The sequence below is a fragment of the Musca vetustissima genome, unplaced genomic scaffold, assembly GCF_032173495.1.
Source record: "Musca vetustissima isolate MV318-11 ecotype Yass unplaced genomic scaffold, APGP_CSIRO_Mvet_v1 utg56108, whole genome shotgun sequence".
NCBI lineage: Eukaryota > Metazoa > Arthropoda > Insecta > Diptera > Muscidae > Musca > Musca vetustissima.
The window spans coordinates 108,762-180,850 of record NW_026877815.1 but is presented as its reverse complement, the minus strand read 5'-3'; the positions used below and the strand labels follow the sequence as shown (position 1 = coordinate 180,850).

Here is a 72,089-nt window from a genome sequence, read left to right as displayed (position 1 = left end):
ACCTCAGTTCCCAACTGAGGGCAATTTTTTCGTATAGAAAAAATTTCGCAGACCTCAGTTCCCAACTGAGGGCAATTTTTTCGTATAGAAAAAATTTCGCAGACCTCAGTTCCCAACTGAGGGCAATTTTTTTCTATAGAAAAAAAATCGCAGACCTCAGTTCCCAACTGAGGGCAATTTTTTTCTATAGAAAAAAATTTCCCTCAGTTCGACAACTGAGGTCTGGCGATTTTTTTTTCTATAGAAAAAAAATAGAAAAAAATTTCCCTCATTTCGACTTAGGTCTGGCGAATTTTGTTCTATAGAAAAAATTTCTCTCATTTCGACAACTGAGGTCGGGCGATTTTTTTTTTCTATAGAAAAAAATTTCCCTCATTTCGACTTAGGTCTGGCGAATTTTGTTCTATAGAAAAAAATTTCCCTCATTTCGACAACTGAGGTCTGGCGAATTTTTTTCTATAGAAAAAAATTGATTGAAGTCAATTTTTTCTATAGAACAAAAATTCGGCAGACCTTAGTCCTCGACTGAGAAAAATTCGGCAGAATTCAGTTCTCGGCTGAGGGCCATTTTTTCTGGAGAAAAGATTTCAAAGAACTGTGTTCTCGACTAAGGGACAATTTTTTTCTATAGAAACAACACACCAAAGTTGTCGATGGAGGACTATTTTTTTTCTATAGGAAAAAATTGGCAAATATCAGTTACCGGACTGATAGAATTTTGTTTTTTCTAAAAAAGCGCAGACCTCAATCTTCTATAAGGGGAATTTTTTATATAAAAAAAACCGCAGCCCTTATTTCTCGAATGAAGCCTCTTCTTATCCTATAGAAAAGTCTTCGTTAGGAATCTAGAATGTTTTTTGTATTGAATTAAAATATAAACCTACATCCGGAATTTGACCTTCCTTGTTTCTCTTGCGTGCGTCACTGAATTTCAAAATCTCTATAATTTAATGGACGTTTATATAGGGGGCTATATTTAAACATGGGCCTACATCGGGATGCCTTTTCGATTGGAATGTGAAACTAAAGCCCTCAAAATAACCAAAATTGGATTGAACCTTTATATGGAGACTATGTTTAATAACAGGATATGCCAAATGTTGGATAATGCGGCTAAAATCTTTAATTGGCCGGTTCCCTTATATACCAAAATATAGGCCGTTATACCTCATTTGCAATACCAAACATGGAAAGAAAACCCACTGACCTAAGTTTCTTTCTGAGTTTTTTTTTCTGAAAAATACATAGCAGGCCTCGGTTTCCCGCTAAGGTATTCTTGTAGAGAAAAATAGCAGGATTCAGTTTGTGCCCTAGACCTTAGCTTCCAGTCTTCTATCGTGGACTGAGACTATTTATTCTTTAGAAAAAATCAGAACTAAGTTTTGATCTGAGGTTTTCCTTTGTAGAAAAATCAGACCTTATTACAAACTAATCGTTTTTTTTATTTTCTAATCTGCTATTGCTATATATTAATTTTATTTTTTTTATTATTTTTTTACTTTCAGGTGAGTTTGAACTTTTCAATCTGTATTAGTAAGTAAGTTTCGCCATTTTCATACACAATTTAAATTTCTACAAAATTTAAATATTATATTTTTAATATTTATTATAATTATATCTACCGATATTTTTGCGTTAAAATACCACATGCTTAATTTTAATTTTCAAACTTAAATTAAAATTTTTAAATATGTGTTTACCAAAAAACTTGTTTCACACACCTTGAAGTTCAAGGAAAACACCAGTAATGAACAATAATTCAAGGCCCTTATCCAACTCAAGGCTATAATAATGCAAATGAAACCATTTGCTCGAAAAAAAATTGTCAAAAAATGCGGAAATATTTATTTCACAGCAGCCGGTCATAAAAGCAACAGAGATATATTTTTTTGGCGTTATTTTAACTCTCTTCAAAACAAACATAAACACCCATGTCATAATAGCCTTTAAGAGTCCTTCTGTCTAAAGTTCCCCCCATATAAAAAAGTGAAACACATCAAGAACATTTGCTGCCAAGCCAAGTTACCATTTTCCAACATCGCCACCATCATCGTCGTCGTCGCAATTTTCGTCATCATTTCATTCAACATTATTGTGAGTACTTAAGGTATTTTTATGATGTCTTTCTCCTCTTTATATCCCCCCTTCTGGGTTTTGGCCAAAAATCTCTAATTGTGTACTTGAACAGAAGAAGAAGAAGAAAAATACCATCTACTTCCAACCAACACTTCATGTGAGTGCAAAGCTTTAAAGCCATGAAAAATCTCATTGGCGTTGTCTGTCTGTCGTAGCCATAATGTGATGGAGAGTTATTTCGGAAAGTAGGCTTAGAAATTTTACGTCTATTACCAGACGGAGGCATACAATGTATTTGGGTATCTTCATTGCTCAAAATGCAATGCTCCTAAACTCATTATAAAATGGAATGCGTCACATTAAAATTTGCTGTTCACTCGTGTATCACAGAGTTTGTCATCTCCATTGCTAGGAAGACATCAGCATCATCATCACCTGTCTGTCTGTCGGTTGTGCGTCCTGTACCATCAACCGGGGCAATAAACGTTTTTCAAAACATTTCATTTGAACACTTCTTGCCTCATGTTTTCAGGTAAATTGTTTTATTATTTTTATTATTATTTTTCTGGAGCTACTTGCTCCTCCACTTCTACGGAGATGCTCGGAAAAACAACAGAACAACAACAACTGAAACCATTTGGCATCCTTAATGTTGTACCATCTCTTGTAGTTGATGTTTTGCGTCTCCTTGTTTTGGGGGGCATTGTTATATCTTTTAATGGCTTTTCGTTGGTATTTCATAATGACTTTTAATTATTTTTAATAAATCGTTTAAATGGTTCATAATTTAATTTTATGTCTTCTTTTTCTTGTTCTATTTTCGACGCACAAACAATACAAATAATGCAATAACAAATTTCAAAGGAGATTACATTTTTAAGGGTGTGGGGGAGAAGTTAATAAGATTTTAATTGAATTTAAATAAATAGCCAGTAGGTAATTGACATTTAGACAACAAAATGAAATCTAATACTGTTCTCAATGGGCTAATATAGTAGTAATAGAATAAAGGAAACATTTCAATTTAAATTTTGTGTATAACGTACAACAGAAGTGTAATGAGCATTTACATTGTAGTGCTGGAGTTGTTTTCTAATTGGAATTTATAACAGTTCGCAACGGATGATAGTAGTAGAGTTAAGCGTATAACATTAGCAAAGACTTGACTCATGTAACGGAGAGTTTTGATCTCTTTCATTATCACAGACACACACAAACAGGTGCTGGTTACAGTGTTGTAAAGCGGATGATTTGTTTCACTGACTGGAGGTATGGGTTTCTTAACCCTTAAGGGAAATATAGACTATGCTCTCAGAATCGACTCGATTTCTAAATTAGTCAGTTTAGACTGGTATAAAAATTATTTAATTTAAAGGTGAACAATTTATACACCAAAATAAACATATCGTGCTGTTTTTTTTTTTCATTTTAAAATCGGGAACTTTATTCATATTTATAAAAAAAAACATAAATTTATAAGTAATTTTGAAATAAATAATAATGTATGGAAAATCAACTCTGCTTTACAAAGATGAGACTTGTAAAATGTTAATTATTTGTATCGTTATAATTTCTAAGTTTTGGTTTTTACATCTATTTCAATTCTTATAGATAATTTTCAGAAGGATTTTATTACAATAATATGTATCTGGTTTTCGATTTTAACTTACTGTCATAAATATTTACAAATGATTAGAAACAAATAAAGTACACCTACAAAACAGCAAATTCTCAGTGATTGTGAAAATAATTTATCAAAAAATTTAAAACAAAAAATGATTTCGGAGAAATATTCCATGAATAAATCAGTGATTTCTTATAAGTCGCTTTTATGCGACTAGATCTGTAATGTGACAGTTCATTACGGAGGAAGACTATAAAAGATCACTTCGTACTTATCAACAAATTGTCAGAGAAGTAAAAAAATGTCCATTTCAGACGAAGGAATCAAATGGAATCTGACTCAGTGGATTATTATGTTACCGCATGAATTAAAGTCTAATATCAGGTTGGGGAAAAAGAAATCTATTAGTCAGGTCGTCCGATAAAATCGGGGAAATTATGGAAAATTAGGGGTCATAACATCGCCCAGGAGTTGAAAATCAACCATATAGCTGTTTTAAACCATTTACACAAAGCTGGATTTAAAAAGAAACTCGATGTTTGAGTGGCACACCAATTAACAGAAAAAATGGGATAGGACTAACGGCCTGGAAGCTTCTGCTATGCATTTGGTGCGACTGGAAGGGGATTATTTATTATGAGTTGCTTCCATATAGCCAAATGCTATATAGATTTCTTCTGTCAACAACTGGCCCGTTTGAAGATAGCAATTGACCAGAAACGGCCCGTATTGACCAACAGGAAAGGTGTCGTGCTCCACCAGCACAACACTAGGGCACACACATCTACAGTGACTCACCAAATACATCCTCCATACAGTCCGGACTTGGCACCAAGTGATTATCACCTTTTTCTTGTATTGCAAAATTTCTTTAATGATACAAAATTGTATCTAGGGAGGATTGTAAAAATTGACTAATAGAGTTTTTTGCAAATAGAGAATAGGACTTTCATGAGAGAGACATTATGTTGGAAATGGCAAACAATCATACAAATCGGACATTCCAAAGCATTTTAAATAAAGTCATATAGATCATATAAAAATAATGGATTTCTTTTTCCCCAACCTAATATTTTCGAACTCGTTTTGAGTTGGATTTGATAGTCATTATGAGAATTTAAGACCATGGGACGCAACACAACAATTGCCGAGAGAAAAATCAATTCATCAACAGCTGAACCAGGAAAATATCAACGAAAATATCGGAAATACTCAATATTGCTCAATCTGCTGTCCAAAAAATTATATTGATTTAATAAACTGAATTTGTAAAAGAAGGGGACATTCACAAATCCCAAATACCGGAAAATCTTATTGGAGTTCGTTCAGGAACACGAAAAAGGGATTTAGCTTTTTGGAAATCTGTAATTTTTGCTGATGAATTTAAATTGTTTGGATCGGACAGTGCATGTAAGTTATGGTGTAGGGCGAATATAGCTGAGTACACTTAGCATACCATTCCGATCGCAAAGCACGAATGAGGCTCTGTAATGGCATGGGTCTGTATGAGCGCTGTCGGAGTAGTACATATCGTTTTTATTGAATGGGATATGGATGAGATTTATTATTTAAACATTCTATAAGATAATTTGAAATGTACTGCTAAATATTTGGGATTGGGAACAACATTTCAATTTTATATGACATTTAATTCATTGACTGCGACTCACTGTACCTATTTTTATCTATATATTTTAGATCAATATTTAGCATGAGTCAGCGTCGTAAAGGACTTAGAAATTGTTATAGGTAAAAACTTTTAAAGATTACCATTAAAACTGGCCAATCAAAACATGTTTCAGTACGATCGATAAAGAATGGAAGAAAATACATGAAGAAGTTTGTGAAAAAATCTCCAATTGTATCCTATACGATATAATTTTTCCCTGCAAAAAAAAGCTTGTTGTTTTACAAAAACCACTATTTTTTAGGGGGGAAAATATGATACTGTCCAACAGGGGGTAAGACGGAAAGATTATAGATTCGGATCATGCCACTTTATTGTGTTGGGATATTCTCTCCAGAAGCTTTTTTTACAAAGAAAAAACCTTTATATCCAAATTTTCCTGTAACAAATCGAAGTACTTAGCTAACCAACGATATAAACTAGATGAGAATTTTGCTGATGCCTCACTTCGTGGTTAACAAGGCCATACTTTTCTCACTGCGATGTGTCGTAAATAAACTGAAGAGTTATGAGTAATATGAGAAAACATAATTCATATATTTCATTTATAAACACAGATGTTTCTTCGAATTATAACCCATACATGAAAGGGTGTTATTAGTTTTATTACATGACATAAAAATTCCATCCTTTACAGGTAACAAAAATTTGCATGGTTTTTGAAGACATTTTACCTGAATGTTATAAAACTACTGCATATATAATTTTTATATATTTGTATGTATGTGTACTTTACTTTATCTTCTGAACAAAATTATTAAATTATTGATTTTTATTTCACTAAAATGCGATCGAGTGGAAATTGATTGAATTGATGTGCATCCTTATTTTCGTGAACCGTATTCTAAATACCTCAAAACAAGATTTTGGATATCCAAATATTATACTAAAATTTCGCTCATTAGATTTTAGATAGGTTACCCAATGTTAAGAAAGCAGCTTTTCCCGACACGTGCCCAGAAAACCAACCGATATACTTATATGCATACTATTTAAAATCATATGAAATAAATTGTCTGCTTAAAAGTCAACAAGTCACTTGTTTATATTGAATCGAAGACTAGCCTAAATTTCTTAATTTGATAGGATATACACAATTTCTTAATTAATAGAATTTGGTACTTCGAAATGTAATATTCGGCTATTGAAGGAAATTGTGTACTGCCGCAGTCGCTTTTTTTAGTTTTATACATATATTTTTCATCTTCTGCGGTTTCGAAAATATGGGCAACAGCAAGGTCCAGATTTTGTTTATAAATTTACACCCTTATTTTTTCTACAAAACAATAAAGATTTTATAATCCAGTATTAATTGTGATAATGTAAACGTTTCAATTAAATTCATATAATTAATGTTCGGTTTTATTCAATAATGTTGTTAAATAGCTACCTTTCAATTCCATATAATTTAAATCAACCCTAATGTCCCATTTTACAACCGTGTTTCATTTAAGCTAGGTTTCCAACAGTTGTGTTTCATTACCACACATTCCCCCCATTGAATCGACACAACGATTTCAAACACTTGGTATCAGGTACTCGGTTATCTGTTTTCTTTCCCGTTTGAGTTTTGTTATTTTCTCTCTCTCGCTTTTGTTGGTACTTCAATCAGTTATATTTGTGATTTGAGTGTGAGTGCGCGAGTTTATTCAAGAGTCCGTCATATTTTCTTCTTTTACCGAACAGAAAAAATAAAGTGACAAGATATCGAATTATAAGCACAACAACAAAAGCATTTATTTAATGAATTAAACATTCCATAAAAAAGTATTTATTTAGTAGTTATATAGACACAAAAAATCCCATAAATTATTTACGCTCGTGTGTTCAATAAAAGCCATCGTTAATAAACAAAGTATTTTGTCGTAAAGAAAACAAAACGTCAACGCCCAAACATTTTTATTATTCTTACAAAGGAATATTTGTTTTTATTCAATCAAAACAGTCCGAAAAGTGCAATATATTTTTTATATAATTCCAATAAAGAAACATAAAATTTGAAGTTTTATAAAGAAACTTGAAAAAGTGAGATTATCGATATAAAAAAGAAATCGTGAAAAAAGGTCAATAGAACAAGAAAAACGAGACATATTCCAGTGAAGTTTAAAGAACGAGAGAAGAAACAAAGCTACATAAAAACAAAAGGAAACATGGAGGTTAGTTTTTAAATAAAAAAATGTGTTTTAATATCAATTCCTTTAATAATTTATTAATATTTTCATAATTGAAGTTTTATATTGTTATTGTTTTTTTCTTCGTTTCTTTTTGGTAAAGGCGACATCAAGTCCCACAAAAAAAATTAAAAATTATTAGGATTACGTCAGTTTTCATATCATATTGTCCCTTTTCCTCCAATGGCCTAGGGGTTCTATAGAGAGACGTGAGAGTGCGTTAGTTCTTGTTGTTGCTATTTGAAGTTGTCATGAGAATTGCCGGATAAAAACATAACATCGATGATGATGACGACAACGACGACGACGAAGATGGGGTTGATGTTTATGGTTTCATATTGTGTGTCAGTGTGTATTGTTGTTGTTTTTATTACCGCTGTTATTGCGGTCGCCTGCTCTCACTCTCTCTGTCTGTTATTATTGTGCTAATGAAGAATACCGGGTGGGTGATAAGGTTTTTGTTTGGTTGTTCTCTCTGTTTTCAATTGTTATATTCGGGTGTGCGTAAACAAAACACAGTAGGAATTATATATTTTCAATGGAAATGAAGTTGTGGTGTGAACTAAGGTGATTGCACTACGTGATCTGTGAAGGAATAAATTTTCCTTTGTAAATCTACCTGCAGAATGTAGTGGAGTTGCAAGAGATTTTTCTTGGTTTCAAAAAGATAAAATAATTTTAATTTGGTTTTGTAATTTACTACTGTTTCTTTGTAAAGTAATAAACGGACAAACAGCCTGACAAAAACACTATTAATTTTTCAGATTCAATTAAATAAAATGCAATTATATCACCGTGTAATATCAGTCTTTATAGTGGACCCTGCCCACCAAACTTATTTTAAAGGGTACTATAGCTTTGTGTGGCCCAAGAGTTTGTAATGTCGCAAATTATTGGTCTTAGACCCACCTTTTAGTATACCGATCGTCATATCTCGACTAGTTGAGTGGATCTAGGCATGTGTGCCATTCTGTATTTCCATTTTAATTTGTTAATACTATACAGACCAAAGTTATGGACCAATCGTCCGAAATTTAGCATGTAATTCTTATTTACGGTTAATGAAGTCCCCTAATGTTGCTAAAGATCGGTTAATATATAGGGGACAAAATGGGTTAAAAACTTCATGACAATAGTCAATATTAAAAAAATGACAAAATTTGTAATCTACGGCATATATAATTACATACTTCTGAAGGACATAGACTGGGGAAGTTGCCAGTATATACAAGAATTGTGTTTGTCATTTAAATTTTTACCAATTGTATATCTACCTATTTTGGTATCATTCATTATTACCAAGATCGCTTTGAATTTGTACATGCAATTCTTGTTATAGTCAAGGACGATGCCTAATCAGATCAATGGACATAGAGGATGAAATGGATCGAAAATTTCATTTTTGTGCCTTTTTCAAGTAGCTCTATTAGCCACTATTATAAGCTGAACATCGCAGAGGAAACGGAATCCGGCCAACTAAGTAGTAGGCTTTCATTAGATCGGTCAATATTCAGAGGGTCAAATAAACTTTGATTAAAAATTAATTCGATGTCGATTTAGTAATGTATGAGCGTTAACGGTTTCACCTACATTTTCCTATCGAAATGGCTATATAGATCAATCTAAAGATCTCATACTATGCTAACCTATAAGTCGGGGATTTCAAATTTCTTTTTCTGAACGCATAAAAAACTTCTTCGCCGACAATTTGCAATGTAGGTCCATGTTTTGCAATAGACATCGTTTAAGGGTTCGTTTTCCTATATTTATTGCGCTCTTTATGCTAGAGGGTATCAAAGTTGCATGTGTAAACCAAAACTATTGAAAATCATTTGGTCGTAAATATTCCTATCAAAAAATAACTTCGGGTATAGGTCCATACAAATGTCCAGTATTTTCCAAGTGAAGTATGAAGTATATGAAATTTGGCATTTCAGAACCTTGCTGGGTAAAAAAAAAGACTTCTTCAAGGAGCATTCTCAATATAATAGCCCCCTATATAAAGTTCTTGCGTTATTTTTAGTTATATAGGATTCCGGTTGATTTTAAGTATTTTGGTGATCCGCCTCATGTTGAAGAGTTTCTTCCGGCCGATATATTTATTCAATATATTAGGTTGGGAAAAAATCCATTATTTTTTCGGCAGATGGCTGTACTGATAGATTTATCGCAAGTATCGATCAAACAATTTCAGATTTATGCTCTTTGGAAGGATGACATTTCGCAGTAAATTTTTTTTTTTGCTGTTTTTTGTTTGGTGCTTTCAGTTGTGAGTTACAGGATGTTAAAATGGAAGAGAAGAATGAGAAAATTCGGTACATTTCAAAGTTTTTCTTTGACAAAGGCGAAAGTTCAAGCCAAGCGGGTAAAATTGTGAATGGTGTTTATGGTTCCGATACTGTGTCAGCAAATTACGTGCAATTTTGGTTTCGTAGATTCCGTTCAGGAAATTTTGATGATAAAGATACCGGTCGTCCGCCGGTCGTCGAAAATGTCGATAAAATAAAAGCAATTATCGAAGTTTACCGGCATGTTAGCAGTCGTAACATCGCCCAATAGAAAAAAATCTACCTAAACGTTTTAAAAAAATGTACACAAAAATAGATTTCGTTTTCCCCAACCTAATAATATCGATCAAACTTCTTCCGAACTTATTTCAAGTTTGAATCTTCAAACTTGAAATAAGTTCGGAAGAACCCATTGGTCTACCTCCTTCTGGTACGCCCCACACAAAATTGCCAATATTTATAAATCCAATGTTAGCCTGAGGGTATATATCTGTCTGCAAGACCGGCTGACACTTTTTTAGTTGTTAAATATAGTTTCGGTTTGAGTTCTGTCCTCGGTGTAAGAACCAATTGAAAATATACCCTTTAAAATATGGCTTTGTTTTGGCGATCACCATTTCATTCGACGAAATTTGTGAAGATGAAATAGTCTCTGGGGCAGATCATTGAAATACGATTAATTCGGTAGCAATTCAATGTTTACGTCACGAATTTATGAATTTGATCAAATGGCCCAATAACACTATTCGATATTGGTTGTTATGGTCCTACATTTTCCAATGTAGTTCATTGTTTTAAACCCGACAAATGTCTATGTCTTTTCACGCATTCGCAATCCACTCGGATGTATGTCGATTGGACTTTGAAGTTAAATTATTGATCACTTCAAAAAGTGTTTACCTTGCATGACAAAGTGAAAATATCTCAGCTAGCGAAATTCCCCTTTTCCCATCATTTTTCGAAAGAATGGTTACTAGAACCTGATAAAAAATTCTAGTAGCGCCATCTGTTTGTGATTTTTTCAAAAATAGCATAAATGTTTAATGTTGATAACAAACAAGGCTTTTAATGAAATCATGGTGATATTCTTTTATATTTACCCTATTAATATATTTTGATGCCGAAGAATTAAAGTTTTCATTCAAGTTAGTCTACATTCTTTGTAAAGCTTTGAAAAAGAAATGGAACAAACTCGTGAAAATTTTAAGGGTGGTATAAAAACCTTGAAGTTATTATCACTTTCTCTTTTTTCAATATTTTTATATTCTTAGACACTCCTATAAACAAAATAGTAAAAAAAAACTCACTAAACTTATAAGAAGCTTTCATACAAATTTATGATTATGAAGTGGATAGAAAACAAAAAGCAGACAATAGATTGACAATTTTAGCAGCAAGTACTTATGACACACATATATTGACATTCCTTTTTCCTCTATTTTCGTTGTTAACAAAAAATCACTTTGCATTTGAACATCCCTTGTTTTTCTCTTTATATTCGTTGTAAACAGAAATATCCAGTTTTATGTTAACACTATTTCCAATAACGTCCTGTTGTTATATAAACTTAACAGCCTTAAGGCAATATTTATTTACATGCTATCGACAATCTAAAAAAACAACCACTATACGGAGATTGCTACATCGATGACGTTGTCATCATGAGTAATTTTTCGTCTTTCTTCAATATAAATAACTTGTTGGTGTTACAGCAGCTTTGTACCACTTTATATCATGCGAACAACAAATTATAGATATTATGTCACAAAATAGTGGTGAATGCGTGCGGTTTTCAATTTGTTTTTTATAGCAGCAATTTTTTTCTCACTATATTTCACTTTGATCGTTTTCTTCATCTTAAGCTTTGTTTTATTTTTAATAAATTATAATGAAGCCTTTTCATTTTATTCATAATGTCTGCGGTTTTTTATGAATAACTCTTGGTATTCGAATTCACGTTGCTTGGTTTATAAACACCCAATTGATTAATTTCCATATCATCTACTGGAGGGAGTTTGAAATTATGTAATTAAGCTAAGCTTAGAGCAATAATTAATTGTTATTTTGTGTGGTGAGATAGTAATTTGTTTTCGCCTGCATATTTTTTTAAAATTTTATTATATATATATGTATAAAATATGATGAAAACACAACGAAAAAATTTTAGTAAAAAATCGTTTTTTATAAATCTTATACACATGTATAGGAAGTAGAAATATTGTGTAAAAAATATTTACCCAGGGCGATTTCCAATAATGATCAATTAAAAAAGGAAGGTGCTTTTAAATTCTTATCTTTTTTTTTTGGAAAATGGTAGTGAGATGCCTTGAAAAACACACACACGAATTAGATAAATTTAATATACATAAACGCGCTATACAACAGTAGTAAAATTATTATTTTCGCATAAATAAGTCCTGATTTACATTAGGCATTTTTTGATTGCGTAAATTCTCCATACTTTCTGAGGGGAAATAATACTTATAAAGTGGTTCGCGAAAAATTGTAGTAAGAAGCAGATGAAAAGAATCTGAACCTCACTAACATTCTAATAAGTAATTTTCGTGTCAACAGCAGCACATGAGAATATCACAGAATAGGAATGGCAGGCGATGGCGCCGCATAGAGGAAAATGGCAATACCAAATAAGCCAGGATCCCAACCAGTGCAGAAAATCAATGAGGAGTTGTTAGAAGGCAACTAAAGACGCCCCCATCTAATTTAATAGATTAAAATCAATGAAATGATTAACAAAACTAATACAAATCGGTTAAGATGCTTTTAGCAACCCTATGTCCCCAAGAAGAGTAACAGGTAAAAAAAACTCTGATTAAAGCCAGCATTGTAAAATTACATTCTCAATAGATCTGTAAACAACTCGTTAACCTACAAATCTGATTTATTGCATGAAAATATCATTGTCATATTTTTAATTCACTATATATCGAAAATTTCGTGGATTTTGGGCAGTTTAGGAATCCCAACGGAAGACGAAAAATTCTTACCATGTCATTTTCAAATATTTTAAAAAAGGCTTAAATTTTCCTCCAGATTAAAATGTCTTCGAAGCCCCTTCACATTCTCTAAAAACCATCCTTAAAACATGAGGATAACACGACATCGGAGTTATAAAATATAGAGGAAAATAACAACACAAAATAAGCAACGACCCCAACCACAACCCAAAATTAGTAGAAAGGGCTGCCATATCCCTATCACTTAGCAAACATATAGACTTGCACGAAATGTAAACAATTTAATTAAACGAAAATAGAACGAGGACTAGTCGGGTATGGATCGCTTTGCTTAGTGGAGGATCTATGATCTCAAGTCGATGGACCCAGTGTACGAATTCTTACGGAGGTTTTTGAATATTTACAAAAATAGGCTTCCTGACATTCTAATACCCAACCTCAGTATCAACAACAACACATGTGAATAGCACAAAACCGGAACTTCTAGAGAGACAGCGACACACAGAAAAAAATTGTGAAACTAAATAATCAATGACCCCAACCGCTGCACAAAAATTCAAAATGGCGTTGTTACTAGGTAACGATAGATGGCAGCCACTCCGCCGGTACAGGCTACAAGAGACTTTCTCTCTTATGAGTAACGAAACTAGTACAAGGATTAATCCAGTAAGATGAGGATGTTTTGCGGAAGTCTTATGTTCCCAAATTGATGGGAGCCGCGGTAGTTTTGGAACATTTTCAAAACTTCTGGAATGCATCTAAAGCCCATGACATTCCATAACCAATCATGAGACACTAAATAGGCAAAGACCCCAACCACTGCACAAATATTTTAAGGATGCGTTGTTACTAGCGAACTATAGATGACATCTGTACCGCCTAGGACAGGTTATAGCAAACCATCTCTTTTACCACAAATAAAAATAATGAAATGATTAACGAAACTAGCATAAGGACTAATCGAGAAAGTTGAGAATGTTTTGTTGAAGTCCTATGCTCCCAAGAGGAGCAATAGTATAAAAATAGGTATCATTATACGATTTGACGTTGTTTTACAAATATATCTCCCTTCCACCACATTCGCAATCGACTGACATTTCTTTAAAATTTGAAAGTGTGTGTCAAATCTGGAAGACATGATGGGTGCGAAAGCTATACTAATCCAAATTTATTGATTTTATCTATCCCCAATTATCGGTGTTTTGAGCTTTGCGTTTTCTAACATGGAAGTACGACGTTACGTGTGAGAGGTTACGAAGTAAATACATATTTTTTTATTATCAGAAAGATCTATAGACATTTTTAAGAATATTTTTGAAGGGTCATCCGAGTTTTAGATACCTTTTTTAAAGTTATCTGAGCTATTTTAAGATTAAAGGATTTTCAGAGCTATAGACTATTAAGACTATTTTTTAGGGATTCTCAGAGCTATAGTCGTGGATTTATTATGATTGTACTTTTGGACGATTATCAGGGCTATATACGTGAATTTATTAAAATTTATTATTTGAAGGATTCTTAGAGCTGAAGGCGTGGATTTCTTAAAAATATTTATGAACGATTCTCAGAGCGAAAAGGATTTTGGAATTTTAATAATTTTAATTAGAAGAACTTTCAGAGCTACAGGGTTGGATTTATTACAATTATTCTCAGAGCTATAGATGTGGATTTATTAAAATTATTTTTGAAGGATCCTCAGAACAAATAGTTTTTGAAGGATTTTTAGAGATCGTGGATTTTTTTAGGGATTCGACTTTTGCTGTCGATAGACCATAATCGTTTAAATGTTTATGTTTGATTATTCATTTTTTACCTACGTACATATTTGATATTGGTTTTACGTACATATTTGATATTTGATATGTTTGTTGTGTGATACATTATTTTTTACGTTTGTAATATCGTTATTATAATAAAAACTTTTTGAATTTGATGTCTTAAATTACTTTTTATATAAAGGAAAAAGTCGGGACCCACTGTGCGAAAACAGGTGAGAGTGAGTCACATTTCAATACACCGTTGGAAAGGACATTGAAAGGACTTTCAGAATATGTATCGGGTATGGCCCTAAATATATTAAAAACATCCATATACGGTCCTGTTAATGAAATATTCAAGAAAAAAATACATAGTAAAATGTTGGGACCCACTGTGCGAAAACGGGTGAGAGTGAGTCACATTTCCATACACCGTTGGAAAGGACATCAAAAGGACTTTCAGAAAATGTATTGGGTATAGCCCTAAATATATTAGAAATATCCATATACGGTCCTTTTAGTAAAATTTATACGAAAAAAATGCATAGTCAAATGTTGGGGCCCACTGTGCGAAAACGGGTGGGAGTGAGTCACCTTTCCATATACCGTTGGAAAGGACATTAAAAGGACTTTCAGAAAATGTATTGGGTATAGCCCTAAATATATTAGAAATATCCATATACGGTCCTTTTAATGAAATATTCAAGAAAAAAATACATAGTACAATGTTTGGTCCTACTGTGCGAAAACGGGTGAGAGTGAGTCACATTTCCATACACCGTTGGAAAGGACATCAAAAGGACTTTCAGAAAATGTATTGGGTATGGCCCTAAATATATTAGAAATATCCATATACGGTCCTTTTAAAGAAATATTGAAGAAAAAAATACATAGTAAAATGTTGGGACCCACTGTGCGAAAACGGGTGAGAGTGAGTCACATTTCCATACACCGTTGGAAAGGACATCAAAAGGACTTTCAGAAAATGTATTGGGTATAGCCCTAAATATATTAGAAATATCCATATACGGTCCTTTTAGTAAAATTTATACGAAAAAAATGCATAGTCAAATGTTGGGGCCCACTTATTTTTAATATATTTAGGGCCATACCCGACACATATTCTGAAAGTCCTTTCAATGGCCTTTCCAACGGTGTATGGAAATGTGACTCACTCTCACCCGTTTTCGCACAGTGGGTCCCAACATTTTACTATGCATTTTTTTCTTGAAAATTTCATTAAAAGGACCGTATATGGATATTTCTAATATATTTAGGGCTATACCCAATACATTTTCTGAAAGTCCTTTTGATGTCCTTTCCAACGGTGTATGGAAATGTGACTCACTCTCACCCGTTTTCGCACAGTGGGCCCAAACATTTTACTATGTATTTTTTTCTTGAATATTTCATTAAAAGGACCGTGTATGGATGTTTTTAATATATTTAGGGCCATACCCGATACATATTCTGAAAGTCCTTTTAATGTCCTTTCCAACGGTATATGGAAAGGTGACTCACTCCCACCCGTTTTCGCACAGTGGGTCCCAACATTTTACTATGTATTTTTTTCTTGAATATTTCATTAAAAGGACCGTATATGGATGTTTTTAATATATTTAGGGCTATACCCAATACATTTTCTGAAAGTCCTTTTAATGTCCTTTCCAACGGTATATGGAAAGGTGACTCACTCCCACCCGTTTTCGCACAGTGGGCCCCAACATTTGACTATGCATTTTTTTCGTATAAATTTTACTAAAAGGACCGTATATGGATATTTCTAATATATTTAGGGCTATACCCAATACATTTTCTGAAAGTCCTTTTAATGTCCTTTCCAACGGTGTATGGAAATGTGACTCACTCTCACCCGTTTTCGCACAGTGGGCCCCGACTTTTTACTATGCATTTTTCTTAAATATTTTACTAAAAGGACCGTATATGGATATTTCTAATATATTTAGGGCCATACCCAATACATTTTCTGAAAGTCCTTTTGATGTCCTTTCCAACGGTGTATTGAAATGTGACTCACTCTCACCTGTTTTCGCACAGTGGGTCCCGACTTTTTCCTTTATATAAAAAGTAATTTAAGACATCAAATTCAAAAAGTTCTTATTATAATAACGATATTACAAACGTAAAAAATAATGTATCACACAACAAACATATAATACAATATATATATATATATATAGATAAATTTTTGTTATATGTACAATTTTGAACTTATAATAAAATATAAAACACATGCAATAATATATAAAACATAAAACATTAACAAAACAAAAAGTTATTTAAAGTACATTAGTTACATACATATATGAACACAAGTTAAATAAAAATACATAAAAAGCATAAATGAATGCAAACAAATGAATATGATATGAAGCGCAATGTTAAAGCATTCCGTGGATTATGATTTCTTCCCCATATTTATTCCACCACCATTAAGTTTTCCTGTAATTGTAATTAGTAGAATATTAAAATTAGAAAATGATATATAAATAATAAAAATTATATATATATATATATATGAATAAATTAGTATTTTTATGGCATTTATGTATTCTAAATACGAATTTAATTCTGTTATACTGTATATCAATACTGTTATACTGGCCGCAAAACCTAAAGTGGTTTGCGTCTTCGCTAAAAAAAATTCGAATTTATTTTCACACACATTATATTACGTCCGGTAATGGGTACTATCGGTCAACTCTTTCTTTCAGATCGGATTAGTTTTATTCTTAAAAAATCAAAACCTAATTCAATTCTTTGCTTGAAAAATCTCAGCATGCATCTAATTACATTAAGTTAATCTGTGTATAAAGTTCCCCACTTCAGCATTCTACAAATAATCCGCAATAAAATTCCCATTTGTTAAAAAGCAAATCCAGAGTGTAAACGATTTATTTAATTAAAATAAAAAAAAGACCAACACCATAGGGGCGGTGTTAATTTCTTACGGAAATTGGTTTAATTGCCCGGCAAAGGCAACACAGAGCAAAATTGGCGAGGTGGAGGAAGACAAATCCCCTAAGTCACTGTACAACAACAGTTTCTCTCTATGTAGACCACATATGGCGATGACTGAATTAGTTAGGTTTTTCAGTTTTTTTTTTTTTTTTTAATTCTTCTACTCACATTTCAACCCACATTTTCCACTATTCTGGGGCATTATTTATGCCCTTTTTCTCTCTGCAGCCAATGGGGAGGAAAAGTACTTAAAGCCAAGTAAATTTTAATTTCATTCTATTTTTACTTCGAGTTTTTTTCTCTGTATATTTTTTAATATATTATTCCATAGAACGCCCATTTCAAGTATCTTCGAAGAAGACAAGAAAAAGAGGAAATAAGAAAAAATGTCATTGTGAAAATTGCTAATTTTGCTCCCCTCCATTGGTATGCTGTTGTTGGCGTGATATATTAGCTGAGGAAAATACCATTATATGCAACAAGTTGCAAATAATGAAATTATTATGCCGTTTTTTTGTTTTCACATTTAATCGTTTCATTATCTTTCGTTGTTAGAGATAGGAGGAGGTCGTTTGAAGTTTTTTCAGGGTTTGATATAAATAGATGGCTTCCCATCTATTTAGCTAACCTCTTGCGAAATGAGGTCGATTTTTTAAATATTGTTGCAAATAATTACTGGACTTTGAAGAAATATTAAGAATTTCAGAGCAAATTGAAATCGGAATTTTGTAGCCTAGAAAATTAATATTTTTGTAAAAATGTCAGACCCTTAGGTTTAGGTTTGCGGGGTTAGAATTTTGAAAACACATTTAATTATCGGAGCGACATGTAAGAAAATTCTAACTTTTTTTGAAGGTCAACACAATTTTTCATATTATTTTTTTAAGAATTATCAGAACCATAGGCATGTATTTTTTGAGACTATTTTGAAACAAATTCTCAGAGCAAAAGACATGGATGTTTTTAAATACTATTTAAAAAAATCAAACCTATAGACCTATATCAGAGCTACAGGCGTAATTTTTTGTATATTCGAGGATTCTCAGAGCTACAGTCTTGGATGTATTAAAATAATTTTTAAAGGATTCTCAGAGCTATAGGCGTGGGTTTATTAAAATAATTTTTTGAAGGATTCTCAGAGCTATAGGCGTGGATTTATAGAAAAATAATTTTTTGAAGGATTCTCAGAGTGAAAGCCGTGGATTTATAAAAAAATAATTTTCCGAGGATTCTCAAAGCCATAGGCGTGTATTTATAAAGAAATAATTTTTCTAAAGATTCTCAAAGCCATAGGCGTGGATTTATAAAGAAAAATTTTTTCTAAGGATAAAATACACGCCCATGGCTCTGAGAAGGATTTCTAAGGATTTTCAGAGCCATAGGCGTGGGTTAAAAAAACTATTTTTCCGAGGATTTCGGAGCCATAGGCGTGGATTAAAAAACAAAATTTATTCGAGGATTCTCAGAGCCATAGGGGTTTATTAAAAAAAAAAATTTCCGAGGATTTCAGAGCGATAGACGTGTATTTTTCCCAAGATTTTCAGAGCCATAGGCGTGGATTTTTAAAATATATTTTTCTAAGGATTCTCAGAACCATAGGTGTGATTTTTTAAAATATATTTTTCTAAGAATTTTCAGAGCCATAGGCGTGGTTTTGTAAAAAAACTAATTTTCCGAAGATTTTCTGAGCTATAGACGGGGATTTTTTAAATCTATTTTTTCTGGAGATTGTCAGAGCCATAGGCGTGGATTTGTAAAAAAACTAATTTTCCGAAGATTTTCAGAGCTATAGACGTGGATTTTTTAAACCTATTTTTTCTGGAGATTGTCAGAGCCATAGGTGTGGGTTTAAAAAATAAAAACTATTTCTCCGAGGATTTCGGAGCCATAGGTGTGGGTTTAAAAAATAAAAACTATTTCTCCGAAGATATCGGAGCCATAGGTGTGGATTTTTTCCGAGGATTTCAGGGCCATTGCCGTAGATTGAAAAAAAAAACAATTTTCGAAAGATTTCAGAACAAAACCCATTTTCCGAGGATATTAGAGCCATAGGAGTGGATTAAAAAAAAAAAAATTTTTCGAGAATTTCAGAGTCATAGGTGTGGATTACTTAAACTATTTTTCATTATTACAAGTATATGAGAATGCTTTATTGAATCCCTGTCTGGCGTACAGGCGTGGATTTTTTAAAATATTTTTGAGATTTTATGAATATTTTTTGAAGGCCACCTGGACATACAGGTTTTTTCGGAGTTTTCAAACCCTATTCCTGAATTTTATTCTAGGGTATTATTCAGATGTCTATGTAGACCAACTTTAGACCTCTTAAGGCCACAGGACCTTTTTCTAGGGATTATAACCTGTTCAGAACTTCTATAGCCAGACTAATTTTTTCAGATTTTCTATAGTCAGAACATCTTCTGCCTTTTTCTTAAGATATTCTAGTATCTATAGTCAGAAGACATTCTACTTATGCCTTCTCTATTCCGGTTTATAGAAGAAATTGAGAATAAATTTCTTCTATAAAACAAAGACATTCTCCATAGTGAGAAAACTTTGCCCAGTAATCTTCTAGGGCACCAACGTTTTCCATAGTCAGAAGACTCGCAGAAGATTTATTCACAGATGAATTTCTTGTGTTCATTCCTTTCCTCGGTGTTTTTTGGACTGCTATAGACAGGAGATCTTGCACAAATTGTCTACGTATCGAATTCTGTAGAAAGGCATTCATGTCGTGTCTATACACAGAGTTGTTTAATCAGATATCTCCATAAGTCTCAAATGTACAAAAGGCTCATTCAAGACTTCTATAGGCAGAAAATCTCTTGCAGATCCTCTACGGAACTTCCTCAGGGCTTCTGTCAATATTACTTATGACTTTTGTTGACTGGCATTTATGCCGTTTCAATTCACAGATCAATTCATAACATAAATCCATCAATGACATATATAAGTCTTATATGAGCCAAGGGATGATTCAAGACTCCAATAGGAAGAAGTTATTTGACAGATCGTCTACGGAATTTCCTCAGGTCATTTGTAGACTCAGGAATTTGTATCTTCATTAGTTAGAGGACTTTAAAGTTGATCTCTTCATTTATTCTTCAGTTAGAATACCTTATTTAAGAGTTCTGAGCAAAAGACTTTTACCTAAAGACGTCTTTTGCCCATAGAACTATCAGATAGTCTACGAAACATACTCGGGTCGTTTGGATTGTTCAGGACTTCCATTGTCACCTTACAACATATTAGGACTGTTACATATAAAGTACATCCTTCAGAAGTCTTTCTCCCATCCTTTCTTTTCTATATATGTTGAAAGACATTTTACCACTGCCTTCCTATTTTTTTTTAAATTCCAAATGGCAAAAAATCCCAAGTTAAGCTTATGTGACACTTTTTTCCTCCCATCACATTACCAAAATGATTCCCACAAAAATATATTATGGTTAAATATTGTTGGTAATTAACAACTTTGTATGTATTGTGCTTATGTTATAATTTTTCAACTTAAAGATGTCATCTTGTAACATTTTCTTCACCCCCTCCCTTCAATAAGGCAAAGCACAGTAAAAAGTTAATGATTGCTGACAACATCATTTTAAAAACTTAATGATTTCATTAAAAATCGCTAATTGGGTTTTATTTAACAGCTTCCAAAACCACCATTCTATTAGATAACTTAAAAATAATGATTTTTCATTTAAGATATTTTCTATTAATTAATTCTATACACAGAGAGAAAATCAATTAAAACGAAAAGAAATCCCTTGCCGAAGAGTAAAATTGGGCAATTTTGACTAATTGATAAATTTGAGGAAAGTAAAATATATTTTTATTATGAAGTAAAATATGTAAGTGTCCTCAAAGAAAATATTTAATTTTTTTCTAAAATGTCGTTGTATTATTGTTATTGATGATTCTTTTCCTTCCTTCCTAGTATGCATTCTTGAAACATTTAAATAAATTTGTTCAAAAGAATTCCCCTTGCAAATCTAAATTAGCATGAAATGGCCACTGTCCTTGTCGAACCGCCAGCGACAAGGTGCAAATTATATCATTGTACCACTGTCAAGTTCATAATTATCTGTTTAATTAACATTTAGCAAAACGAAAAGAAAGAGAGAAAGGAATTTTGTGCTGATTTCGATCAGCAATTGTCGACAAGTGATGAACGTCGCGTTGTCATTATTGCACACTTTTGCGCTATTTGTTGTCTCTCTAAATGATGGCAAACAACGATTTTTGTTGGTCTAGCAAAGACACTAAATGCCTGCCAAAATACCAAATGTTAAATTAATTTAAATTAAATACAAGTGTGCTGGGAACGAACGACGCAGAGAAGAACAACTAAAATACACTCAAATGAAACTGAAAAAAAATGAAATAATAAGCTGTATTATTATTTGCCTTGAATTTTGCTTCTAAATGCTAATTGACAGAATTTATGGGGGAGAAGGGAAATGAATGCCATCATAATTGTTTTTCCTGCTGCCGAATGCTAATTAGATTAACATTTCCGAAAAAAAATTATGAGATAATTTTGCATACAAATTTTGCAAAGAGAAAATATTTTTGTGGGGAGACCAATAACAAGAGAGAGAGAGGTAGTTTGTCGGATTTAATTAAAAACTTTTTAATTCCTAATGAAAATGGTAATAAAAAATCGAAAACACCGAAAAGAGGTTTTATATTGAAAATATCTGAAATTGTTTCGCCGATTTAGAATTATCATCATAAACTTCTCTTGGACATTTATCTTGGATATTTTGACAGATTGGAGAGTATGGTAAACATATTTTCTATTCAGCAATTTGGGTATCGATTTAATAAGTTCTGTATCGATAGCAGAATTGGTAGGGAACACATTATTCACTCTTTTATAGATTGAAGATCTTCTCAATCTTTTCTTCATGCCTTATAATAAATATGAAAGCCCTTCTTAGGTATAATACTCTAAGATATTATTCAGATGCCTATGTAGACCAACTTCAGACCTTTTTTGGACCAGATGACATTTTTCTAGCGAGTATAAATTTTTAGATTTTCTTTAGACAGAAAATAGAAAAAATTGTGCATATGTCCTACAGAGGACCAACTATTTCTATAGTAATTTTTAAAGCCAAGCTACTTTAACTTTTAAAGCATTCCCTGGTATTTTATATTTAGAACTTTCAAAAATCGGGATTTTCTCAGGTATAAAAATGCATAAAATTGTGCTAAAAACTAATTTTATAATATCATGCGGTCGGACTATTCGATTTGAACAAAACTTAGTCCTTACCTTGTGGTCAAAACATGGTCTTATATTGAACATATTTCCCTCTGTTGGACCGATACTAAAACTTAGACCGATATACCTTATCTGGCATTAACAAAACTCGTGATCTGAAGCTTACAGCTTTACACCTTCAACCTTAAAAAAAAACTTTCTTAAAAATTCTTGCATATAGGTTATCAGATCCCTGAAAACCAATCCTTACAAATTCTTGGCATATCGCTCAGCATATTCTTGAAAAAATATCATTAAAAACCCACGCTTATAGCTCTGCAGATCCTTGAAAAATTATTCTTTAAAAATCCACGAATATCGCTCTGCAGATCCTTGAAAAATATTCTTTAAAAATCCACGAATATCGCTCTGCAGATCCTTGAAAAATATTCTTTAAAAATCCACGCTTATAGGCCTGTAGTTCATTGAGAAAATATTCTGTAGAAATCCTCGGTTTTAGGCCTGTCATTGAGAAAATATATTCTTTAGAAATCCATGATTAAAGGCCTGTAGATAATTCAAGGAAATATTTAAAAATCCACGCTCCTAGGTCTGTAGATCATTCAGAAAATATTCTTTAAAATCATTAAAAAAATAATTCTTTAAAAATACACGCCTATAGACCGGTTGATCATTGAAAAAAATGTCTTTAAAAACCTAGGCTAATAGGCCTTATATAAAATCCACGCTTATTGGCCTGTAGATCCTTGAGAAAATATTCTTTAAAAATCCATGGCCTGTAGATCATTGAGAAAAATATTATTTAAAAACCAACGCTAATTCTCAGAAGTTCTTTGAAAAAATATGTTTAAAAAATCCAGGAATATATATCTGAAGATCCTTGAAAAATTATATTTAAAAAAATCATGCGTATAGCTCACAGACCATCGAATAACAATTCGTAAAAATTCATTCGTGATCCTTGGAAATATATTTAGAAAATCCACATTTCAAGCTCAGCTGATCCTTGATAAAAAATATTTAAAAAAACTGTGTAAACTTCAAAAAATGAAGATCCAAAAATGGCTCTGTAGATCCTTAAAATAACCAAGCTTTTAGCTTCCTTCGATATTCTCAAAATATTAAAGGAAATCATGGTAATTCTTTGGAATATCTGAAGAAGATATTTTGCCTTTCGAATACATTAACAAATTGGGTAAAATGACTTTCTTCAATCTATAGGAATATCTGCAGGATATCTTTAATTAACAAGACATTGGATTACTTTATCCGGAACGGGGTTATATTCAGTCTACTTAGATGAATCGATTGGATTTCAAATGGAGCCTTAAAAAATAGCTATCGTTTTTTATCAAAAGGTAAATTGCGGAAAACCCATAGCTAAATATAACTATATATTTTCAGTTGATATCGATCAGAGGGAAACGCACCCTTGATCCTAGATTTTTGTTTCAAAATACTCCTTATTTTATAATCGCCTAAAATTCTCATTTATTCATTTTTTACACATTAAAAAAAGTTTTGTCATCTAAAAGCTATCAAATGTATTTCCCCAAATAAATATCAGAAAATTTAAAATTCCTCACTACTGTTAGTCATGAGTCCGACTAATTTTTATTTGATTCAAAAAAATAAATTATGACATGATTGATGGCCAAACAACATTCACCCACATTTGTTTGCATCGTTTATTCCACAAATCTGGCCCCTAATTGTATCTCTAATTGTAGACCTTGCTTATAGTGGTGCTCTTACGCCAAGCTGTGCTTTGGTCATACGTCAAACAATTCAACCTTAAAGCATCGACACGCTCTGTTACCTTTATTTAAAAAAAAACCTGAAGACATTTTAAACGTTTTTTTTTTTGCTCCCACACCTCCTACCATTTTCTTTCCAAATCATTTAAATACTATTTGATAACAACGAAGGAAACAAACATTTCACAAGAATTTAAGGTCTACTTTTCTGACGGAATATATTTTATAGAGGAAATATAAAAAAAAAAACAAAAATTCCCCTACATTCATCATGGGAATGGGAATGTTTTCCTCTCAAATCAAAGTCTGTCAAAAAATAATTTGTGAGATTATTTTAATCTGTTTGTTATAATTATTTTTAACTTGATTTCTTCTTTAGGTATTCCTTCAGTCACTTGTCTTAATTTTCGTTTTTTAATAGCCTTCATATTTTTTCCTTCTTAAAATCTCTTTTTCTTTCTCAGAAAATCTTAAATGTTGACCAAAAAATTGTTTTCATTTAATTTTTCCTGCGGCCACCAACTAGTCGTTATGGCCAATAAAGAAAAGTAAATTTGTGTGGAGTCTTTTTTCTCCCAAAATTCAGTTTTTTTTCTATCATGGCTTTAAGAAATAGGTGCCTTCACAATGGATACACTTTGGGTTCTCCTACCAACGGATATTCTTCATTTTTGGGTTGTTGCTTTTCCTTGCTTTTGCTTTTGTTTTTGGTGTCCTCCCAACGGAATTTCTGGGTCTATGGTTTGTTGGTTCATTCTCTCACCTCAATTATGGTTGCTTTTTGTTTTGTGGTCGTCTGCTCCTTATTTTCTCATTTGATGACCACAAACTGATTGTTTTTATTTCTATTTTTTAATATGTTTCTCATTTCATGTTTTTTGTATATTGACATTTTTTATATTTTTTTATCACCTTTGTATTCAATTTACTAAATTGTTTTCTTTTCATCTTCTTGTATCTTTATAGGTAAGTTTTTGTGGAACAAAATCCTGTGAAAATCTTTATTGAGACACATTGTTGTGTGGTGGCATTTTTGTGGAGCTCTTACGACGTGCAAGGATAGAAGGTAAAAGGTGTTATGATTTCAAATTGTGGGGACAACCACGGAAAGCAAAAATCTTCTATGGAAACACATTTTCATCAGAAAATAATTTGGGAACGATATTAGGTAATTTGTAAGAAGAAGAAAATATTCAATTACTGATCGAACCTTTTATAGACTGTGCCATTTGAAGGGAAAATGAGTTAGTTAAAATTACCACATGATATTTTAGCTCATCAGAATGTACCCTTCCCACAAACGATTTTTCCAAGCATGGTACGACAGCACCAATAGAGATTTTTTAAACTACTAAAATTAATAGACAAGTTGAATAACGACAATTGCAATAGGTGAAGTATGTCTTTGGAAAGCCTCTATTAATACATGATAAACCGCTTAACCAACGCCAAAAATTATTTCCACATGCTACGGTATTTTCTTTCATTGGACAAATATAAAATATATCACAAAATATAACTTAGCATTTCTCGAACTGGTAAAAAATTTCCTTCAGTTCGGCCGAATCGAAACTTGTTTAACCTCAACCATGAGGTAGACATTCCTACTACTTAAAATTGATCAGGACATTTATATGGAGGGTATGCTATTTAAAATTACTGGCAGGAGAAAGCAAAACACCAAACTACAGATGCCCTGGTTGGAAAATTGGGTTAGTACCTTGAACAAACCAAAAATGACGCAAGATATTAATGTTTATGTCTGAAATCCTCAAAATACCAAAAATTTTAACTACCAGTTTTACCAAAACGGGGTCCGATGACAAACATCTTTAAAAAGAGAATTTGACACCAATTGAGATCGTAAAATACAAATGTACCGAAAATTCTCAAAATAGCGAAATTTGGCAAGTACCGTTATTTTGTTTTGGTACCAAAAATTTGAACTACCGCTATAGTGAGGCTTTATCATCTTTAGAAGGAAGATTTGAAACCAAATGAGAACGTAAGGATAGATTTGACACAAAATGTAAAATATCCGACTAGATCCGATTCTTTTGAAAAAACGTAGCGAAAATCCTCAAAATAGCGAAATTTGAGAGGTATTGCGGTTACCCAAAAAAGTGGACCAATATTGATAATTTTTTTTTTGTAAGGACTATTTGCTAGATAATGACATCCCCAAATACCAAATTATAGCCAAAATTTTGTGAAAATTTTGCCCTACTCCCCATGTAATCGAATATTTGGATGTACCGCTATATGGGGTCTACCCTGAAACTTCTGCCAATATTGACAATTTTTGGTAGGGGGATTGTCTGTCAAATGAGAATCCAAAATATAAAATTGTATGCCGAAACTCACGAAAGTACCGAACTTTGATAGGTACTGTTAAAGGGGACGTCCCATAAAACTGAAACAATATCGGTTGATTTTTGGTAGGAAGATTTTCTACCCAATGTAAACCCCAAATGCAAAATTACAGCCAATAAATTTGAAAAAAGCGTACCCAAATTCCCTTAATACCGAATATTTGAAGGGTATGTGGGAGCTATACTGAATAGTGAAGAAATGTATTCCATTTTCCATTTCCAAACATTTTAAGAGTTGAAGTTGAAGCTTGGATGTAAAAGTATGAAATTACGATGCCATAACTACTCTATCCGGAACCTTTAGATAACGTAGATACATTATCCGTGCCATTTAAATAACGTAGATAAATAATCCAGAACATTTGAATAGCATAGATGCACTATCCGTGTTATTTTGATGACTTAGATGCATTCTCTGTGAATATAAAAAATCAGATACATCATTTAAATAATGTAGATACATTATCCATGATATCTCCATGACGTAGATACATTATCCGTATCATTTAGACAATGTAGATGCATTATCTGTGGCATGTATATAACATACATACATTATCCGTGTTATTTATATGAAGAAGATACATTATCCAAAGCATTTTAATAATGTAGATATATTATCAGTGAAATTTATATAACGTAAATAGGTTATAGAAATTATTCTAATAATGTAAATATATACTTAGATAATGTACTTACATTATCCAAAGCCTTTGAATATTGTAATGTTAAGATAACGTAGAAGCATTATCCGCAATGTACAGAGGCCTTAAAAACATTATCTATGACATTTAAATATCTTAGATACATTATCCGAAACATTTAGACTATGTATATGCGATATCTGCGGCATGTATATAACGTAGATACATTATCCGTGTTATTTATATGAAGAAGATACATTATCTAAAACAATTTAATAATTTAGATACATTATCCCTGGAATTTATATAAAGTAGATAGCTTATAAAAGGTATTTTAATAATGTAGATATATTAGCCTTTGAATATCGATGTTACATTGTCTGTAATGTTGAGATAACGTAGAGTAAGAAAGTAAGTAAGTAAAACCTTTTATTGAGACTCATTTCTTTCGATTACACAATGTTGTACTTATCGATAACAATAGTTTTCACAGAACTATAATCGTTTTGTTCTGCTGCTATATGACATTCGTAATTTGCAACATGCCACTGTGTGAATATGTAAACATTCAAATATAAACAAAATTATAAAGTGAATATGAAGGCTTGCTCGCGGCCTTTTTATAACGTACAGAGCGATAGTCTGCATAATACTTAAAATTAATTAACACTTAATATCTAAAATAAATAAAAAACAAAGATGTGTTTAAACGATAGATTAAGTGTGAAGTTAATAAATTAGTGACTGATGTACGAATATACAAACAAAATTGCGAATGCAATCAATGAGGTTGCAGTATTCCATATAAATTGATTAAATTGAACTAACCCGATGGGAAAGTTTAATAATAGTTTAGAAAATGTGTGTACATTGATTGCATGTGTCATTTAGATAACGTAGGTTATGCAGAGCCTTTAAATAAAGTAGAAACATTAGATGTGACATTTAGATGTCGTTGATACATTGTATGTGTCATTTAGATAACGTAGATACAACTTAGATAAATTATCTTTGGCATTTAGATAACATTTATTTATTATTTGTTACATATAGATAACATAGATAAAGTATTAGTTACATTCAGAAAACATCGATACATTATTTGGGGATGTTTAGATAATATAGATACATTGTCCTCGAGGTTTCGATGACATTGATATATTATGCGCAACATTCAGAGTACGTAGATGCACTTTCTGAAATATTTTAACAACCTGTATACCTTAACCGTTATATTAAGATAATGTTAATGTATTATTCAATTCATATTGTAAATACCTTTCTATTGACTAAGATGTGTGTGAAAACTTTTCTTATTTTCTTTTATAATCGCCCTTTATAAACATCTAATTTTTCTCTCAGTGTACACCAAAAAAACCAGCCAAGAAAATTCCACACTTAATTATGCATATAAAATTTAAATAAAACTACAATTTTATATAGTTTTTTACTTATTTTCTTTAATGTAATGTTCATAGTTTTCAGTTTTGGCTTTGATAATGTTACCAGTTCTGTTTTGTTTTATACTGTTGATCATATTAACAGTTTGTGGCAAGCCTTCATATTAAAACAAGCGTTTCAACGATGGAGACGACAAAAGCAAGTAAATCGATTTCTCCTCCTCCTTTCACAGGGATAATGTTGGCATATCACCAGCAGAAAACTATAGCTTTTCCTGCAACAGTTTTGTAACTTAAACTCAATGAACAACAAACAAAACTATTCACATTTTGACCGACAGGCTAAGAACAGATCGACCGTAGAAAACTACGATAAAAATTCTCAACTAGAAAAACTATTCCAAGAAAGATAAAACTAGTCGTTTAAAGTAAGGGATAGATGATAACTGGCAGTAAAATGGAGTAGTAAAAATTCACTTGATGTGATAGAGGAAAAGTTTTGTTGTAGTTTTATTTTGTAATTTTACTATTAGTAACTATGGTCTTCTCATTCTTTGGGGGTCTTTTATTTTCATGGCGTGAATTAACGCCACCGGTAATAGTTTTAACGTTGGTTGGTTCGTTCGGATGGATAATAGTGGTGGTTGAGATACCCCACATAATTGCAGCAAAACAATTTGTAATGGCAATATTAAATAGTTTTTTTTTGTTTTTATGTTTTAGTTCTTTCTCCCTACAAATCCATGACCATAAAAGATAAAGGCAAAAGAAGATAAACTAATGTTGACGAGAGGGGGATATGGAATATTTATAATAGGGAAGTTTAAAACATTTCATGTTATGACTTCATTAAACATTTTTGTACTTTAATTCTTGGAAAAGTAAAATAATTCTGAACATAAATGATGCAGGCAATTATAATGAGGGAATTTTCCAAGTAATAGAACAGTAATTATAATGCGGAGCAAGAAGACAAAGGAAAATAGTGATCAAAGGATTTAGTTATGCTGGAAATTCTTTTAGTTATGGGATAAAGTAAAACAATGGGAGAGGATTATTGGAAATCATATAAAATTGGTAATAGCAGGAGGTCTTCTCTTCCATAGAAGTCCAGAAATTCTTCTTTCATTAAGGATCAGAACCAGAAGGATGAGTAGTCCGAAATAAATAAAAATTCTTATTTGGATACATTTGTATACAGCTAATGTATTTTTAGTCTAATAATGAAATGCGATTGAAATTTTCTTATGTTATTCCTTTTGAGAGCAAGGGCTTGCAGAAAATATCGCCATCTTATCTTGGGTTACTGCATCATTGTTTTATACCACGTAGGTAAATGATTGATTTTCAATCCTAGGTGATGAGGCTGCCATCTATCGTTGCCTAGAAACAACGCATCCTTACATATTGTTCACTGGTTGGTGTCTTTGCTAATTTAGTGTTGCCTTTTCACTCTGGGTGGCACTATCTCCTATCTTTACTACTTTGTGTTATACTCATGTGTTAATGTTGATGCCGAGTTTGGTTATTAGAATGTAAGGTAGCTTCGGAGCACGCTCTGCGCTCAGGGCTATACGGCGGATGACCCATTAATTCAATTGGACTTTTAACACTTTTAAGAATTCTGTGTTCGTAGTGAAGTCCTTCAGACTGTTTTTTGTGCCATTTCCCAACAATTGTGTACGAAGGCTTACAAATCCTGGGCAGTGGAATAGGTAATGTTCCAGCGTTTTGCTGTCTTTCCCACACACTCTGCACCTGCTGCTTCTCTCGCACCCAATATAGTGTCAATGTGCCTGCAGGCTGAGATGTCCTGTGCGAATGCTTAACAATCTGCTGATTCAACGTGTGAGCTTTCCCAAAAAACTCTCATTTTAGTGGAAGGTGGAGTGTTTGCCTTATCCTTATTCATCTTTTCGAGTTCCTCAGCAAACAATAATGATGTAGCTCTTAGAATTGCCTGACCTACGTTGCTTAAGTGGAAAAGTCGACACATGATTAGTTTTGCCGGGGAAACAGGGACCAGCAGCTTCGGTCGACTTTTTCCCGAACATCTTTCATGAATTTTCTTTCGTTTTCGAAGACATAGGTCAAATTCTGTTATGTTTCGGGCTCATGTGCAGATATCCATTATTCGTTAATGTGGTTATCTTATAAACATACTGAAGCACCGCTTTCGTACTTCAAAAATCGACACGATCCTTCTTTTGAAACAATTGTAAAATTGTGTGGGATCTATAGAGAACTGACCTTTTTAAACCCAGTTATTCAATCCGTTTTTGGTTAATAAATTGCTCCTGTCATTGTAAACAACACAACACATGATGGTATGTAAACCCGTGATGATTGTGGTTGCGATAAGAAAATGACGAACTTTTCAATGGAATTGTCAGATGGCACTCTTGTTCTTTCCATTTTTTTGAATATTTATTTTTTCAAGTCCCTGTAAACAACACAACACATTGTCGTACGTCAATTTGTACTGCGTATAGTTGCGTTAAAAATTCAAAATTTCGAAATGCCAAAACTTGGCTTAGATCTTCTGCATATCGAAAATGTAAACTAACATTTTTCGGAAGAACTTTTAAAAAACTGCACATAGATTGATAAAAATATTTGGGCAAATAAGAATACGATTTTATTTTGATCATTTGTGGGCTACCCGACGAAATTTTTAAGTATTTTTTTTTAATTCTCCATAAACATAAATACCTCAATTTTTCTTTTCTTTAAATTTCACAACCTCTCTTTATTCTGATCTCCATAAAGATAACAAAAGGAATCACAAAGAGTAACCAAAAACATTTTCCCAAACTAAACTTTGTTAAAAAAATAAAACGTATCGAAAACTTTGAAAATTTCCAAAATATTATTAACCCAGTACCATCACGAAACAGTACCAAGGCAAATGTACAGAAAGGAGTTTTGCATTTAAATCAAAATGAAAGTTTTGTAGCCTGACTGCCTGCATACTCAATTTTTTCTGCTTTGGAAACCATTTAAACTTTATTTAGTTTGTATTGAAGTTTTTTTCTGTGAAAGATATAAGAGTACAGTGATAGGAAGCCATCCAAATAATATTCCCAACTCACGCACTATGCATAGTACGGGATTTTTTGTTCTCTTTTTCTACTTCCTTTTTTGCTAACAATTGACAATAAAAAAATCTCTGGATGAAAACGTAGGAGGACGACAAATTCAAATGCATTCAAGTGCAAGTAAATTGGTATAGTTATTGCATTTTTATTCCCGGCATTGGTAAAAGGGTTTGAAATGTTGAGGGGATTCGTTTCTCCTAAATTTACATTTGGAAGTTTTTTCTTTGTGGAGGTTGTAAAGAAATCCATGTGACCCATTTTATGGGTGAACGTTTTTTTCAACTTTTGGTTTTACTTTACATGCGGATTTGTAAAGTAAAACCAAAAGTTAGAAATAATGTGATTATCTACAGGAAATTTATTCTTGTGTGTTGAGAGGATTTTCATATATTTCAAAAGGAAAAAACTTAGATGGGTGATTTTGAATTTCTTTATACAAATTTATCCTTGATTTATAAATAATAAAATTGTTAATGTGTTGTTAGATAAACGGCTATCGGGTGTCAGCGGACAAGGGAAGATTATTTCAAAGCGATTTTCGAATTCCTCTCCATTAATTGCAACTTCAACACAATAATAGGATTGACAGGATATTGCTCCACCTAGGGGGGAAATGGTAACGATAAATAAGCAAGGAACCCAACCACTGCACAAAATCTAAGGATAAGTTGTTTCTAGACATCGATAGATGGCATCCCCATCACCTAGGGCAGACTACAGCTGACCAATCATCTACTTAGTTGGAATAAATAACAGCCTTTAACGCAGTTGAGAATTTAAATATTTGTCCCATCTTTAATTATAACTCCCCCCTTTTCTACCCTCCCCTTGATTGCAATTTGCTGTTTTATGCAGGTGTCTATTCTGAGAAAGTGTCACTCATATTTAATCTTTAAATCCTACAGCTGTGATTTTGCTTCAGTTGGCGTGCAACATAACCACTGGAACATGTTTTACAATTCCACAAAATGAATTATTCATTTATTTATTGCAAAGTCATTGCGTTTAATGGTTTCCAAAGACAGATCAAAATGTTGAAATGGACAAACTATGGAACATTTTTCTATTTGTTAATGTTGCAAGCTGCAGTAGTATGGTTAACAGATGCGTCCGTTCATGGCTGTAAATCCATGACCATTTACTAATCTAGTTAGGCCTTAGACGCAAGAATTCACATGTTTATGAGGAACCAACTCACCACTCGTACACTTTTTATTAATTTCCTAAAAAAATATTGGGAAATAATTTAATGAACTTTTAGTTCAATAAAAAACCGACAGACGCACAGAGAAAAATTTCAAGTCTCGGACTTTTCTGAATAATTATCATCGTAAACTAGTTTATTTGAGATATTCACTGAAAGGAACCCATGAACTAGATCAATCTAGTTCCTATTAGTTAAATATAAAGAAACAAACAGACGCAATGAGATAACTATTTCGAGCCGCACACATTTCGTTTGAGCGTTAATGAAGAGTTCTGAATAAGTATCAACGTAAAATGAATAGTTTATTTGAAGTGTTAGCTGAAACGAACCCATGAACTAAATCAAACTATAACGTTTCTTTTAGTTCATCACAAATGAACAACAGAAATAATTCTTCAAAATGTATCAATTTTTTAAGTAGAGTTCAATATTTTTTTTTTTTTTTTGGATGTTCGGAATTGTTCTCAGGGTTCAAGTTCAATTCAAAAATTCACTGAAATGATCTGATGATCTAGCTCTAGCTCCTTCTTTTATGGCATTTTTGCACTTTTCAAGGTTTGCAATAGGCCAGCAACACGATAGGGTTTCTCAAGGTCTTTTCATTTTTGGTTATCGGTTACGATATACCTTTAATGAACTTATGCACAAACCAATACTATAATTTCCATTCTGAAACCCATATTTTCTCTTCATCAGTCATTTTTGATGATGAATACTTGGCTACATTCTCACACATTTAATCTTATTTATATCGGTACAACTCTAATTTAAAGTTATATTGTTGCCTAATGTATTTTCATATAAAAGCACTTTACCTAGATTATTTTAAAAAATATTTTTCTCTTTATTTGTCTAAAGAAGGCCATACTTTTTTCTTAGATCTCCTAAACCAATTATCTGTGTTCTACACTTAAAAAAAATATATATATATATATATTTATTCCACAAAATATTTTTCTAATTAAAAAAAGTATCAGATCTAATGCCATTATTTTTCTCAGTGTATTTTTTCTCATATTTAAGGAAGTTTAAAACAAAAACCCAATTTGAAAATTGTAACACACACACACTTCCTATCCAATTAAATCCGAATAAAAATCCATTTTTTCGATTTTACACCACCCTCCCAAATATGGAGTGAGATTGATTAATAATACTAATATCTCTGTCATTAATTTCTCCCATTTAAGCCATTTTAGGAGAGACACAAATTAACCATAGCTGACACCTGGTATCATTCGATGAGCTACTGGTTTTTCTTGTGAAGAAAAAAAAAACAAATCCAACTAAACTCGTCATAACTTGATTTTCATTGATAAATGTGAAAACAATGAAATGAGATATCTCCCAACAGCAACAGCAGCTCTCTCAATATTTTCATTGTCACTTGTATATTCGTTGATATTTCTTGATAAATTTTAATTGCAAGCAACGTAAATACGAGTACATATATATGTTTGAAGTTTTAAATTACAAAAATACGCTGCATCTGCTTGGACGCGAATTCAAAAACCACAAACATAGCTTTATCAGCACAGTCAATATTATTTCGTTATTTAAAAAATTGTTTGACTACCAACATCTGGTCCAATGCATGAATAAGTCTTAGCACGTTTTTTTCGGAGGAGGTGCAGAGAGAAAAGGTGGGAAATATGGACTAACATCAGGTGTTTTGAATAGCCAACCACACTACTGGGTTAATATCTATGATTATGTGATGTGAATTATTTGTTGTTGTAAATATGTATATATTTTACAGTTAAGGTCTGTCAACTGTGGCGACCAACCTCAATCACAGATAACATTACCAATGTAATTCTCACATGAAAACGACAACAAAAGCAACATCGTGTTGTTGTTAACAGAGAATATCTCATGGTCAACAAGATGAGATAAGAATCTTGAAAATTCTTAAAACGTAACTTATGAAATTCTCATTCAAGCGCTTGTGTAACGAAATTTGTTTCACAGGCAGACTATATGACGTGTGGGAAAGTCTTGATAAGACGGGTTGGGAGTATATGAAATGCGCTATTTCAAAAGGGCTTCTTTTGGCTACACTTTTTTAAATCAATATTATTTCCACAAAAGCAAAACAATAAAAATTTAAAAAATATATATTTTGAGCAACAGCGAAAATTTTGGCATTTTTTATACCCTCCAATATGAGGTGGACACTCAAAATATCTAAAATCGATGACAACTTTTATTTTGGGAGTGTCTATGATATGGTAAATTATTGGTAGGAAGATTTGACAAACAATTAGCACCCAAAATATCATATTACAGACAATTCGGTTGAAAAACGTTTCCATAAACCATGAATACGGAATAATCGGAAAAAACGTCCCCACAAACCACGAGTACCGAATATTCGCAGTACTGTTATTAACTAAGTTAATATCATATTTTGTAGGATGGTTTGCAACCCAATAAGAACCCAAAAATACCAAATCACAACTAATTCTTCAAAATACCGAATATTTGAGGTTACCATTTCTTGGAAGGTATCGAAAAAAATCTATCCAACGAAATCTAAAATACACAATTAAAACCAAAATGACTGGAAAAAGTGTGCCCAAACTACCCGAAATACCGAAATTTTTGAGGTAATGTTATATAGGGGATACCTTAAAAAGCGGACCTATATTTATCTGCCACCCAATGTGAACACAAAATTGCAAAATAATAACCATTCGCTTCAACAATTTGTCCAAAATACCGAATATTAACAGGTATTCGAACATTTTTTGTTGAAATATTAAATAAATATTAATTAAATATTAAATATTTTTTTAATCTCCAAAAATCCGGAAGGGATTTGCATTGAAAATCAGGCTTAGACTATAAAAATACCAAAAGTGGGTCCGAATGTTTGTATGAACATCTGGTCCCTTGTAGAACATGGGAGGAATCTTTATATGTGATTTATGTCCAAACATGGATCCATATATAAAAAAAATAATAATAGGATATTAAAAAATACATTTTATATGTTCAAACATGGATCCATATTAAACATTTTCCGCATAGATGTTTGTAACCCTTCAATAATCAGTTATGACAAATTATGATGCGGAAAATGAGATAAAATTACCAAAAATTGTCCGCGAACTTCATTTAGCGTACTATGTCAAAGCTTGATCTATATTGAACGTCGATATTTTTATCCCTCCAAGAAACCGGAATGACAAATTGAGACTTCTTCGCTGCGGAAAATGCGTCCAACGTCTTCAATGGACCGAAAATGGATCGGAACTTTTATATGAGTGTTATGGATCTATGTTGCAGTTTTTCAGCCGAGATGTTGAATGCAAAATTAAACCTTTAAAATACCGAAAATGGGATCCGGAATGCCAAATTACGACCCCTTCTGTTGGAAGCTACGATCTCTATACAGAGGCTATATTAGAACAAAAACAAAATTGTCAGTTCAAATGTTTGAACTCGGAATATCAAATTACCATATGAAAATGAGAAAAAAAACCTCCAAATATTGAACTGTAATGCCAAATATAAGTTCTTCATGATGAAATATGAGACCAAAACCTTGAAAATGTCAAAAATGTTTGCTGTACTGAGACCATACCATACCATGGACTGATACATGAAATTTTCAATACCAAATATCCGATGTTCAAAATTTTAAAGCTCTGTGTTGAATATTTCGATCTGTACCGTGATTTCAAGAGACAGGTGGATATGGTTCTGGTGAATATTTCGACATGCTGCAAACTGAATAACAAATTTAACATACACTCTACATTATTGTGGAGGAATAGAAAAGTTACAAATCAAAGACTGCAGGATGAATATAAACAGATTTAATATCTGAAATGGTTTCCGATATTAAAATTCTCAAAATTCTCCCTTTATAACTCTGTCTTTAAAAATATTTTGAATATGTTCGGCGTCACATAATAACAAATAACAATGAAAACGTAATCCGTATTCGATTGCTTACTTCTGTATTTGAACTTCCAAATTTATTCCAGACATTGCAAAAAATTACTTCTTCGAATTTCTATATTTTTCTTTTGAGAATATACATACACAATTTTAATAATTACTTTTTCAATAAATAACAAAATAAAGAAAATTAAAAAACCTCAGTGATTAAAAATATAATTTAATAACTGTCCAAAAGTTATAAATAAAAATATATACTTTTTGATAAATTAGTTTTCATCATTTTGAAAAATTGTCATTAATCTATGGTCATTGCAAATGTTCAGAAAAAATGAAAACAACAAACGTACCAACAAAGAAAAACTAAAAATATTTTCCACATAGATACATACATACATTTTTCTCTTTGTTGCTGTTATTTTCGTTTGCCAAAAAAGTCTATTTCTATTTGTCTGTTTTTCTTTTCATTCAAAAATGAAAAATTTCAATGTCATGAAATGGAAAGAATTTCTACATTCACACTTAACTTTCACAAAACGAAAAAATCACAAAAATTAATTATAATTTATGTACACACAAAAATATGAAATTGCACATTTAAAGTCTTAAGAAAAGTATTTTTTGAAATATTTCTCAAATACTTATTGTCACACAAACGATTTTTTAAATGCAAATATTATGTACATATTTAAAAAAATGGTTTCTTAAAGAAGAAAAATCATACAACAAACACTTTATGCAAAATTTAGAATAAATTATACATGTGATGATGAACAAAAACATTTTGAGAGATAGAAAAAAAATCGTGCACACATATCAAATTGAGCGTGACCTTTGTTGTTAAGATGAATGTTTTTTGGATCATGTTTTTTTTTTGCAAACATGTTGCTGCTTTTTTGTTGTTGTTGCTATGACTTTGACCAACATAAGTTTATCAAGTTTGAGTGTGGGAGGATGCGAGGTATGAGACTGGTCAAATGTTGCAAAAAACACACACACACAAGATAAATGTATACCCTGAACTGTTTCAAACATATGCTGCTTACATGAATAATTACTCTGGAGTATGTGTTGCCCGCTCGTGTATGTATGTAATGAAGATAGGCCTTTATTGTTTGTTGTGAGAATGGACGTTACAATTGTTTGTGTACTACAAAGTGGTACATTGGTCTTATTGAGGAAACTAAAAGTAGCCCCCATTTAAAGTTCCGGTCCGAGAATGTGATACTTTGGGGTCTTATTTTAGGGTAGCGAGTTTTCAAAAAAAGTGTCAGTGTCGCCGACAGATATATAACCTCAGACTATGGTTTGCGGAGGTCTTCAGAATTACACACATTTTTTTATAATTCGCTTTATATAAGGGATACGTTTTTATCAAGGATGGTTCGGATTTTATGTTGATCAAATCTATCAACATAAAATCCATTCGCTCCAAAATTTACAAGTTTATAAAATGTTGACCCTTGTGAAGGAGGGGCCGATGGGTCACTCCTTCGGACTTGATCTAGGCTTAGCAATGATAATAGCTTGTTCAAAAATTGTATCAAATTAGACACTCCATTCGCCTGATATTGAATTTATAAATATTAAAATGTTTGACCATTTGTGGGGGAGGTACCGGAAGGAGTGGACCAATGGGTCCCGTCTTCGAATTTGTTATAGACTTCGTAAAGATAATAGTTTGTACGTCATTTTGATATTATAAAATTAATTTTTAGCAAAATTTTGACCATTTTGTGTGGGACAGGTACCAGAAGGAGTGGACCCATATTCCCCATCTTCGAACTTCAACCAGACAGACGGACATTTGTAAATCGACTATAAATTGTCTGAAACGGATTTGATCCAAGTGTCCTTATCAAAGTGTATATATCCTCATTTGCCATAAAGTCTTTATTGGCTGTCTTTATTGGTGCCCAAATCTTCATACGAAAAATTATCAATGTCGGCACACTTCCATTTCAGGTATGGGCACCACATAACGGTACACTCGATTTTCAGTATTTTGAGGATCTAAGATACATTATTCACCCGAAAATGCTGCAATTTGACATTATGGGTTATAAGTCCGCGTTTTGGTATAGACCCATAAAGGTGAAAAAATCTTTGCTTCAATTTTGCAATAGAGATCAGCGTTTTGTATAGCCTCTATATAAAGTATATAGAGATATGGAGTTTAGGCATTTTAATGTCCTAGTCTCCCTAAAATGTTCTGGTCCATTTTTATTTTTAATTAATTTTTATAAAAGATGTGCGAAACTTAACACTTTTTTTCATACAAACTATATCTACACATCCCTATTTAATTTTTCAATATCACCCTATCCATCCTCCCTTATACTTTAGCCATAATAAAACTTTTAACAATTTCCAATTTCTTTATTTGCATTCCCAGAGACATTTAAACCCAAATATTTAAATTGTATATATGTCTTATGTAAACTTCTTGCTATAAGCTTTATCTCTATTCTCCTTAAATTTATTTCCCCGACACAAATATTGTTGACAATAAAAAAATAATTTCTTTGCAATTTGACCTTATGTCGCCGCTGCTGTTGTTATTTTCTGTCAACCATCGTGATGTGAGTGACAATTTTACCAAGAAATGATAATTTATCTTTAAAACTTCATATTTCCCTCTCTCTTGTATTTTTTTGGGCACATAACTTCTGACAGTAATAATTTGTTTTTGGGCCATGTTGCCTTAGTCTCCTGCTCAGCTTGCAAAATAAATGAGTTGATAGTAGTAGTAGCACATCGAAAGAAGACGTGACATTATTTCATCATTTATAAACAAACAAGGAAAATATATTTTTCCAGGAAAATTAAAATACATTTTTTGGGGATTTTGGAGGCAACAGACGGTGTAGAGATAAGGATCATTATTAAATACAGTCAAATGTGGTTGTGATGAACAAATGCTTAGTTACATCGAAAAGTATTAGTTTGGGTAAAAATAAATCCATTATTTTTATATGAACTATAGGACTTTATTTAACATGCTTCGGAATGTCCGATTTGGGGGAAATATGCACCGTTTTGTTGTATGATTTGTTGCCATTTTAAACTCTAGTAGTCGATTTTCACAATCCCCTAGATACCATTTTTTTATCATTAAAGAAATTTTGCAATGCAAGAAAAAGATGATAATCGCTTGATGCCAAGTCCTGACTGTATGGCGGATGCATTTTTTTAAGTTTCCGGCGAGGCACTGTAGCGTTGTCCTGGTGGAATCCGACACCTGTTGACCAATTCTGGCCGTTTCTGGCCAATGCTATCTTCAAACACTCCAGTTGTTGACAGTTGAGATCAGAATTTAGCGTTTGACCATATGGAAGCAACTCATAATAATAAATGTTCTTCCAGTCCCACCAAATACATAGCAGAACCTTCCAGGCCGTTAGTCCTTGTTTGGCCACCGTTTGAGGAGCTTCACCGCTCACAGAGTTATCGTATGTGATCCATTTCTCATCTCCAGTCACCATCCGTTTAAGAAATGGGTCTACCTCATCCCGTTTGGCCATGGCTTCGCAGATGGAAATTCGATCAATACTATTTTTTTCTGTAAATGGTTAAGTAAATGGTTTTATGGTCGATTTTTAGCTTCTGGCCGATGTTTGTTACCCCAACACCTTCCACTTTCTCATCTGAATTTGTTTGTGGTTAGATTATAATTTTTTTCATTGGTAATCTATTACAAATATATAACCACTTTTAATATTTTCCTTCTGCAATTTCTTGTTCCCGGCACGTAGCATTTTCATGTTGACCACATCACCCGAAATATTATTTATATTTTACCCTTAAACCGCAATTCTTTTTTCTTCATCTTACAATGATGATGACATTTGTTACACTTCATTAAACATACATTTGTTAAGGCAAATAAATTAAGCTTGTTGTTCGCTCGTTGGCTTGCCTTGCCTTATTTCCCCATTTCGGCTCCCTACTGGGCCACAACTATAACAACTGAACTTTCTTTCTTGTATAAAGCGTAGCCAAAAAAATATATTGCCATGATAAATTATAAATAGCGGCGCATCGTGCCTTGTCGTATCGAATTGTTTTGGCTCTCTACATAGAGATCTGCTGGCGTGCCTTGCCTAAACAAAATAGTATGCCGAGCACGTAAAGCAATTTAAACCAATAATTTAAATTGTCCCAATGGAATAAAACAACAGAAACATATTTTGACTGGCTTTCAGTAAAGCATAGATAGAGAGAGAGAGAGATGTGGAAGAAAGGTTTTACTAGTTGACAAAAAAGCGTGGGTAGTTGAACTTTGTCGTACACCATTTCCGAATGTAAAAAATGCATTATAATATAATGGGTGATTTTTTAGTTATTATCTTTTGACACAGCTCAAAAAGGTTTGGTGCTTTGTTTCACAATCGAAACATTTTCAGTTTGGCCTATAAATTAACAATGAGTCGCCTTACAAACGAACAACGCTTGCAAATCATTGACTTTTATTATCAAAAACTTATCTATATCTCTTTGGAAATCATCATTCAAAATGGCATATTTTCATCCTCTTCAAGGTATCTCATTTTCAAGTTGTTGTTTTTAAACGAATTACAATGTTTCATAGAAATTTTCAAATAGTGTTCTTTGGAAATGGTGTACAATTGTTTTCCTATTGCTGGCCCTTTTCTGTCATCAAATGTCGTTTGACATTCATTGCCACTGCTGTCCACCACATCTTTCAATCCACCAAACATCAGTTTTTATGAAATTTGTGTTGGCGTTAACAAATTGTTTTCCACAAAAATTGGCAATATTTTTTCGTTTCTTTTTTTCTATTTCTATATCTCTTACCTATCGAATATCAAATACCAAAAATGAAAGTAATCTTTTTTTTTTGCTATTCAAAAAGAATTATTAGATGTTTGTAATAGATAACTCTTGCTGATTATATTAATTGAAAAAGAAATTGAGACAAATAATTGATTAGCAAATATATAACATGTTTCGTTAAAATAAAACACAATTGCAATTCGATTTGTATTTCCAAAGGAATACTAATCAGAAAATTGTCAATTAATGTAGGCTTTGAATTACTCCAAAATAATAATAATAATGAAATCCGAATATATAATATTAAATAATTATTAATTTTCTTTATATTATCACACTTTCTTCCAAGTTTATATTTTTTATTTTTTTGCAATCAATCGAATTCAAGGGAATTACATAATAATTGAATTTCATTATTAATCATAACATTGTGGCTTTATTTGCTTTGTTGTTATGCCGTTTTTTTTATTATAGTTGCTATTAAATCAGATATTTGCGGAATTTATTTTTAACACACACCCGTTAGTATATATATAGCATTTAAGTTGATAAGCATATTGTAAACATATTTATCACAAAATGTTCCTAATGATTTGTTTGCATACTATGATTAATAACGCATATAACAAAATGTAAACTAAAATCGACCGGGGCTTCTATATGGGGGCTATTTTTTAAGTGATAAATCCCACAAATTAAAATTTAAAATCGGTTCCGTCGACAAAATGTTTTTCATGTAAAACGCGTTTAACGTTCTTATTTCAGTTTACTAATCACAGCGGGATCTTAATTTGTTCTGATCTATTTCGATTTTACCAAAAATTCTATGTTATATATACTTCAAAATGGGCCAATAATGGAAGTGAACAAAGAGAAATTCGATACATTCTCAGTTTTTCTTTGACAAAGGCGAAACTGCAAGCCAAGCGGCTAAAATTATGAATGGTGTTTTTTGTTCCGCCAATTTTGTGCAATTTTGGTTTCATAGATTCAGTTCAGGAATTTTTGATGTTAAAGAGCACCTCGCACAGATAGGCCGGTTATCGAAAATGTCGATATAATCGGAGAATAGACCGAAGTTGCCCGGCATGTTAGCAATCGTAACATCGCCCAAGAGCTAAAAATAATAATATATAAACATAATGGATTTCTTTTTCCACAACCTAATAAATACCCGCTAATTGGTTATTTACCCACTGTCCGTCACTATAAATAGAGGTAGAGTTCCAGCAAGACAGGTGTACCATTATTGAAAAGATATACTATATAAAATTAAGATCACCAGATGGGGGAGTAATACTCCAGAAACGACCAGAAATGGCCAACAGGTGATGTGTCGTGTTCCACCAGGACAAAGCTAGGCCACACACATCAACAGTGACTCACCAGAAACTTCCGGAGCTTGGTTGGGAAGTTTTAATGCATCCGCCATACAGTCCGAACATGGCAACAAGCGATTATCATATTTTTCTTGCATTGCAAAATGTCTTTAATGATAAGAAATTGGTATCTAGGGAGGATTGTGAAAATCGACTATTAGAGTTTTATGCAAATAAAGAGCAGGACTTCTATGAGAGAGGCATTATGATGTCACATTTAAAATAGTAACAAATCATACAACAATACGGTACACATTTGGCTCAAATCGGGCATTCCGAATCATGTTAAATAATGTCCTATAGTTCATATAAAAATAATGGATTTCCCCAACCTAATATAACATTGACATGAATCCAAATATTAACATGAAATGACGTTCAATTAAACAGAAGGGACTGGTGATTATAATGGAAGTGAAAATGTTCAGTAATTTGAAGACAATAGCAAAAATTGCATATAAAACTCATAATGATAATTTTAAACAACAAAGAGTTGCAGTACCTAGTGCCAGAGGATATTTTAATGGTTATAGTACCAATGAAACCCTCATATGTTCTATATCCAGAATTTTGCGACCGTTCATACACTTAAGAGTTATTGTGGATAATATAAAAATGGCCTTGAAAACTGCCTTTAAAATTTAATAAAAAAAAAATTAAAATTGACCTTTTCAATCCATTTGGCTCAATTAGATATTCAGGGTTCTCATTAGGTATCAGATATACTAAGCAAAATACCGAGTAATATGGGATAACCTTATATCAGAAACCTGGTATTGATATATTAAGTCCAATGAGAATCCCTAAACATCAAATTTGACATTAGAACCCAGAATATCTAATTAGATCCAATTAAATTGGGGTAACCCGAAACCTGCACCAATATTAATTCTTTTTGGTGTAGTTATATCCTAGCAAATATCAAGTTCAATTAAGATTCGGATGAAAAGTGTGTCCATACTCCCTAAAATACCGACATTTGGGAGGTACTGTTATATGGCGACTACCATTTAAAAATAGATATTTCAAAATTCCGATGGTCATGACTAAAATAGGATTATGAGATATTCGATCAATAATTTAGTAGGATATAAACATTTCTGAAGTCTTCATTGAAAATCCTTTTATTAGTGGGAGAAATATGACATTACTTTGGTATCTCGGCACTGATCCCCGTCAGTTCCCAGATTTTAAAAATATGTTTCTTGTCATAATCTAAGTTAATCTAAAGTCGTTATAAAAGTCTAAATAACTTGTAATGGGCGGGTGGGTGCTGGTTCAGGATGAAAATTATCGTTGCAAAAATAAAATGTTTTTTATGAGACAAATGCATTTTGGAGGTGCCCGGGCCTCTCCCTCTGCGAACGTCCCTAACGGAAGCTATATCTATATCAGAACCAAATATACATCAGAACAAAATTTGAAATATCCTACCTCCTACAGTGAATTGAGGCTTCAAAAACATGCAAGTACGCCCCATAGTGCATCGGCTGGAATATTACACATTTTTTATACGGAGGTCAAGTTATAAGAGAACATGAATCATGTTTCCATTAAATCACAGATCTTCCAGCTTTTGTTCCATATAACTCCAACACAATGGATCTCCGAATTTAATATTTTTTCTCCGAAATTATTTTTTCTACATAATTGGATCCACATTTTCCGGCCTAGCACTCATACAATACACTTTTTAAATGGATTTAGATTTTCACACGAATGTCGAGGGCGCATTTCAAAATATTTAAAATCGTGTTTTTACGACTGAATGCTAGCCTCTAACTCAATGTGAATTTGCAAAAAATAGAATTTAGATTTCGGTTTATACGAAGGTCCAATCAAGAAATTTACGTATTTTCTTGATCGGACCTTAATTGGTTTCTCAAAAATGTGTGTAGCCTCTACTATATTGATACGTTCATTAAGAGTTCGAAATCGAGAATTTGTTGCGCTTCATACTCCTAATTTATACATGTTGTCAAGGAGTAGGTCAAGACTGCGATTATTCCATCTATACATTTTTAATAAAAAATCATTTCTAAATTTAGTGTTACTATTGCCCATTCCTGAAGAGGGAGTCGGAAATTGAAACAGAACAAGTCTTGCAGACGGGTACTGCACAAAAATATTATCCTAAGATAAATATACCATTCATTCAAAACCGCATTTAAAATAAAATATTATAACCCCCAATTCACACACACTCCGTTAACGTACAATGAAACTTTTGGACACTTCCCTTTTGTTTTGATATGCAATTAATTATAACAAAATGATCCCCTTTCTTTTTGTAACGAATTCCTATCACAAAGTCAAATCAAAAAAAACAACAGGTAATCCAACGGAAAAAAAGTTCTTAAAGTATCTGAGACGAATGTGCCTTGTTATTTGGGTTTGGGGGCTATTGTTTACAAGGTGTCGTGCAACCTGCGACCAAAATGATGGATTACCACACAACTGAGTGGTGGTTTTCACATTTTCCATCATCCATCACAAAACAAAGTTACTTTTTTCTTGAAAAACATAAACAAAAGCCCTAAACCTCAGCACAGCAGCGTCATTTATTCATTTTTCTGGTTTGTTGGTGAAATTTTGGTTGGTTTCCACGAAATGAAACGTGGTTGTCGTCGCATCGTCGTCGTAATCATTCCAAAAATCAAACTAGTAATATAAAAAACAAAGCAGTTTGAGAAACTGAAAGTTTTTTTATTTTGGTTTACCGGTCATTTTGAGGATGAACCCATCCATGGTTTGGCAAAATAACAAAAGGTAGAAGAAAACTTGACATATGTCGTCGTTCAGAAACTAAAACATGTTTTTCGTTTTCATTTTGGAGTAACCTTTTCCTTGATGTTTGGCTTTGGCCCATCTGGTTGGACGTTTCATTTCACTTCAATCCTGAACAACAACAACAGCAATATCCATGACGTCTTTCCATCACCCAAAACACAACAGCAACAAAGGAAATAAATGTAATTATGCGGTAATTTAACTCTTAACTCTATAATTTAGCCATTTCGAAAAAAGGGCTTCCATTTGTCCCTAACTTCTTTAGTAATGGTATTTATTGTTTCCTTCCTACCTAAGAACCCGGGAGGGACGTAATCACGTTTTTCCTTTCAGTCTTTACTTTTGAATTTAAACGTGTTTTTAATTCGTTAACAAAAATAAAAAGGTTTTGTGTTGAGAGGGCTTTTCTAAGATTTAGGGTACCCTTTAGTGACAGCTTTTGCTGCTTGTATAATAACTTAACCAACCAGGCATGAAGTCATGAATTGTGCTTTTATTTTTTCCCCTCTTGTATTTAAAGTACGTGGTATTGTAGTTTGGGGTGTAAGGGCATATTACAATGGAGATGGGGTATAGGGAGACCCTTAAATGGTTCTTTATGTTATTGCACCATCACGAATATCGTGTTTTTTTTTATAAAAGATAAATGGGTACAGTTTTAGAAAAAAGAGGAACACCACATGCACAAAGGTGTGATTAATAATATGTGGATTTTGAGGTGAAATGGATCAGTAAGGTTTAAAGGTATTATAGATTTTTGTGGCCCAAGAGTTTGTAAGGCTCGGAAATATTGGTTCTAGACCCACCTTTTAATATACCGATTGTCATATTTCGACTAGTTGAGTCCATTTAGACATGTGTCCGTCCGTCTGTCCATTATGATTTGTAAACATGATACAGGCCACATTTATCGTCATGAAAGTTTGCATGTAGGACGGGTTCTGACAAAATAAGACCCCTTTATTATTTAGAGGATGAAATAGACCAACAACTTCTCTTTTTTCTGGTCACTGTTGAGGTCACAATTATTACTCGAAGACCACAATATTTAATACAGGGAAAGTGGTCTGACCATGGAATAAATATGACTGTTATAGTAAATATGGACCCAGAATTTTGTGTGAAATATGGCAAAATTGTATATATATATATATGGGCAATATTGCCAATTTTTTAATACTCCATTTTCAAAAAATCAGCTTTTTTGTTTTTGTGGCACATCAATGATTTTTGGTACACATATAGAGAAAAATGTTCTGACTCCGAAACCGTTCGCGATCAAATTTTTGGTTGATGCGCGCAAAAGTTATCGAGGTTTTAATTTTGGGCATAAGAAAAAAATCTTAAAATTACGCCGTTTATGATATTGACCAAAAAAGTTGATATATATCTTCCTCCGTAAAATTAAAATATGAATATATTATAATAATCACGATAAAGTTGCACATATTCGCGAAATATGAGAAAAATAAAAAATATAGCAGATTACATCAATATTTTCATTATATTAATGACAAACACACACCTAAAAATTTATTTAAAAATATCTACATAATCTAAACACGATGATGAATCAAATGATATCAAAATCACACAAGTCCGTGTAGCGGTTTCTAAATCACAGCGACAACAAAACAAGATATTGAGGAAAAATATTTGGTTTTGGTTCGAAAAAATAATGTCATCATATTTATTTTTTTAATTGTATACAAGAAATTTCAGAAAAAAATGTTGGGGTTATTCTGCTATTTTACCCAAATTTCGCCGAAAAATTGACAAATATATTAATAATCACTTTTTGTGTAATGTTATACGCCTTGCGGATTATATCAAGACCCTTCCGATAAATCTTAGAATACTATAAATAGGAATAAACCTTAAAATAAAATAATATAATGAAATATAAATTTTAAATTGCGTGTAAATCGCGTAATTCTCAAAATCATTTGATGCGCATGCGGTTTCCAGGAAGTACTGAAGTTTATCTTCCAATCCATATATATTTTGCGAAATTTCATTTGACGGCTAAGATGTGCCACACGTTACATTGAAGTACCCAAAAAATCGTAAAACGCGAATAATTTCCGAAAACTCCATATGCCATTAACGCGCATCCGATTTCGGTTTGCACCCTAAAAAAATACATCGATCTATACCGATTTCAATGTGGTCCATTAAGAACCATGGATGTGCCAGCTCACACTATTTTTGAGATAAATTACGTCTAAATCGCGAAATTCTCAAATTCATTTGATGCGCATGCGGTTTCCAGGAAGTACTGAAGTTTATCTTCCAATCCATATATATTTTACGAAATTTCATTTGACGGCTAAGATGTGCAGCACGTTACATTGAAGTATCCAAAAAATCGTAAAACGCGAATAATTTCCGAAAACTCCATATGACATTAACGCGCATCCGATTTCGGTGTGTACCCTAAAAAAATACATCGATCTATACCGATTTCAATGTGGTCCATTAAGAACCATGGATGTGCCAGCTCGCACTATTTTTGAGATAAATTGGGTACATCTCTCTTTCGGCTGAAGTTTTTAAAGTTCTCTTTTCGAAAAAGATCAAAATACGTATGAGGTCATTTGTTGAAGCGGAAATGATCCACAGAAAACGCAAATAAATCCGCGATATTTTTAAAAACATATTTTGCCAAATTTTGTGTTTTTGGAAGGCCAGTTCCCGCCGTTCTAGTAGATGGATTTTCACGAAGAAGATTTTATATCATTCGAAACGTAAAAAACCTTACTGATCGCGGGTACCCATATCATTCAGTTGACAGATCTAAAAATTTGGCCCGAAAAATAGGTTTTTTAGAAATTTGATCGCACAAAATTTCCACCTTCGGGTGAGTATTACTCTGAGGCTGTGCATAATACATACACAAAATATATATCAAATTAATCAGATTCGCGACTACAATAATCTTATAATCGATTTTTAGAAATTCCTGTTTGCGCATTAAAACTAGAAGTAAAATTCAAAAAAACAGTCAAAATCGAGCTTCAAAATGTCAGCATCATTTAAATGTAGATGCAGTTAAAATTTTGAAAAATGATACATAAGGGACGTAGTCCCCATTTTGTTGGCTCTTAGTTTTACTTTGACACGAAGACCGTGAAATGAGTGGCTTAATCACAAATCGATAGAGAACATAAAAAAACTGGTTCGCCTCAACCTGTTTTTACACATTTATTTACATTAAAGTAGACACAGCTTCCACGCATATACACTTAGGAGGTCAATATCATAAACAGTTTGCAACGACAGTTCAATTAACCCAAAACTATTCACTTTTTTTCATATACTTAAGTAATTCCCGAGTTATAATGGGGTGAAATATATATATTTCAGCTTGAAGGATATAGACCTGAGAATTTGACAGTATATTCAAGAGGAGTGGTTGACCGCGTGGGAGTTATACTAAGATAATTACCGGTGTCTATTTTTTTCATTTGGTTAGTATTACCATTTCACACTAGATGGCGGAATTGTAGCTCTGATGGCTATGAAATTTTACATGACGTTCCGGTTATCGTCAAGGGCGACACCTACAAATTTCTGTATTGTTTTTCTAGAGGCCTGATCTGGAGAATACAACTGTATTTATGTTTCTTCATTTTTAAAGGAAATCCGTTGACATGTCCACAAAAGACTGACGTTTTAAAAATGCTGGTCAGTGGATAGTGTGCAGGACTACAGACGGAGAAGGAAAAGTTCTTTTAAAATAGGTTTCGAATATTTCAAAACAGAGGTTTACATCCACATAAATATGAAATACCTTCAAAACTTCTTGAAATTCTAAAGAGAAGGAAAATTTATTTTAAAATGCGTTTCGAATATTTCAAAAGAGAGGTTTACATCCCCTTAAAGATGAAATACCTCCGAAGCTTCTTGAAATTCTAAAAAAACTAACTCTCATTAAAACCAGAGGCAAATGGCAACACTACATAAACAAGGACCTCAACCACAGTTCAAGAAGGCATTGTTTCTAGACTACGATAGGTGGCAGCCTCATCACCTAGGACAGGTTACTGCAGACTATCTACTAACTGGAATAAAACAAGGAAATGATTTACGGAACTAACACAAGGACTAACTGAAGAGGGGTATAGGAACTATGCAAATTTGTATACTGAATGAAGTAGTAGGGCTACAATCGACCGATCATCCATATTTCATGAAAATGATCCGTAATTACTTCGAAAAAATATAGTGACTAATAAGCAATAACTCTTTTAATGTCTAATAGGCAATAACTCCGTCAGGATCATTAGACCTTACTTTTTCGGTTGTTATGATGGACGACTTGTTGTGATTAATATTTTTATATGGTCAGAGTATCAACAAGTTAGCTCTGTGTTATTGACCACCCAGACCTAGTGATCTAACATTTTTGAACTTCTTCCTTTGGGCATGGAAATGTCTACCTACAGCCCACATCGATTCAAAACCTTATAGATAGAATTTGCATTTTTTACTTAATATTTCGTGTTGTACTTTTTATTAGTCTCTAAGAGTTATTATATTTATCTTTAATTATAAAATATAATATATATATATATATATCTTTAATTATAAAAAAATTGATTTCAGAGCAAAGTATTTTTATCCTCCTTCTCTTTGTTGTGAGTTGGCATACCGCGTTCTGGATGGGTAATAAGATTTTTAAAATTTTAATTATGTCCGTATTTGTTCCCAACCCTATTTCGGTCTTAGCCGAATTTTCCCATCTGTGAGTATTTAATATTTTCAATCTGAGATGATATATTTGCTTTCTCAGAGGATGAAAACCCCTGGCAGGCAATTTACAATCGATTAGCCCCAATATAGGTCTGGACCGATTTTAGGTATTTTTTATGCACATCTCATGATATAGGGTTAAAATGTGTCTGATCGAACCTTTGTACTTGTTTTTATTAAATTAAAAAATATTAAAATTAAAAATAAAAATAAAACCTTTTTTATATTTTATTTCACTTTACTATCATCTCAGTGCATATTTTTTTATATTTGAATGTCCCAATAACACACCTTAAAATTTTTTTAAACATTTTTCACTCGCACACTCCTTAAGATTTGTTGTATATTTTTTCTTCCCATTAAAAAATGTAGTGTAGTTTTTACAATTGAATTACACATTGATTGTTATTGTTGTGAAGTGTGGGTTATGAATACCAATTGAGTTCATGGTTATGTGTGGATACACTCGCATGCTAGTAGCATCATCATCTTTGCATGGACACTTAATATTGACATCACATACGTGTACGTATATATATATATATATATATGAATGGTAGGCCATTACACTCGCAAAAATAATAAAATAAAAAACCATGTGTTTGAATTTTGTTAGTTTTTTCTTTGCCTATTTGTTATTTTCAATTTGTTTTGTATCAACGCGTTTTCCGTGAAAGATGGCATCGGTTGGGGGTCAAACCCCACAGGCTGAGTGAAAAAATAAATTGATCTTAAAAAATATTTGCTTAAAAAAATACACACGCCAAGCTAACCCTAATATCGATGGTGATGATAACAACAAAAAATAACCACGTATTATTTTATGACCTCATCTAATTTGAAAATGAGAGGTAGAAAAATAAAAAAGTATAAGAAAAATATTTGAGATATGGGCAAAAATGAAACGTGGAAATAGAAGGAGTTATGAAGTCAAGTATATTGAGAAAAAATATTAATTATTTAATTACTATAATAACTATATTTAGGGGGTCTACTTTAATTAAAATGGAGATTATTCCTCAAAAAAACAATAGGAGTTAATATTAATTTTTTCATATATTCAAAATAAGAATAAAATTCTATAGTGATTTAGCCACTTGTAACTTGTTTGGTATTAGAAATTTGATATATTCGGCACCAAACTATATTCCGTATTTTGGGTACTTTTGTCAACCAAATTGGCAGTAATTTCTAACTCTAATAACCAACCTCGGTATCATTATCAATAGACTAAGATAACACAAAATATAAATGGCGCCACACACAGGAAAATTGTAACACTAAATATGCAAATTCCTCAACCACTGCACAAAATTCAAGAGGGAGTTGTTTCTAGGCAACGGTAGATGGCGCCGCATTTACTTAAGACAGGCTACATCAGACCAATCATATACGTAGGTGTAATACAACAAATTATCAACAATATAAACACAAAGGCAAATTGAGCATACCTCGATTTTTTTCCAATTTTACATTTTCGGCATGAGAGTAATTAATATTTTCAATCTGAAAGGATGTATTTGATTCCTCAGAGGATGAAAACCTCCTGGTAGACAATTTACAATGAGTTAGCTCCGATATATATGTCTGCATAGAACTTTATACTTGTTTATATTTAATTTAATATGTTTTTTGCTTGCATAAACCTCCAAAAATTCTTATAAATAAAGGCATACAATATTGTCCTCCATATGAAATACATTCGAAGCCTCCTTACATTATAATAATCAACCTCGTTATCATCGTCAATAGATTAAGATAACAAAATAGAAATGACAGGATATGGCGTCACCTAGAGGAAAATGGTAACACTAAATATGCAAAGACCTCAACCACTGTACAAAATTCAAGGGGGCCTTGTTTCTAGGTAACGATAGATGGCGGGCTCATATCCTAAGCCTACATCGAATGAACGAGGTTTTAAAATGCGGTTCGATCGAAAATTTTTCTTGTTTATATTTAATTTAATAAGGTTTCAAATACCAATTTAAAACTATCATCTTTTGGCTTGTATAAACCTTAAAAATACAAAAATTTTATTTCACTTTATAAGTCAATGAAAATTGCTGCACATTAAAATTCTATTTAATGTAAATAACCGCAAAATAATATTTTTATGTATTTTAATGATTATGATGACGATGCTGGCAGTTTACTTGAATGGCTGGTTGTTTGTTGGTAATGTGATATAATTACAGTAGCAACAGCTGTCTTTTAATTTGAAATTAACAATTGTTTTCAATGACAGAAGTGTTTTAATTTGAAACCACAAATTAAATATGAAACCACGGATGAAATACAGAAAATTCGCAAAATTATTAAGTCTATAACAAATATTTTGCAAAAATAATATAAAAAGGCCTCGGCCTATTGGAGGCGGGTAAAAGGCCCATTGCCTAAATTAATGTATTTGCCCATAAAAAAAACTGTATAAAGACTTTTATCTATCGGATACATACTCCTGCATATAGAAGAGACTCATAGAAGGTATCCTTCCTATAGAAAACGTATTTAAAGTGTTTTGCCTAAAGATGATCTGTAGATCTGTAATCCTATAGGCGGTTTTCTATCTGAAACCACAAATTATTTAAAAATAATTAATGTTCATATACACATTTAAATAGAATGAAATATATTGTTAGCCAGTTATTATTACTAAGATATGAAAAAAATTAATGCATTTTCCAGAACTTTTACATTTGCGGAAATTAATATTGATATAAACAAACCTCCATCAGCTATATGAAATATATATATTTGTTATAAACAATTGTTCCCATAACTTTAATTTCAGTTGTTATAGTTTTTTATCGCCATCCAACAACATTACTTCCCTATAATAGTAATTAAGGAAAAACCGAACTGTAAATATACATCCATATTTTCCACAATGCGGAATTGTGTGTGACAAACCAACATCATCAGTCAGTCATCTATCATCAGATGCCATACATTTTTTTGCGTAATAACTACCACAACAAATAATAATAGTCATCATAACAATAGTAGTAGTCGAGTACCCTATCTTCAAAAAAATAACAGGAATATCTGTTATTCCATTTTTTTCTCTCCCTATTCGAATTTTGTGGTAACAGTATTTGGTGGTTTAACATTTTTTTCTATTTTTTTACAATTTGGAGCATAAGTGTTATTACATGATTGTTGCTGAGTTGGCGGCTTTTTGCCTTTTTACTACTTCATTTAGGCCAAGTAAAAAAACAAATGGCAGGCCAGAAGCAATCGCGGTTTTGGTGTCGTTGCTCTACAAAGTGAATGAAAAACTTTTCCGATTCATATTTGCAATAGCATTACATACAGACAAATCTGTGACAAGTCTTGAACAAAAAATACAAAACTGTGGTTTGACATAATTTTTGTTGTTGTAGTTCTTTTGTCTATATATATTCGTTTTTGTTGCATGACAAGCATAATGTAACAATGTGTACCACTTTAGTTTTTGTTCGTTTTTAGCTTTTTTCTTACTTTAGAGTATTATGCCACTTTGGAAGTAAGGAAAAGGGTGTTCAGTATTGGATTTCAATACATTTACAAATATATATACTTCGGAACACTACTACTACCCCATAAGATCGGTGACAATTTAAGTTCTGGGTACCAGTTTCTTTATAGAAAAATCCCATAACTCTAACGCTAAGTATTTTTTTCTATAAAAATTATTAAGCTTCCGCTACTTAAGAACTTTTCACAGCCTATTTTTTCTACAAAAAATAGGCCCTTTTTATAAATCGCATTTTTACTATAAAAAATAATCGAACCACAGTTACTGAAAACTTTTTACAATAGAAAAATAAATATTAGTACTCAATTACTGAGCAATTTTTTTTTTTCAATAGATAAAAATCAATACCCAGTTATTGCTGGAATAAAAACATGCTTCTAAATTATTGAGGAATTATTTCTGTACAAAAACAGTCTGTTACTATGAATATTTCTATAGAACAAATAAGGTCTCAGTTACTGAGAATTTCTTGTATTGAACTCTGGACACAATTGGAGGAGCTAAGTCATTTTTTCTATAAAAACCATCTATCTATGGATAAAATCTAGACGGAGAACAACAAATTCTTTTAAAATCGATTTCAGTTTTGTAAAAGTGAAATGCCCCCTAACATTAATATAACCAATCTCAGCATCAGAACATGACAACACAAGATAGGAATGTCAGGAGATAGCGCCACCAATAGGAACATTGGGACACTAAATAAGCATAGATCCAAACCACTGCTCAGTCCTCAATGGGAGGTTGTTTCAAAGCAACGACAGATGGCAGTCTCATCCACTAGGACAGGATACAGCATAACAATCATTTATTACTCGAAAAAATTATTAAATGATTTGTATATAAAAAATTTTGTCAAACACTAAATAAGCAGGGATCCCAATTACTGCACAGAATTCAAGGATAGGTTGTTTCTAAGCAATGATAGGTGGCAGTCCCATCAACTAGGAAATGTTACAGCATACTAAACATCTATTTAGCTGCAATATATAAAAAATGATTAAATAATATGAATAAGTCCCATTTTCTTCTATGAAATATTTTTTATCAAATCCCAACGGAGGAGAAACATTTCTTTAGAAGTGGTTTTGGAAAAATGGAAATTTGCAAATAAAGTCTTACATCATGCTCTTCAGACGAAATAGATTCGTAGCATTCCACACATTCTAATTTCCAACTTCGTTATCATCACCAACAGATTAAGATAACACCAAATTTAAATGACCGGAGATAGCGCCATGCAGTGGAAAATGGCAACACTAAACATGCAAAGACCTCAAACACAGCACTAGATATCGGTGACATTATCTAAGACAAGCTACATTAGGCCTATCATATAAATAGCTGCAATACAAACAATTATTAACAAAATTAAGACAAGGACCGATCGAATGACGATCGGAATAACTACTTTATCTATCAGAGACATTCTTCTGCATATATAGGACCTATAGAAGGTCTCCTTCCCTAAGAAAACGTATACAAGCAAAAACAATCCTGGGGAAGGTATAAAAAAACTTATGTAGAAGATACTCCTTCTTTCGACAAGCCGCAGAATGTTTTCTGTCTAGAGAATCTCGTTTTTAAATGTCGTATATCTATAGGTATTTTATAGAAGTACTTTGTATTCTGTCTGTTAAAGGACTACCGAAGTTTTTATGTCTATAGAAGCCCTGGAAGACCTAGAAGGCCTACAAAAAAATTCTATGGCTAGGGGGGTGTTATATCCGAGTAGACCTAGAGAAGTTCTTTAATACCGAAGAAGGTCTATAAAACTCTTAGAAAATATATTGTGTATTGGTTTTCAATAGTATATTGTATGTCTATAGAAGTCTTGGAGAAGGTCGGTACAACTCCTAGAGAAGGTATTTTTGCCGTAGAGGACCCGCGGAAAGTTTTCTGCCTGTGGAAGAGCTTTATAGGTATTCTGTCTACATAGTCCTTTAAAAGGACATCTGCCTATAGAAAACCCGCAAAAGGTATTTTATAAACACAACACTTTATTGTCTCTATAAATAAGGGTTCCGTTGAAATTCTTTAAAATGTCTTATATCTTTTCAAAATCTCTAAAAGGTCTTTACGAGAAAATCAAGATATTAATTTCAATCATACCTTTTTAATTATACCCCTCCAACCCTATCTCAATAACCAATAGTATTGGGTATTGTAGTTTTGGCAAACAATATAAAAACTTGAAGAAAAAAAATATTTTTGGTTATTAGACATGAAACCCGTTTAGTGGTGATGGTGGTTAGTAAGAGTGAAGAGAGCCAAATTTAAAAAACTTGTTTTGAAAACCACAAAGAATAGGAAACCCCAATTCTAATTGTTGGGTCAATTTTTTAACCTGAATAAGAAAATCAAGATTAACTTAAATACTTTTGTAAATCAGAGAACGAAATTTACTTTTCAAAAATATTTAAGGCCAAATATATGAATTTGCAAAATAAAAAATACCAACCGAGCTCTCTACTTTTATTTCCTAGCACAGAAATCTACATTTACATGTAGGTAGGCAGGCAAACTAGAATCATAGTCAAGTGCATAACCAAACCATTTCAATTTAACCACTTAAGAAAAGGTGACGGCAATAACTGGCCATGATGGCATGAATGTTTTTTTTCCGTTTTTTGATGATTATAAATGGGTTCTGCATCTGAAATGCTGTCAAAGCGACTGCAACCCGTTTAAACCATTATTTGTGTTTTAATTGTCTGCAAATAACACACACACCAAGTCTGGCTTATCGTAACAAATGTCAATGTAAATGACAACAAGTGGTTTTTTATAAAGTGTTGAACGACGACTGACCAGCCTGCCAGCCGGTAAGGAGTCGACCAACCAAAAATCTCCAATGTCTGCATATTTTTAAAGTAGACACATTTTGTTTGTGGTTTGGTCTAAATTTTAATGATTTGTGGGCTGTTGCGCTTGAATTCATTTGACCATTTTGCGTCGTCCTCGTGTGTGTACAGCATAGATGGTGATAATGAAACCACATTTTAACAAATAATGATAGTGAAGAAATGCAAAAAGTCGTCGTCTATACCCACATATCTATATGACTGTCATAAAGGATATTTGTTATTTCTTCTCTTCTTCTTTTAAAGATATAAGCTGGTTGTACTGGCTAAATGTGGAACATTTAATTGGATCAAACGAAAAATATTCCTCACCGGGAAACAGAGATTTTTCGAAGTGAAATTTATTTGCTTGCTTGCTGGTTGTAAACAGGTGACAATTTCTCTCTTTGGGAAACTGTTATTCAAATAATGAAATAAAGAAATTAACAAAAGTTAATGATTTGTTTGGCTGGCAGCAAGGTGAATTTTCATTGACCACCACAAGAAACACATAAAAGTATGTCTAGTTTTATCAGTATGTTTTAATGTTTATCACCATGGCTTTCTACTGCCATAATTTCGTTTTTGAGGGAAAATCTCGTTTTGTTTCATAGTGTAGAAAAACTTGATTTTGGAAAGTATACACCCTTGAACTTGCAATGACGTAAAAGAATATATGAATGAGTTTTGTTTTCTTTATATGCCATAGAAAAAGTAATTGTGGTGGATGTTCTATAGAAAATGAAAATTATTTCTGAAAAACGAATTAAAATATTCTTCAAGAGTATAACTCTCTCTCTAATTAAAATATTACTCAAGACATTTGGAGTATTTAAAAATGCATTAGTTCATATCTTAAAATCGTGAGTTATAGCAAATTTGCTCTTCTGTGTTCTTAATATATATTTCTTGGCACGGGCCCCAAAAAGGAAGTTCCCACCTCTCAGACTATGAACTAAATGTTGTCTATATAAAATTATATTCTTTGAGATTAAAATTCATAATTTGGTTTTGTGAAGGCTGGTATTTATAGAGTTATTTTCCACAAAAGTCCAGTTATCAGTAAAAACTCAAACATATCTAATAAAACCTCATTTCATCGTTTCTTGATCAAAGAAACTGTATTAGGCTTTGAGCTAAAAGTAAAGCCGAGAAGAGAGGACGCTCGTCCAGGTCGCCGTGTACAGAATTTTGAAAAAACCTATCTTGGATTTTGCGCGTTTCAAAATTGTTTCGAGGATTTGAAAAATCGCTTTTGATCATATTCAAACCTAAGTATCTATAATTTCGTTTTCTTCAAGGGAACATACTTACTTGCAAAAATGCCCGATTTCAGGTTTTATAAGTATAATGAGGGGCCTAACTTCATTAATAACTTTGGATATTTTTTAAATTCCAAAACCTTAAAGTGGTCCGAATTTTTCATCTTTAATATAGGCTCTCCTGAAAAAATTAAAATTATTAAAACAATATCTCTAACTCTGATCTTGAAATCCTTAGCAACCAAAAGAACCTACTTTGATGCACATTATTTAAATTTATCTGTTCAACAGTTACAGAAACGATTCTGGATCACTGTGTGTTGAAATAATCGTTGAACATAGGAATTCTCCAAACAAATGATATCACTTTGCCTGTATAGGTATCTCATCTTGTATCTATTTCCTCCGTCGAACGTTAAAGTTAAATCATGTAGGGTATAATATGATCGGACCTGTCCGTCTGTACTAATCTGCATAAAAATCTATTTTAAAAATTAGAAACAACTAGTATTGAATAATTGGATTCATAGATCTTCGATCTTAGTGTCGAATCTAGTTCGCTTTTCTTGGACATAAGGAATAGGAGTAATGTATGAACTATTTCAAAAGTTTCTGCCGATCTATATTCCCAACCTGGCTAACATTTTCCCATATTTGTTCTCTCTTGGCCGATTAGATGACAACAGTTACTCTGCGGTATCTTTCCCAAAACATGTTTTCCCGGAAGAAAAATATACTTCATAAGATTCAAATCTGGTTATTTTACACAAAAAAGTCTTGATTCATTTGATTCGCTCAATATAGAAGATCGCTTTTCCATTGACAATTTCAGATGATCAGACAAAAATCTTTTCGACCGATTTCATCCCCGAAATATCATCTGATCGTCATCGAAAATTAGAGGCATCCATAACCGGGACCTCATGAAAAAATTAACTTGTCATCTTCGCTACATTTCCGCCCTCTAGTGTGGTAATGGTAAACTATATCAGAATATGTAGGCACCTGTAACTATTTCAGTAAAACTCCCACACAGGGTTCGGCGAAGGATTAAAATACGATTTTTTTCACGAATGCTCACGGAATCGCGAATGATAAAATTACAATGAATGAACAAGTGTTTTCTATCTCTCGCGAATATTCGCATTGTACGAAAAATTCGCGAACGATAAAATTTCGCTGCAATCGACTAAAATGTATGCCCAGGACCAATATTTCACAGCATCACAAACTCTTGGAGCAACATAAAGCCATAATTAGAAACAGTATTGAATAATTAGAAAACATTATGTCCTTTATAGATTTTTTTATCTTAGTGTCGAATCTAGTTCGTTTTTCTAGGACTAGTATGAACTATTTTAAAAATATTATTTATAAAATTTAAAACAATTTTCTATATATATATATATAATGTTTGAATTTTGTGAATTTAAAAATATTTTTGGTTCATTGTGCGTTAATCTAAAACTGATAAATTTAAACAAAAATTGTCATCCTGATTACTTATTTACAAAATTTTATATTTGATTTCTCGAAATAAAACACTACTATTGTTATCGATTTATTTAAATGAGTCACGTTTTTGAGGCGTGACAATGTAGGCAATAACTGTCTTCTAAACAACGCTTTAAATTTTCATATATTTCGATGAGAAAACATGACTATAATGTGCAACAAAGCAACACAAAGAACCAACATGACCTATGGCCCTATATGCAGGAGGGGGTAGCTATGAATTTAACATATTTACATAGCCATTAGTTACTGTAACTGTTGAGTCTAAAACAAGTTTTAGGAATAGACACAAAAATATGCTCTTTATTTTCAATATTTTATACAAATAAGTTTCAAAAAGGGGGAACTTCGTTTTTTCCCTATTTTGCCACTTTCCATTTGTGTATGCTGGAGGTATAACTCCTCGCGCACTGATCATTTTTCACCCACAATTTATTTCAATTCTAGCACATCGTTATTATTATTTATAATATAAACAATATTTATGATTCTTGTGTTTTCCATTCTCCCGCGTTTTGTGTTTTTTCTTCTAGTAATTTATTCGGTTTTTGTTTTGATTTTAACATCTGCGCACTCGGTGTGCAATGACCTAACGTCATTAGAGCTACCCGGCGGCTCACTTATGGTTATAGGTGCTGCTCTGACTATTAAATGGGTCTAAAGACGTTTCATGTTGTTGGCCACTGTCTTTGATTTCCGTTAACAAGAAAATAACAAAAAAAAACAAAGATTGAACTGGACAAATATTGGTAGCGGGGAAGCCAGCTTAAAATGCTGAAAGCAAGCTAACCGCGCAGACCAACCAAGCGTAATAAATATTGTACAACAAGCTGAAAAAAAAACAGATGGAACAACCAACTTAAAGTTTATATTGTTGGGGTTTGACCAACTGACATTAGTTTAAATGACGACAGACAGACGTAGATAAAAAAGCCAACAAGAAGAAATCTCTGTACCCTTTGGTTGTGGGCTGGCTAACGTTGTTGTTACTGTTGTTTTTGTTTTCAGTTTATGGTTCTTTGTTTTGTTTCTTTTCGTGTCGTGTTTTTTATGCAGTTTTTGTTGTAGTTGTTGTTGCTGTTAAGGTTTAGGCCCACAATAACATCGTCATCGTTTGCGGGCCAAGAAACAGTTGTCGTTTATGTCCGTCCACCATATGGGCTTGTCTTTTTAACCTTTTTTTTCAGTTTTTTGTTTTGATTTCTTTTTTTGGTTTTAACAGTTTTTAAGCTTCGTTTGGTAGACTTCAGCAGGGTTCGAGTATGACTTCGATGATCAGTTGCATTTGTAAAGCTTTAGAAGGAACGACGACGGCGACGACTCACCACCACAATTTCGTAGTGTTTGCCATCATCAAATAAAAGATCCAAAAAAGTCAATTTTTGTGTGTGTGTGTCTGTTTTTAATTTTTTGGTGTAGATTTTCCTTGGAATTGTGAATTTTATTTGTTGTCTATAGTGTTCTCAGCCATCATGGTAAGCCAACCCAGACAGAGGTTGCAACATAATGCCAAGGAATTATTTATTTTGAAAATGTTGGCTTTGTGTTTTGTTGTTATTGTTTTTTTCCTACGTATAATTGGATTTTGTTTAAATTTTTTATTGATATCGATTATTGTTTTTAATTTTTGTTTTCCCTGTTATTGTTGTGTTTTTTTTTGTTATAGACTTTTCTTGGGTTATGAATAAGTCGACGTTACAGTTATGCGAGGGTTCACTATTGACCTTTAAGCTTGAGCTTGATTTAGTTTCAAATACAACGTGCCATTGTTAAAAGCAAAACAAAAAATTACGGAAAAGGAAAAAATACATTTTGAACAAAAAAATCTCGAAAACCAAAACACAGGAAATGGAAAACGCGTCATCGGAACCATCCATATCCTCTTCCGAAGATTCCAAAAGATCTTCAATTTCAAGTGATTTACCCGAATTTCAACGTATCAAATTGAAACATGTACCTAAAGTGAAAAGAAGAGCTCCCCAACCACCGCCACAGACATTGCCCCTGAGAAAAGTTTGTTATTTCCTTTTTTTATTTTTAATTTGATTTTAATTTTTATATATAGTGAATATATTTTTTTATATAAAATATCTAATTTGTTGTTTTTGTTTGTTTCTTTCCAGACCTCATCGACAACAAAAACCAGCAGTTTAACTGCCCCAGCTAAATTGTACGGCAAGGATTTGAGCGAATATGATGATGTCGATGTTGAAACATTATTGGCTCAATTGTCGCCCGAAGAAATTAATATTTTGGCCAAGGAAGTTGATCCTGATGTAAGTAAAATAAAATATTAAAAATACTTAATTAAAAAAAAACGTATACAAAATTGCATACACTTAGCATATAAATTCGACTAAGCCCCCTTAAGCATACCAAAAGTGGGGTAGGTACTTTTTAGGCGACGTCTATTCTGCCAACTGTTCTTTTATTCTGCAAAAACCAGAAATGCGTCCTCATAGCCTTGGACCATCTATGAACCTCAAATGGACATCTATTCTAACGAGGGGTCTTTTGTTATTCTGCATAAACTAGAAATGTCTCCTCATAGCCTAATCGCTTGGAAAGTTCGCCTAGGTACATCTATGAACCTCGAATGGGCATCTGTTCCATTAAGTGGTTTTTTATTGTATGGAAAATTAAAATGACCCTTAGGATCATATACAAATTTATATGAGAGCTATTAAAGACCTTTTTCATGCAACAAAACACACATCATTATAGTCCTTTATATGTACACTAGTTCAAAATATTCGTGCAAATTAAAAAAATGTTCTGGCCTTGGTACACTATTTTATATCCAAAAATGTATTTCACAAATTGAACTCTGTAATTACTTTAAATTGCGCGGGATCCTTAAAAACATGGACCTATACTGACATTTTCTTGCAAATAGTCTTACTAATGACCATGAACCCAGAAGGTCGAAGGTATTTGGAAGATTTTACAGTTCTGCGGCTAAATCGTACAAACTTAGAGTCTTTAGTGCACAATTTACATAAAATCGGAAGAATATATATATATATAGATAGGAGCTATATCTAAATCTGAACTGATTTTCATGAAACTTAACCCACATCATTCTAGACCTAATACTCTATGCCAAATATCTCGAAAATAAAATGAAACTACATATGGGAGCTGTATCTAAATCTGAAGGGTACATAAACGATGCGTTACCGCCGTAGCATACCACAAAATGTCCCATATTGAATTTTCCTCAAAAGATATTTTTACTTGCCAAAAACCCTGACAGGCAAATTACAGTCACTTTGATAGGAAACATGCGGAGGGTTGCATGGAGGGTCCTACTCTAGAAGCCCCAAATTTAAATTTTATTGCAAAAATATTTTACCTACCAAGTCCCTGACTGACAAATTACAGGCACTTTGGTTCCGATAAAACCTCATGAATTGTGCGGTGCAGTTATATGGCGTTTATAGCCCGCACGAGGTCCAAAATTTAGTTTTTACTGAAAATATAGCCTTTACCTACCAAGCACCCTGAATCAAACTCAAAAATAGAAATAATGGTGTAGTACCCCCACAAGATCTCAAATTATATTTTTTCTGAAAATATGTTTTTCACCCACCAAACTCTCTGGCAAAATGGCCTATGTGTGAACTATGCAATAAAAGCCTTTATATGGTCTCAAATTGGAATTTAGGTGGACAATTTTATTCACCCCCAACGAACCCTGACCTCATTTTAAAAAATATGCAAAATTTATTTAGAAAAAATCACAAGACCAAAAACTAAAATCTATATTCTCTGTCGAAGATGTTACGATTTATAAAATATTGTACTTAGATCAAATACCCTTGAAAGATAGTTCGTATGCCGAAAAAAATCTCTATATGTCTTCTAAACACAGAATATCGTATATTGATCTATATGTAGAAATCTTCTATAGGGTTTCTAATTATAAAAAGCCGTGCATAGGTCTTCTACCTATTCTATACACAGAATAAGTAGGCCTTTAAGATATAAGTTTTTCTTGAACAAATATTTTGTTAGACCCTATTTAAATACGACATACATAGGAAGATATTACCATCCATAGGCTCTCCATACCTTTAAAACCATATACAGGTCTTCTAGGCCTTCTCCTTTCTTTAATTTGGTTTCTGAGGAAATAAAACTAATTTTACCCTCTGTTTTTCTTTTCAGGACAACTTCTTGCCCCCCGATCAACGTTGCAGCTATGAATGCACCAAGGATCCCACCGGTCCCTTGAATCGCAAAAAGCTCATTGAACACATCAATAAACAAGCTATTGAAACTCCTGATCAACCCGAATTTGAACCCTATGTAAAGGGTACTGTACGTGGTAAGAAATGGGTACCACCACCACGTGATCAACGTGAAGTTGAAGCGGAAGAAAAAATTGCCATCGATTTGGGTGATGAATATGAGAGTGCATTGAAGGATGCTTCACAAGAAGAAATTATCGATTTGGCAGCTATATTGGGTTTCCACTCAATGATGAATCAAGATCAATATCATGCTTCGTTGTTGAACAAAGGTCAGCCCGTCGGTATGGGTTGGGATGGTATTACCAAATCGACACAACAAAAAGTCTATCCCATGGATCCACCAAACGATACAGATGTCGAGGAGTCCATTCGTCGTGTCAAGGAGGACGATGAGAAATTGATTGATTTGAATTTGAATAATATCAAGGTAAGAGGGAATTATTATTATTGTTGATATTTCATTTCATTGATTTGGTTTTTTTAGAATATTTCCGAGGAAAAATTGGAACAATTGATAAATGCACTGCCTGGCAATGAACACTTGGAAGTACTGTCCTTAACAAATGTCGGTTTAACCGATAAGTTGGCTTTATTGCTGGCCGAGGCCATTGAGAAGAGCAAAACCTTGAGAGTATTAAATGTCGAAACAAATTTCATTAGTCCGCCTGTCATAGTTAAATTAGTGCAAGCCCTACTTAAGTGTCGCACCATTGAGGAATTCAGAGCCTCCAATCAGGTATGTTTTGAATAATATCCATAGTAATCGAAGCACAGGGTCTAAAAAGAAATGGAAATAGAATTTCAATTCGATATACATAAATACAAATGATTAAAATGGAACTTTGTAAGCCAGTAGGCAAATATCAATTCCGCTGGATCAGGTGAAAATGCGTCTGGCTTTGTTTTTTCATTGGAACTTTCTATATGTCCAGACAAATTTTATTATATCTTAACTTTTTGTATGATCAATTGTATTGTTTGCCTCTTTTCTTCTTAGACTCTTGTGTTGTCTTTTTAATCTTTTAGAGTACGGTAATTAATAAGTTTTTATTTCGCCCCACCCTTCTTCCAGCGATCACAAGTTTTGGGTAATAAGATTGAAATGGAAATTACCGATTTAGTGGAGAAGAACACATCACTGCTTAGATTGGGTCTACATCTTGAATTTAATGATGCCCGTCATAGAGTTGCTGCACATTTGCAACGTAACATTGACAGAAGTAAGTATCGTAAACTAGATAAATACGGAGAAAGTTGTCCCTCCGACAGCTTACAAATACCTCCAAAAAGAACTTTACAACAATATGAAGCAGCTGAACAATTATTTAAGGCAACGTTGGTTTACTTTCTCTTTCTCTCAAATGGAGTTATTGAATTTACAGCTGATAACTTTGGTCAGTTTTCTCATTCTTTTCTTTGGAGGCCCCCACTATTCCACTTCATTTTTAAATATTTCATATCGTAAACATAAGGTTTAGGTTTAAATTTTAAGAATCCCAACAACCAACCCCAAATTTTGTTAGTTTTGTTGCAACAAATTCTTATTATTTTTGTTTATATTTTTTATAAACAAAAAACAACAACAACTTCGCTAAAAAAATCAACACCCCATAACAGGTGAAGGTGAAAATGATGACAATAGTTTAGTTTCATCACGCATATCACCATTCAAAGCAGCAGCATCACCACCACCGCCATTACCAATGCCACCATCATTGTTATTGTTGTCATCAGCTACATCATCATCGTCGTTGTTGCCAGATAAAAGCAATGTATTGGAAAATAATAAATCATCATCAGGCATAATATTACCATCATCGACAACATCGATTTCATTAGTCGACAATGTGAACAATGTAAATTCTGGCAAGATTTCTTCAAATCCAGTGGTAGTCAATATCGCTGCTAATGCTGCCGCTCCATTGTCGTCACTAAATAAAAATGTTACAACTGTTGATTCATCTATCAATTCTGCTGCTGCTGCGGCTGATAATAATACATCATTGTCACAATCATCAGCAACATTAGCATCACCATCATCATCACGTGCATATGTTAATCAGAAATATACGGAGAATAATGCTAATGTTGCAACAACAACAATAACTGATGTGACTAAAATGAGTAACAACAGTAACATCACCAATTTCAATGATTTATCATTGGAATATCATGCAAGCAGCAGGAACAGCAACAACAACAATTCGAACAATATGAATATTATTAATCATATGCACAAGTCGCCTTCCAATGCTGCTGATGACAATACCAACGACAGCAACAACAGCACAGATGAAACATTACTATTATGTTCTAATCCACGCAGTGTTAGCGAAGCTATAGCCATGACCAAAAGTACCGAGGATTTAGATGAAAAGGAAATTTAAAATGTTTTTTTTCGCACTCGAAAGATTTTCGGTTTTTCTTTTTAGTATCCTACTTTATTGGAATTCTTATATGAATATATTTTCTACCTTATGTTGTTAATGTAATATTTATTCATGTTCACATAGCCCCAATTTCAATTGTTATGAAAAATTGTTCATAATTCACTTTTTTTTGCTTATGAGTAGCTCCGAAGTTTTAAAGTGTATTGGAAATCAATTGCGTAGTATTTTTTATACTCCGAACACCCTTATAGAGTTATTTCTGTGAACGTTGTCCGCATGTTTAGTTTTTAGTCGTAAATCACAGTAAACTATTTTATCAAACGCTGTCGTAATTTTCATAAGAAGTAGGTCCAAAACCTGAAGTTATCTGTTCACCAAAGTATTTTCTAAATAAAGCCATTGATTGTCCCAAATGTCCTTAACATCACGAGCTTCTATTTTAGTCTCAAATAGTCAGTAATCATGGTACGATCACGGATGACAATATGGACCGATAATTCCACCTTACAACCTTTGTCAGAATGGCGGCAATTTCGTTTACATACACATCCATTAGGCCAGAAATGGGCCTACCCACTAAACAAAATTCGATTAGAAAACGTATAATTTATACCCTACACCATAAGGTGGAGTGTACATTAAAATTGTCATTCCGTTTGAAACACATCGAAATATTCACCGGGATCTCCTGTATATAAAATATATATATTCTTGATCTGAATAAAATTCTATGTCTATGTATGCGTGTCCGTCTGTGTGTTGAAATCACGATATAGATCGCAATGAAGAATAGAGTGAAGAGGGGACATTAAAAGATGCTTCACAAGAAGAAATTTTTGATTTGACAGCTATATTGGATTTCCACTCGAAGATGAATCAAGATTAATATCATGCTTCGTAGTTGAACAAAGATCAGCCGGTCAGAATATATCTCATATATATAATTTATACATGTCCGTCTTTCTGTTAAAATCACGATAGAAATCGCAATATATGGGATAGAGCTTCGAAATATTGCACTGTAATTGTTATTACTACGATGTTCGGTATTATGGGAATTTTCTACAATTTTTTAACCGAATTGGCTGTAATTTCCTACATTTGCTTATCATTTCTTATCAAACCTTGATACCGGAAATGATAAATATTGATCCACTTACCCTATAACCAAAAATTATCAACATTGGCCAATGTTTCCGTGTGATCAATATTGGTTCACTTTTTAGGGAATCCTCCATATAACGCTATATCCCAAATTTCGGTATTTTGGGGAGCTTGGACACGTGTTTCAACCAAATTAGCTGTCATTTTATATTTTGGATTCTCATTGAGGAGAAAATCTCCTTATCAGAAATGATCAAGTTTGTCGTCCCCCAAGTTTCCTGGTAGCCCCAATAACCCATTATTCGGTATTTTGGCGAATTTGGTCATGTGTTTCAACCCTTATTTGATTATCAAATTCGTATGTGGTATTAAATCTTCCAACCAAAAATTATCAATGTTACTTTACGGTTTGGTATAGAATGGCCCATACTATTTCGGTATTGTGAAAAATTTAGTCGCATTTTTCAAACCACGTTTTGCTATATGCCCAAATAAGAGATCCGCTTCTTTTTCGTTATTATTAATGTAATTTGACATATCGGATTTAAAAAAAGTTCGGTTGAGGTTTTCCAAATAGGATGCGTGTAATTTGGAACACCATTTTTTCGGAGCAGGAACAACCTACAATCACATAACACCATAAGATAGTCTCCGTATAAAGGTCCCGACTGACTTATGGAATTTTGAATGCACCCCACATGGTGTAGGTTATAAAACATTCGTGCTTCTTTTGGAAATACCGTTAAAAAATATTTCTACTTCCAGTTTAAGGATGTTCTTTTTTACATAATACCTAGGAGAGAATTATAAACCTTGAAAATAGTTTTATTGTGCTTTAATATATTATATTCATTAGATGAATAAATAAAATACGTGGATATTAAAATACGTTATTGAATATAAAATCTGTTCCTTCCGATGTCTAGTTGATATTTTGTTTACTTATATGCAAAAAAATTGTTCTCTAAATTATTGGCACATCAATCCACATTTTTTTTTTTTTTTTGCCTTTCAATGAAGGCTTCAGTTTTGGTTTACTTTGTTTAATTGTGTATATATTTTCTCAAAACTGAAATGTCTGTTTGGCCAGTGGTTAGTATTCTTATGAAAACTATCGCATATAACATTTTTTTTAGCGAAAATGAAGGTTTTGAAAAAAAAACATTTTAAATTTCCTTTAAGCATCTGTTGTCTGTCGTCTCCACATCCTCAAACATCTTTATTTAAAAACAATTTACAAAATTGCATCGGTGATGATGATATATAATAATTATCAAATACAGGTAATATGAAACGTACCTTAAATTATAAGAACCACCCAACCTTAAATGGAATATTTAACAACGTTCTAATTTCCACCAGAAAAGCCAAACAACCGATACCGATCAATATGTTTGTGACTGCGTCTGATAACCAAACAACAACCAATCACTCCGTAATGATGCGTACAATTGGTTTATATGTCTTTATCTTTCACCTAGATGAATTTACCCAAATATTTGTTGTGGTTATTGTTATTTACAATGCGTTTAGTGCTTTTTGTTAATTGTGTTTGAAATGTTTTAAATAAAAACAATCATAGAAGATATATATTTTTAAATACATTATAGGGGACTTTTCTAGAATTAGAAAAAACAAAACCTATATCCTCACCTGTGTTATTGTTGTTGTTCCATATGGTCTCCATACCTCGACCCATTTAATTTTGTGTATTTTTTGTACCCATTCAAATCAAATCGTGTCGTTCCATTTTCGTTTTTTATCACATACATAACATGTAGATTTGTAGTTTCGTTTTTTCTTTCTTTCTTTGTCTATAAAAGAAATCCAACCTTATCTTCCCTTTTTTTAATTTGTTTAACTTTGGTCATACACCCTTATTTCCTTTTCCTTGATTTACTATTTGTCCTTTCTATATATCCTTTGTGTAATATTTTTCTTTTGTTTAATATACATACTCCTGTAATATTTTTTCTCTATTTGTAATATGTTGTTGTTTAATTTTTTTATTCTAATTAATTTCATTTTTTTTTATTAATTTTTTTTAATCTGTTATTATTTTTGAAATCAAAAATTCGAAATCAACATAAATTCTCTCTAAAAAATAAATACACGTGTAAATTAACCAAAAATCAAAATTGCATCGAAATTGAAAATAATTCCTGTACTGCTACTCAAAAATTCCTCCTATCAATCAAAATGTCATCGTGTAATATTGTTATCAGTTGTTCGTGTACAAAAACTAAAGCCAAATTTGCCCAAACTTTTATTGCCACCGGCCAATCAGGGCATGGAGTATATTGCTCCACCCGCAATGGAGCTATCGCCTTCACCCTCACCAATACCTCGCGTCGAATATGAGGTCGAGGTGGATCCTGATAATATGGTGATTCGTGGCAGTCCCATAACACCATCACCTTCACCCTCTCCATCACCTCAACCTCGTGCCGACTATGAGGTAGAGGTCGATCCCGATAATATGGTTATACGTGGTGGCGGCGGTAATAGTGTATTTGATTTTGATTTTGTGGTCTCCTCGAACGAAGGATCACGGCGGGTGTCTTCGGCTTCGTCGTCCATGTCATCGATGTCTGCCATAGCTGCTGCTGCTGCCGCTGATATGCCAGCTTATAATGAAGATCTTACCAGCTATAAATCCCATACGTGAGTTAGTCTGTAAAAAAGGACACAATCATAAAACCAAAACTTCCCAACCACAATACACACAATCCTCCAGCAAGAAAAAAATCAAGCTGTGTACAGAAAAAACTGCGTAACACTCCACAGACATTGTCACCACCACACAAAAAAATGAAACCTTCCAAACGCCACATACACTACAGCCAGCCTGAAAGCTCAAATCATCAAAAGGGGTTTGGGAACAGCAGAACCAAACCTACATTTCAATACTGTAAAAAAATGCTTCAACTCGAACTTCAAAGACTTTGCTTCTATGTTGATTATATTTATTGATGTTTCTTTTTCAATGTGCCCTTAATTTATTGTTCTCTATTTTCAAATCCTCCATAACGTTGCCGACCAAATTTATATATTGTTGTACATAAAAATTCCTCTTTAAATATTTGTTTGTATATTATTTTTTATGGAATTGTTAACATTATATTTCACTCTTCATCGTGTATGCTTTCATCTCTTTTTTTTTTTTTTTGTTTAGTCGTCCATCAATCTGCTCATCGTCATCTTTCATTTTTTTTTGTATATTTTCTCATTATGTATTTGAATGTAAATAACTTTTTCTAATTATGTCTTCTCCTTACTTTCATGTTGTTCGATCTTAAGTTCAATGGACTTGTTATTTTGTTTATTTCCCCCCTTGCCTGTCACAGTGTTTTCACTTCGATTTCAAATGGTTTCATAAATTTGAAAATTTGTTAAAGGCTTGATCATGAACAATCAGCCAATGAATGTCCCATTTGAAGTTCACAACATTCGGTTGTCGTCTATCATAGTTCCTCCATTTCGAATCACATGGATAAAAGTAGGTTTAAGAGTCTTGGATTATTTAAAAATCTTGATATTTAATACCACCCAGGACACAAATGCTTACTTACTTTTCTCCTCATCAAATGTCATAACATCATCCGATCATCTCAAAAATATACCTGATTTTTGTCCAGGCCTATGATTTTGTTTTCAATACTACCTTTCTTTCTGTGATAGCACCTCTGGTTGGCTTAGAAACTAGAGCAAACAACTCTGATCACTTCCTCGATGTTTTTATTGTACCCAAACTCTGATTCTAAATGTTGTGACTCTTTATTTTCTTTTTTGTTTTATTGTATTCGTATCCTCCTATTCCTTTTTCATTTGAAACAAGTATATTCAAACAAAATATGTTCTCTTACCATTCTAATTTGTATATTTATTTATTTTATGTAATTCAATGTGTTTTTAATTTATGTTTATTTTTATTATTTCTTTTATTTTTTATTTCTCTCTCCCCGATTACAGTAAGAAAAGATCTTGATTTACGTCTGCAGTTCAGATTTTTCAATAATCTTCACAGAAATCCAACAAGAGTTCAGTAAAGAAGAAGAAAAACTAAATAAACAAAAATATGAAAACTATATAAAGAATATATATAAAACATTTAAACTAAATAATAAAATTTAAAGAAAAAAAATCATAAATACTATAACGTCATAAAAATTAAAAAAAAACTCCCAAAATATTAGAAAAAAAACGAGCAGTAAAATCTCATTAACATGTAAATGACAACCCGTTAAGGTTAAAATGTAAAGATGTTAAAGATCCTAAGGATACCTTTATGGTCCTTA

General features: G+C 32.5%; 1 protein-coding gene across 1 annotated transcript; it reads left to right on the top strand.

The window, feature by feature from the left end:
- Positions 1–61,889: 61,889 nt before the first annotated feature.
- Positions 61,890–71,868, top strand: LOC133322478 (tropomodulin). Its single transcript, XM_061531471.1, has 7 exons — positions 61,890–62,054; positions 62,141–62,317; positions 64,212–64,724; positions 64,782–65,033; positions 65,370–65,517; positions 70,017–70,455; positions 71,764–71,868. The coding sequence occupies exons 1-7, from the start codon at positions 61,890–61,892 to the stop codon at positions 71,777–71,779; spliced, it is 1,710 nt and encodes a 569-aa protein (XP_061387455.1). The 3' UTR covers positions 71,780–71,868.
- Positions 71,869–72,089: the final 221 nt, after the last annotated feature.

Bases quoted from the DNA above. Each gene is read 5' to 3' on its own strand.
- LOC133322478 (XM_061531471.1), top strand. From the start codon at position 61,890: ATGGAAAACGCGTCATCGGAACCATCCATATCCTCTTCCGAAGATTCC. The intron at 62,055-62,140 runs GTTTGTTATTTC...ATATCTAATTTG, and splicing joins AGACATTGCCCCTGAGAAAA to TTGTTTTTGTTTGTTTCTTT. The intron at 62,318-64,211 runs GTAAGTAAAATA...TTTTCTTTTCAG, and splicing joins CCAAGGAAGTTGATCCTGAT to GACAACTTCTTGCCCCCCGA.